We start from the raw sequence: 71,399 nt of genomic DNA, 5'->3' as shown, positions 1-71,399 counted from the left end.
TTGAGTCAATCCATCTCTTGTTGGGTCTTCCTCTTTTCCTGCTGCCCTCAACTTTTCCTAGCATCTCCCACTACTGCAACAAAAACTGATGTTAGAGACAAGGTCCTGTGTACTTATTTTTAAAGAAAGTACATCCCAAAGTCACACACACACCCCAAACGGCACAAATCCATTCCCTCCTCATGAGCAAACAAGCTTTGTTGTTTTGCCCACTCCCTATACAACGTATGACAGAATACAAGCAGACGATATCACCTCAGAGCCATTGTCTATTATTCATTTAATTCATTGATACCCTGCCTTTTTTCCCCAATGGTGACCCAAAGTGGCCGACATCATTTTATCCTCACAGCAACTCTGTGAGGTAGGTGAGGCTGAGGGAGTGTGACTGGCCCAAGGTCACCCAGCAAGCCTCCATGGCACGAGCGGGAATTCGAACTAGGTCTCCTAGATTCTAGTCCGACACTCTTAACCACTACAACACACCGGTTGTGGTTAGAGTCAGCCTAGAACTGTGTGAGAGCTGGCTTCAAATCCTTACGCTGCCATGAAACTCACCGGGCAAAGTTAGGCCGGGCACTACCTCTCAGCCTAACCTACCTCACAGGTTTGTGCCACCCACGGTCCTTGGAGTAAGGGCAGGATGAGAAAAAAAGGTTGAGCGCCAGCATGGGGTAGTGGTTAAGAGTGGCAGACTCTAATCTGAAGAACCGGGTTCGATTCCCTACTCCTCCACACGAAGCCTGCCGGGTGACCATGGGGCTAGTCACCGTTCTCTCAGAATTCCCTCAGCCCCAACTACCTCACATGGAGTCTGTTGTGGGGAGGGGGAGGTAATTTGTAAGCCGCTTTGAGGTTCCTTAAAGGTAGAGAAAAGCAGGATATAAAAACCAACTCTTCTTCTTCAGTTAAATGAAATTAAAGCCGCTTCTGAACGATCTCGGGCCAAATTTGAGCCGTGGCGCCTTCTCATTTCCTTGCCACTCTGGACATCGACCTGCAGAGAATTCTTTAACACCGGCTAATTTAATACAATGGCATCATAGCCGCCTCAAATGTCAGTGAGGACAGGGCTTGTTTCAGCAACCCACGTGTTTATCCCTTGCTATCAACCCCCTGGCTGGTTTCTCTCCACTTGAGAGGCTTGCTGGGTTTTCTTTTCACACAGGACAGAAACAACAGACAAGGTCAAAGTTTTCCATAGAACCGCCGTAACGTGCCAACTGAAAAGGCCCGATCTGTGGAAACAGCATGCAGGCTTTCAGATAAGCCACTGCATATACATCTCAGGGGGTTTTCCCCACCTGTCCCTGCAAACAGCCCACAGACCCCAGACTTTTTGCAAGGTGGGCGAGCATTTTAATTTAACCCCTCCCCAGATGCATGCACTGCCCTGCGATTACACTGAAACAAAAATCAGGTTGTGCACGCTCTTCCGTCAGCACCTCGCCCTGACATAGGTGGGGCCACGCTATTAATTCTTGTTTTTCCTGCAGGATGAAATCGAAGCAGAGAGAGAGAAACAAATATGGGACACAGCAAATACTGCACTGAGGGCAGAACCAGAAATCCCGACTTCCAACACCCTGCTGGTTCGAAGCCACCAGCTCCTCCTTTTTTCCAGTGTAGAACTGGCATCCCCCACCCCCCATCAGTCCAGTTTTTGCTCCAGACATGATCAGTCACTAGCACAGAGCCCTAACATGGTACAGATCCCCAACCACCACACACTCCAGGGGCAAAATTACCCTTTGCAGAAGCTCGCCGAAAGATCTCTCTTCCTACAAAAGCCTCTCTGGTTGGTAGAACAGGAAAGAAAGGGGATGTTTTGGGAAATCCAAGTGTTTCGGATACCTTTTCTTTCCCCCCAGATACTTTTTTTAGTTATCCAGGCCCTGCATGAGTTCTCCAGGGGTGCAGCACAAAGAGAGTAGGAAAACACTGCCCGCCCCCAGTTTCAGACAACATTGCTTCTGTTGGTATTTAAACAGCGTTATCAGTATTTATCAGAAGCGGACTGGCCATTGCATTCTTCAAGCTGTCTGCTGCCCTGAAGGGCAAGCAAAGGCAGTAGCAAGCCAAGATGAGCCAACTGCCACACTGTTTATCCATACATCTAGTTCATTTTTATTCCAACTCAGTTCTTCCCTTTCCCCGTGTTTGCATTTGTAGCTAGGCCAGGGGTCCGCAAACTCATTAGTCAAAAGAGCCAAATATCAACAGTACAACGATTGAGATTTCTTTTGAGAGCCAAATTTCTTAAACTAGATAGGTAGGTCCACTGTTTATTAGCTTAATAAACTTTAGTTAAAGTTTTAAGTCTTAATTAAACTATAGGTACACTAAATAAAACTTGATATCATACTTAATAATGATCTTATTTATTGATAAAAATTAAATTGTAAGTCCCTGCCATTTCCCACTCCCCGTCCGGAGTCCTCGTCTGGAGGCCTGGTCTACAGCCAAGAAAGCCAGTGGGTAGACCTGGCCTCCGGCGGAGTCCCATTGGGAGGCCAGGTCTACCCATTGGCTTTCTTGGCAGTAGACCTGGCCTCCGGAGGCCCATAGAAGCCAATTGGTAGACCTGGCCTCTGAAAGGGGACTTTTTCCCCTCCTCGGAGTCCAGGTCTACCGCCAAGAAAGCCAGTGGGTAGACATGGCCTCTGAGGAGGGAAAAAAGTAAGTAAGGTATCCATAAAATTAAATCATGACAATGACTGACAAACACTTAATGTGAACAATGTGAGCAAACTTTTCTCTAGATTCACAGACGCAGTAAACACATGAGAACATAAGAAAGGCCGTGCTGGATCAGACCAAGGCCCTTCAAGTCCAGTAGTCTGTTCCCACAGTGGCCAACCAGGTGCCTCTAGGAAGCCCACCAGCATCATTGTCCTGCCTGTGTTCCATAGCACCTGATATAATAGGCCTGCTCCTCTGATCCTGGAGAGAATAGGCATGCATCATGACTAGTATCCATTTTGATTAGCAGCCATGGATAGCCCTCTCCTCCATGAACAGGTCCACACCCCTCTTAAAGCCCTCCAAGTTGGCAGCCATCACCACCTCCTGGGGCAGGGAGTCCCACCATTTAACCACGCGTTGTGTGAAGAACTATATAGGTAGGTACACTGTTTATTTAATAAACTTTAATTAAAGTTTTAAGTCTTAATTAAACTATAGGTACACTGAATATCAATTCTGAGAATTCTGAAAAAACCATACCCATCAAAACCTTTTAAAATAACAAGAATGACAAGAAAACAAAAATGACCTAGCTTGCTTCTGCACTTGTAATGGCAGCTTACCAAAGTCAGCAACTGATGCTATCATGCCACAAAAAGCAAACATTATCTCCTGATAATTGCCAAAGAGCAAGGTGCTGCTGACAGCACAGGAAGCGGCAGCCAGTTTAAAAGTTGGCAACCCCAACCCCAAATCCTGGGAAAGAACAACTGTTGTGCCCTAACATACCTGTTGAAACAATTAAAAAAAAAAGATTTGGCTTGTAAAATTCACTAGCAACCCCAACAAATATTTATCAAATGCATTCATTTGCAGGGGGGCTCTCTGTTGCTTGCTGGAATGCCACCTGTTGAGAATGCTCCAGCTTTGGATTGCCACATGAATCAGGGGGGTTGAACTAGATGACCTCCAAGACCCCATCCAAATCTAGTACTATATGTCTGAGGGGTGTTTTCCCATGAGATGGCCACTTCCCATGAGATGGCCACCCCAGATTTTGTGCTTGGAACTCAATTCTGAGAAGCTGGGGGCCTGATACAGATCAGAACGCTGGCATGCAGGGATAAGGGGGCGGAAACCTTGCCTCCACTCTCCTGCTGACACCTATCTGACGTGTAGACACATACGTTTCCTCAGTGGGGCAAATAGTGGCTCCCCAGAGCCATGCTGAATTGAGGAAACATTGCAGGGAGGAGCTTAAGCCCCTTCTCCCTCTCCGAATTGGAGTCAGCTCACCCCAGGGAATTGAGTCCTGAGTTCAGAACTCAGCACAGTCTGATCAAAAGGCCACAGGACGGACACGGCGACTCTGCAATGTGTGTATAGGCCCTGATTGCAGAGTTATACAGGCACAGGCAGACAGATCCCTGCCCGAGGAGTTTAAAATAAGCAGCTCCAATATCTCAAGCTAAGGCACTGAATCCATACCCTGACTCGAAGGGTCAGTGTCCTAGATAAGGATGCCAAGAGCACAAACCCCTTTGCACAAACAAGGAAGGAGGTATGCATTTCTGTGTCTGTGGAACAGGTGTCGATAACATCAGGACGGTTATTATGAAATATTTATTGTTTGTCTTCGTTTGTTGCTATTTTTAACCCCACATTTCCAGGCAAAGGGTATCCAAGGCAGGGCATAGCCATAAAAGCAGGATTTAAAAAACCATACCCATCAAAACCTTTTAAAATAACAAGAATGACAAGAAAACAAAAATGACCTAGCTTGCTTCTGCACTTGTAATGGCAGCTTGAGTTACCAAAGTCAGCAACTGATGCTATCATGCCACAAAAAGCAAACATTATCTCCTGATAATTGCCAAAGAGCAAGCTGCTGCTGACAGCACAGGAAGCAGCAGCCAGTTTAAAAGTTGGCAACCCCAACCCCAAATCCTGGGAAAGAACAACTGTTGTGCCCTAACATACCTGTTGAAACAATTAAAAAAGATTTGGCTTGTAAAATTCACCAGTAACCCCAACAAATATTTATCAAATGCATTCATTTGCGGGGGGGCTCTCTGTTGCTTGCTGGAATGCCACCTGTTGAGAATGCTCCAGCTTTGGATTGCCACATGAATCAGGGGGGTTGAACTAGATGACCTCTAAGAGCCCATCCAAATCTAGTACTATATGTCTGAGGGGTGTTTTTTTTTAGTAATTTAATAACAAGGCCAGCCTTTAAACTTTGCTAAGAATTTTCCCCATGCCCGTATAAAATCTGAAATGGCAACCAAAGAATTCTTTGGTATCGGAAGGAGCTAAACTCACGGATCCACCTAACAATTCACAAGGAATTAATAAAGTTGTGGGACGGAACCAGGGATCCCATCAACCATCTGAAGAGTCCTCCTCCATAAAGACTGAACTGGAGTCATTCGATCCAACCCTACATTTTAGGTAAAGGTCTTCTGTACAAGCACCGGGTCACTGCTGACCCATGGAGTGGACATCACATCACGACGTTTACTAGGCAGACTGTGTTTAGGGGGTGGTTTGCCATTGCCTTCTACACTTGACCCCCAGCAAGCCGGGTACTCATTTTACTGACCTTGGAAGGATGGAAGGCTGAGTCAACCTTGAGCTGGCTACCCGACTTTTGTTGGGATCGAACTCACGTTGTGAGCAGAGCTTGGACTGCAGTACTGCGTCTTACCACTCTGCGCCACGGGGCACCCTCCTACATTTTAAGGACTTGATTAAAGCAATCACAGTTGATTAATCAGATGCCTTTTAATCATTACGTCGATTAAATCTGTATATGTTTACCCGTGAATAAAAAGCACTGTTTCTTGTTTGTTAAGACAGTATCTAAACAGGAATCATCTCAAATGGGACAGTGAGATGCAGTTTCCAGAAGGCACCTAAGGATTTGTAAGTATTTCTGTTAAAAATAATTAACTTTTTAAAAAAAATCTGCTACTTGATTAATCAATGGAAAGGCGTCTCCGCTATTTTAATGAACTCCATGCTGCTTTTGTCCCCCGGCCCCCACAGGGTTTTCTGCTTGCCACGAGAGGCACGGGTTCTAATCCCCACCGAGACATCGAGCTGTCCGGGTGGAAGGGTAAATAACTCCCTTTGGGTAATAGAAAAGAGCAAGAGTCCAGTAGCACCTTAAAGACTAACCAAAATATTTTCTGGCAGGGTATGAGCTTTCGTGAGCCACAGCCACAGATATCTGAAGAAGTGAGCTGTGGCTCACGAAAGCTCACACCCTGCCAGAAAACATTGTTGTTAGTCTTTAAGGTGCTACTGGACTCCTGCTCTTTTCTACTACTGCAGACAGACTAACACGGCTACTTACTGTGAATTAAAGACAGATGGATTCACATTCTAGCTGTATCTGAAGAAGTGAGCTGTGGCTCACAAAAGCTCATACCCTGCCAGAAAATATTTTTGTTAGCCTTTAAGGTGCTACTGGACTCTTGCTCTTTTCTCAATCTGAAGAAGGGAGCTGTGGCTCACGAAAGCTCATACCCTGCCAGAAAATATTTTTGTTAGTCTTCAAGGTGCTACTGGACTCTTGCTCTTTTCTACTACTGCAGACAGACTAACACGGCTACCCACTGTGAATTATCTCTTTGGGTAAATAACTCTATGGGTAAATAACTCTCTCTCTCTCTCTCTCTCTCTGGCTGGTCTCCGCTAACCTCAAAAGATTGTGGGGATAAGAGAAGGAATTAGTTTTAATCCCTCTTTAGGAGACAGCAGGAAAGAAACCTCCATGGATGGCTAATCTCTACATTGGGGCGCTGCCAGGCGGAGGGAGCGCCTAGGGGCTGAGAGAGACCCCAGGAGGTGGGCTCCTCTCTCTGCCGTCTCCTCGGGGTTCAACCCAGTTCAGCAGGAGCAGATCGGCAGCCCCATAGCGCGGAGCCTCTGACCCGGCCTGGCTCCAGCCCCACTTCCCGGTCGGCGCGACCCAGCAGAAGCCACGCAGCTGCAGGGGACCGTCCCTCCTTGCAGGGAACAGCCCGGGCTTTCCAACCCACCCGGAAACCCCCGATCTACACGGAGCCCTACCACCACCACCACCACCTCCTCAGGCACAGGCAGAAATAATTCCCCATCTTGCTTCCAGATTCTGGAGCAGCGCTGGAGGAGGGGGACTTTTTTTTTGCATTGGATTTGCCACTCTTTAGATGCACTTTTCCCCCATCCATATTCTCAAAACTCAACAATAAGCCGCCATGCAGAGTTTTGAGAATTCAGATGGGGGAAATGTGCAACTATAGAGTGACAGATCCAATGCAAAACCTTCCATGAATAAATGGCCTATAGTCATCCCCCAGCTTGAGTACCCAGCTTGCTGGGGGTAAAGGGAAGATGACTGGGGAAGGCACTGGCAAACCACCCCGCAAACAAAGTCTGCCTTGGAAACGTCGGGATGTGACGTCACCCCATGGGTCAGGAATGACCCGGTGCTTGCACAGGGGACCTTTACCTTTTACCTTTAGTCATCCCCCCCCCACCAACAGGGCTGGTGCCAGTCATTTGTCATTTGTGCGCCCTAGCCAAGGCTGTTGGAGGAGAGGGTTACGAATTCCGTGGACTGCCAAAAAAAAAAACACAAATCAATGGGTTCTAGATCAAATCAACCCTGAACTGACCCTAGAAGCTGAAATGACTAAACTGCGGCTATCGTATTTTGGTCACGCCATGAGACGACAAGGGTCACTGGAAAAGACAGTCATGCTAGGAAAAGTTGAGGGCAGCAGGAAAAGAGGAAGACCCAACAGAGATGGATTGACTCAACAAAGGAAGCCACAGCCTTCAGTTTGCAAGATCTGAGCAAGGCTGTCAAAGAGGGGACATTTTGGAGGACTTTCATTCATAGGGTCGCCATGAGTCGGAAGCGACTTGGCACTTCACAGAAACACACAGGCAAGGCTAACTACTTGTGCCCCCCCCCCTCCCAATTGCGAACCAATTTTCAAAAACAGATGTCTGGTAGAAAAAAAAATAAGAGCGCAAAACTTTTTAGGAGACGTTAGAATTAATTATATTCCTTAGCACTGTTGTGGTACTTATCTTAAAATAAAAAAAATGTAACTTTTCAGTTGCATTCCCCCCAGCCTCCAAGAAACTAACCGGTTGAAAACGGTGCCCCTCTGGCCAGTTCTGCGCCCCTCTGAGGTCTGCGCCCTAAGCGACCGCCTAGTTTCGTTGGGAACCAGTTTGGGTTTTAGAACTGCCTGTTTCTCGAGTCCCCCCCCCCAAACTATAGACGCACCCCCCTCCCCAGAACTAGCTAAAGGAGAGCATAGAAGATGCCCCCTTTGGAAAACCACTGCTGGCATCTGCCCTGAAAGGACCACCAGCCCCTCCTTCTCGCACCCAGGAGCTCCCCCCTTGACACTCACAGTCCGGGGGTCCTTCGCCCTCCTGGCTCGGTGGTCCCCGAAGCCGATCCCCAATGTCTTGGGGGGGGGGAGGTGTAAAAAAGTCTTCGTCAGTCCCAGGTTTTTTTTTGGGGGGGGGGGAGATGCAAACTCAGAGAGGAGCCCTCTCCTGCGCGGTCTCAGCTGGGGATGGATGTCCTGCCAGGTTGTCCCTTCGCTCTTCGGTGCTTTTCTTTTCTTTCCCTTGGTGTCCCTCCCTGGCTCCTCCCCCTTCTCCCCCCCCCGTCCCGGCTTGCTGCCTCCGTCGGTTCCAGGCTGCCCCCGCGCCGCCCGTGCCCCCAGGACCCCCAGCGATCATCGACAGGTGTCACTCACCTGGTCTGTCCCGATGCTGGCCGGACCCCGGCGGCGGGGAGGCCGACCGCCCCGTCCACCAACCCCTTCTTCCGTCCCTCCCTTGGCCGCTTTCTGTTTGCAGACTCTCTCCCTCTCCCTCTCCCTCGCTGGTGTTCAAACAAGTTTTACAACCCAGCTCGCCCCGGCCTTGGAAAAACAAGAAACCGGTGACATCAGAGCCCAAAAGGAGCCAGGGTGGGGTGGGGGCAGCATCAAAGCCAGCCCCGGCCAGCTGCGACCACTGGCAAAGCGAAACCAGGGACCATTGGATGCCCTCCTGGCACGGAAACTCATATAGAGGCTCCCCCCACCCCCATTTTAACGACTGGCCTCCTTCAAGGCCGGTTTTGACGGGCAGGGGTCCGGCAGGTGAAGCTTCCTGCCCAGACAGCCTGAGAGGACGCGTGCTCGACCCGCTAGCAGGGATGCCAGCCTCGGGGGGTGGGATCTGGGGATGTGCTGTAATTACAGCTCATCTCCAGACTACAGAGATCCCTCTCCCTGGAGACAATGGATGCTTTAGAGCAGGGGTGGGGAACCTCAGGCCCCGGGGGCCGTTTCAGGCCCACGAAATCATTTGGTCTGGCCGTCCGCGGGTCCGGGCAGATCTCTAGCTCAGCAGGATCGAAGACTGGTGATCTGCCCCCTCCAGCGGACAGGAACAGCCTCTATTCAGGGCTGGTGCAACAGACCATCCTGGGCCACCAGGTGGGCGAGTGGGCCACTGGTTGGATGCCTGCCCTCCCGTGCGGGGGAGGGGAATCTGGGGTAGCTGCCTGCTTGGGGCTTGGTCGGCTAATTTTTAAGTTGATAATTTTGTATGGCCCGCGAATGATGTTATAAATATCCAAATGGCCCTTGGCTAAAAAAAGGTTCCCCACCCTTGCTTTAGAGGGTAGGCTCTGTGGCATTGTGCCCCACTGAGGTCCCCGTCCTCCCCAGGCTCCAGCCCCAAATCTCCAGGAGTTTCCCAACCTGGATCTGGCAACCCTACCGCCCCCCATTCCCTACTGGTGGCCTGGGTGGCCCTGGCAACCATACTCCCTGGGCTCCATCAAAAGATGGGGAAGACCTTTGCCCCAGCCGGTGCCTCTCAGTACTGGGCCAGATGAGCCGATGGGCTGACTCAGAAGAGCTGCAGAACCCGGCCCAATGATTAATCCCTAAAGGGCGAGATGCCGGCCAGGCCTGGGCCTTGAGCAGAGTTGCACCTTCGGATTTAGAGGCCTGACCTCAGCCTAGAGGGGGTGAAGCTACCTACTGAACTCGCCCAGCAGGGGAAGGTGCTCTGCACATGCTCAGAGGCACTGTCTTGTTCCTCGCATTGCAAGTTTAGGTGCAGTTATTCTCCCCAAGGGTGGGCATCTGATAGGGTTGCCAACCTCCAGGTGGTAAGGTATCTATGTTTTCTGTTTGAAAAGTCAGACTTTACATTGAATGTTAAGAATAATGAGAGAACAATTTTTGAGAGGTTTGTGTAAATATTTATTGCATTTATAGGAGCTTTGCCTCCTGTCTGAACGGAGAGCTGAAGAAGCCGCCCCCAGGGGGCGGCGAAAACACGAAGCATCCGGACGGCGTTCCGATCTTTTCCGTCTCTTGGTCTTCTGTCTTCAGTCCTTATCGTTAGCAAAGGACGAGTTATTTATGAACTGCAACAGAGTCTTTTTGACTAGATACTAAGGCATATGAATTGAACTGTATTTATTATCTTGTATGTTTCCGTGTACATAGAATTTGATAAGTTTGCTTTCAACACACGCCTGCACTTCCACTTTTGTACTTGTCAATATATGTTTTTGCAATTTATCACGTGAGCCTTGTACTATTGTTTTCTCAGTCAACCTCCAGGTGGTGGCTGAAGATCTCCTGCTAGTATAACTGATCTCCAGGCAACAGCAATCAGTTCCCCTGGAGAAAATGGCCGCTTTGGCAATTGGACTCTATGGCTTTGAAGTCCCTCCCCTCCCCAAACCCCGCTGGTGGCGAAGGAGGACCTGGCAACCCTAGCAGCTGACCCCCTGCCCTGGACTCCTCCTGGGCCTTTCCGAGCAGCTTGGCCCATGGAAAAAAGAAGAAGGCTGGTTTTTATATGCCAATTTTCTCTACCTTTTAAGGAGAATCAAACTGGCTTACATCTCCTTCCCTTCCTCTCCCAACAACAGACACTTTGTGAGGTAGGTGGGGCTGAGAGAGCTCGACGAGAACTGCGACTAGCCCAAGGTCACCCAGCTGGCTTCATGTGGAGGAGTGGGGAATCAAACCCGGTTCTCCAGATTAGAGTCTACTGCTCTTAACTACTACACCAGCAGGTTTGGAGAGAAGCTAGGGTTGCCGTCTGGGGGTGGAATTTGGGCAAAGGAGTGAGCTTAGCAGGGATGTGATGCCTCCCTCTGAAGCTTAGCAGGGATGTGATGTTCACCCTCTAAAGCTGCCGTTTACTCCAAGGAAACTGATCTCTCAGTCTGGAGACTAGTTGCATTTCCAGGAAAATGCCAGGCCCCCACCCCTGGAGGCTGGTGGACCTATGACTGTGCATCAAACACCTGTTAAAAGCCAGGTGTGTTTGTTTTTGCAAAGTTGGCCGTGTACTTCTACCCTGACGAATGCCGCCTCCAAAAATAATCTGTAAAATCTCATTTTCCTTCCAAAAACTGGGCATAGAGTCCAGGAAAAGAGTCCATGTGCTTCCCTCACACCTGCCTGATATATGATTCAATCAGCCATAATGATATGCTATGCTACTCCCCTCCCAAGTAATGAGGGGAGGGGGGAAAATAGGGAAGTCAGTCATGTGTGTGAGACAGAAAATGAACACTCCTTGTCATCCACCCTAGTTTTTTAATTAAAATGCTCTCCCTTTCCCCTCCAGAGAATGCCTGTTGCCATATTTGGAAGGGGCCATTCCAAGGGACAGAGCAATTTGATTGTTTCTCATGTTAGTAGTGACAAAATTGAGACAAAAACTAGATATTGGAAACAGAGAGAAGAATAATTGAAAGAATGGCTGTTAAAATTACTTCCAGGAGAGTAGTAGCCATGTTGGTTTGCAGCTGAACAGTTAGATTTGAGTCCAGTATCTGACCAAGGGAACTTTGGGGCTCTGATTCTCAAAAGCTTATACCCTGAAAATCTCATTGGTCTCTAAGGTACCACTGTTCTCAAATCTAGCTATATTAACATTACAGGACCTAACTTCTTAAAGGGGAGAAAATTACGGTTGTGTTAACCAAACCCCAAAATTAATTTATTTGGAGAAAAGGTGGAAATGGTTTAGAGCCCCCTAGAATTTTAAACAAGGATCCAGTAAAGGAAACTCTTTCACACGAAATAAGCCAGCGTGGTCCATGGTTAGTGTGTCAGACTAGGATCTGGGAGACCCAGGTTCAAATCCCCACTCTGCCATTGAAACGTGCTGGGTAGCCAGTCATTGTCCCTCAGCCTAACCTACCTCACAGGGTTGTTGTGAGAATTAAATGGAGGAGAGAAGAATGATGTAAGCCATTTTGGGTCCCCACTGGGGAGAAAAGCTAGGTATAGTAAATCATACGTAAATAAGGGCTGAACATTCTGATGGTGGATTTCTTGGTTTGGGTCTTGATCCACCTTCCGAGCTATGCTTTGTCTCTTGAGCAGGGAAGAGATCTCACCGCAACTCCAACGAAGTGCCTCTTTTTCCTCCCAGAGAATCCCAGAACTGGAAGGGACCCTGTAGAGCGTTTGGACTCACCCTTGGCCAAAGTCATCTGGCAATCGGCAGTTGTTAGCAGTTCATAATTATATCGACACACTTCTCTAACATTTTAATGGATCCATTTGACATGTATCAGTTTATTATTCTCAGGAACTAACTTCAAAAAAACCATTTTGCTGTCTTAAAAATCTCTACAACACAAGGTTGTAGAGACAGCTGCCTGTTTGGGGCTTGGTTAGCTAATTTTTAAGTTGATAATTTTGTATGGCCCGCGAATGATGTTATAAATATCCAGATGGCCCTTGGCGGAAAAAAGGTTCCCCACCCCTGGCTTAAACTGATAGGGATTAATGGGGGGAGGGCTGGTGTGTTGGGCTAAGACTTGGAAGACCCTACTTCATTCGGTGACCTTGCCCAATCCCAGTCACCCTCTTTCAACCTAGCCTACCTCACAGGGTTGTTGTGAGGATAAAATGGAGGAAAGGAGAACCTTTTCCACCACTCTGAGTGACTCAAAAGACTGGCTAAAAAAAACTGGGATAGATAGACCTTACTAGGGGAAAAAATCAGATCTCGCTATGCAGATAAACATATGCATTGCAGCTTTTCCTGATATTTCTTTCATATTTGGCTCCCACACACAATGGCTCTCAAAGCAACAGGCATTTTATAAACAAATAATGATCTCTGGAGAAAGCCTCTATCGGAAAATGCCAACATCAAGAGCCATTTTTAAAAATGGGGAACAATCAGCAGAATCTTGTAGTAAAAAAAAAAAAATCTTCATTGGATCGCTGCTCATCTTAAAGCTCATCTACGGCCGAAGAACTCCCTGTTCATGAGAACTAGCATGCTGCTAGGTTTCTCTCAAACATGCCAGTTTCCTCTGTGGAGGGAAGGGTTTGCATTTTCATACGGGAGTAGGCGAACATGCAACCGACCTCTCCGTGCCACTTGAATGAGTTCCGAAAAGCAAGTGCTCAACCATTTGATTCTGTAGATAGCAGAGACTCCCCCCAAACTGGTTTGGTGGTTGCCTATTGGCTAGTTCCCAGACCTGGGGAACTGAACTGTTACACCTGAAAAGACATAAGTGTACATCAGTTTTCTGAAAGGGGATTTTTTTTTTTTTTGCCCCATCTTTCTTTTGTTATGTAACTCCTGACTGTCGGAAGCAAAATAAACTGAACTAATAATTAGATTCTAGATTTTGGCAGAAGATCTGCTTGGATAGGTTTGGGGGGAGAGACCAGCAGAAACTTTGGATTCCTAAACTGTCATTGGCCGTAGGAGGTCAGAGGCAACTGGAGCGGAGGACTGTTTTGCTCTTCAAACTCAAAAAGGAAGTAGCCAGAATCAAATGGGAGAAGCTGAGATCAAGATGGGGCACTGAGTTCAGAGCAACATTGAGGCATGATTTCTTCCAGGAACAGGGGCTCAAACCCACACTCCACCTGCCCCCACCCACGAACCATTCCAACTTATTTAAATACAAGGAACACCATTCCTGCTTTGAGGATTGAGGGTCCTCTGTTGAATGGATTCCTGAGACAATCCAGTTCCATCTCATACCCATGCAGCATGCACTGGTTTTGTTTGACCTGGGGAGGGGGGCAAGGAGTACTTTCCTCTCTATTGTATAACCCCTCTAACCACTGGCTTGGCAATTCTGGCTCCCTACCCCCAGAGGTTTTTCTTCACCTGGGCTTCTAAATTGGAGCATTCCAAATCGGAGCATTCTCACACGACACTGTATTATAAGTGTCCTCTTTCCAGGCTTTCTTCTCTTTCTCACAACTGCTTGACTCTGATTTTTTTTTGTTGAAAGAACACACTGGCACACATTTCCCTGCACAAATTGGCACCATTTTCTTACTGTCAGTCCCCTGTGGGTGCCATTTTCCTCACATTTTCCCCATCAATGCTATTGCAGGGATTTTCTCAGTCTTTTTTTAAAAAAATAGTAACTGCTATAACAATATAGTGCTGCCAAGATCAAACTATTTCAGTATGAAATGTTAGTCTCTTTAAATTTTCAGTTTTCTTTGTGCAGGCCATTTTGTCCCAAATGTTTGGGAAGGAATGGGGAGAAGAAATTGCAAGATGGCTGAGGAATACTATTCCTAGCTGGTATGGTGCTATAGCACTACAGCCATCTATTGTCATTGGTCCATTTGAAACTGTAATAGAAGTCTCAAAAATCTATTAGAGCACAAGCTGCTGTTAGTTCCCTGTGAAAAAGGACATTCTGTCTGCCTGCACAGAGTGATATCTTTCTCATATATAAATGCAGCTACCATTCATTCCTAGAAGGGGAAATTAATTGCCACATTTAACCATTAAAGCATGAAAAAAAAACCCAAAAAAAGGTTTGGTGAGGTGCCACGGACACTGTGGTGGGCATGCCCTCGAGAATGGGTGCAGATTTTTGTATGCTTTGTGTACTTTGACATATTCTGTAGTGTTCTGAATATTTCAATAAAACTTTTAAAAAGAGAGAGAATGGGTGCAGTTGCTGGGGATCATGTGAGGAGGGACAAGTTGGAAATAGATAGAAAAAAATCTGCAGAGGACTCCTGTCTGTGGAAGCTCAGTTTCCAACACATAGGTGCTCCTGCATTTGCAGTGGTGTTGAATGCAACACAGAGCATCCTCCCAATGTGGAAGAAGCAGCTAAAGGGGGAGACAGCACCATCCAATAGGTAAGATTGAGCCCTGAGGCTGCCGGTTGCCGATCCCTAGACCAAAGCGATCAGCCTCAACCTCCAAACGAAGGCTGCAGATGGTTATGCAGATATAGTGGGATCCAGTTATGGGAATGTTCTGCTGCTGCATTTTGATTCTCGCTCATTGTTCATGCAACCTGTGGCTGAACAATAAAATTGATCCACGGGAAAACCGGTCACAGGGTTCAGCGTGCAGATGAGAAAATGCAGCTCTTCTTGTGTCGCAGACAGAGATAGAAAGGAAAGGAAAGCACCCTACCCTGTCTCCAGCCCTGAAATAACACCTGGCTTGCTCTCCAACACAGTGGCCACGCCCCTTTGTTTCAACAATGCAGTGTGTTGCCCCAAAAAAATCACACTGCATTTTCAGATATGGAACAAAGGTGGAATGTTTGGTGGCATTTCCGCAGATTGGAGGGGGGGAGGGTAGAAGACGAACAAGAAGAGCTGGTTTTTATATGCCAACTTTCTCTACCTTTTAAGGAGAATCAAACCAGCTTACAATCTCCTTCCCTGCCTCTCCCCACAACAGACCCCTTGTGAGGTAGGTGGGGCTGCAAGAGCTCTAAGAGAACTGTGACTAGCCCAAGGTCACCCAGCAGGCTTCATGTGGAGGAGTGGAGAATCAAACCCGGTTCTCCAGATTAGAGTCTGCCACTCTTAACCACTACACCACGCTGACTCTCAGGAATTTTCTTAATGCTCTTGAAGAAATGCTTGGGGCCAGTAGTTGGGAAACTGCTTTTCAAAGGATTCTGGAGTTCTTTGGAAGTCCTAGCAAGGATCTCGCAATTCAAGGATCACCGAGGACAGACCAGCTTTGCAGAGAAACCACTTGCCACCCAAGGTCCCCTGTCATGCTGGGGATTTTAGCGAGCCTTCTGTGTTTGCATGGGGTTAGGAGAGGACCCAACATGACTGGGTTGATATTCAGAGTGAACTCAGAGTAGACCCTTCGATATATCTCAGAATCCTCTGCGATGCATAAGGGATCCTCATCTGACACGCAGGGCTTGGGAAAGAAATTGACACGGAGAAGTTGTTCTGCTGATAGAAAGCTCAAAATGAGTCCAGGGCCTTTGCCAGAGCAGATAAGACTCTAGAAGATCAGTGAAGAGATCTTATCATTTCTAAAAGACAAATCTGAACAATGTGGGGTGTGGGGAAAGGGGGATTAGCCCTCCTCTGTACTCTGGATTTACCAATGAAAGTTTATCTTGCTCCTGGGGCTGCTATTAGCGCTAAAGTGTGGGGGGGGAGAGACTGGCACACTCTTGACCTGTCTTTTCCCCTTCTCAGGTGGACCCATTCGGGGAGGGGAGGGGTTTGCAAAAGGTGGGGGGAACACTTTGTGGGGGGAAGCAGAAATCTCTTACTTTTAGAGGTGTAAAGGAATTATTCTCAGCTGTTCAGTGGGAAGGAAAGCCTGTGCGTAGTGTTTGTAGCAACTTATTTACTCCATTTATACATCGCCTTTCTCCCCAATGAAGACCCAAAGTGGTTTACATCATTCTCCTCTCCTCCATTCTATCCTCACAACAACAGCCCTGTGAGGTAGACTAGGTGGCGAACATGTGACTGGCCCAAGGTCACCCAGCGGGCTTCCATGGCCGAGCAGGGATTTGCACCTGGGTGTCCCAGATCTAGGGTTGCCAAGGTAGTCGCTGGAGATCTCCTGGGATTACAACTGATCTCCAGCCAACAGAGATCAATTCCCCTGGAGAAAATGGCTGCTTTGGCAATTGGACTCCATGGCATTGAAGTTCCTCCCCATCCCAAAACCCACCCTCCTCAGGCTCCACCCCCAAAATATCCAGGAATTTCCCAACCCGGAGCTGGCAACCCTACCCTAGGCCAGCACTCTAACCATGGCACTACAGTGGGTCTCAATCTGGTTCCAGTTAAGCAGATATGACCCCTACAAGATGGGAATGCACCCCTCATTTAAGTGTACCAAACAGCCTCTGCTCCAACAGGTAAAACTGTGCTGAAATACCATCAGACTGAAGATATTTTCCGGCTCTGCCCACTGCTTGCCAGATTCTATCCCTGCTGTGTTCCCAGGTCTGCCCAAGCTCTGTGTGGCCAAGGAAAGGCAGTATATAAATATAATACTCTGACAGGTCAGATTCTTCAGCCACAAAATCTGGCCCTGCTTAGGGGGGTGGGTCATTGTTTTTGAAATCAGAAGTCAGTAAAACCATCCGTCTTCGTCAAAAGACACACCCAGCCCATTTAATGAACACAGCCGAACATCGCAATGTGACTCTACAGCCAGGCAAGCATTGGCATCCGTATTAAGGAAGCAACAGCTTCTGCATGGTTGGCAACCCCTTGCCCACAGCCGCTTAGTGGATGGCCTGGCCCTGTGCATGTGAGCAGTTTCAGGGCAAAGGAGTGCAAGCAAGGCATTAGAGGAATGGATGGCACACCCGTCAGATCTTTCAAGAAGGTTTTATTTTAAAATACACCCACCTTTCTGTTTAGGAATTTGCACCAATCCCCCTTTCCCCATATAGCCAAACAACATTTCTGGCCACAGCCCCAAGCAGAAGCAAGAAAGCAGAAATAGAGAAAGCTCAGGTGAGCACCGGAAGGGACTTCCTTCCTGTCTCTGCCATGTCAGCCAACAGCCCTGTGGGTTTTTATCTCACCTCACATATTTCCGGCCTTTCCTGAATGTTTCTAATCTCCCACCCCCATCCCTGCAGCAGACCCCCAACGGCTGCTAGACACGGGGCAAATATTTTTCCACGCTGCTAGCCACATGTTTAACCATCCATTGTGAATGAAGGGAAGTGCTTCTCAAATGTCCCAAACCATCCTTCCCATCCCAGCCATGGATTTGTGAATATTGTTGCGAGAGCGCATGGCGCAGCGCTGGGTAGATAGGCAATTGCCTGATTGCCCTCCGCTTTTGGCTCTCTGGAGGCCTCAGCGGCAGTGCTGTGCCATTCTCTATCAACAAAAGGAGAAAGAAGTGGCCATCGTGGAGTGGCTATACCTTGCTCATGCAGCAGGTGCAACCATCTCTACGGTTCCTATGATGATTGCCCGCTTACTTGCCAAAGGTCGTTTGCGTTGTAAGGCTCTATTTGGCTCTGAGCCTCATGGTGTTGTTGTTCCTTTTACTACTCTTACCTGGGAGCAGACACTAGCCCAAGATGATCAGCTTCAAATGGCCATGGCAGGATTTTATGGCCAAGTGCTTTTCCACTTGCCCCGAGATCCCAGAATTCAAATTCAAGCTCAGCTTCCTTTACCGCTGCGAAGCATCCTATCCGTTGCCCCTGTCACTGGGCTCACCCTTTTTACAGATGGCTCCCCCTCCCGGGGAGTTGTCACATGGCAAGACTCCACAGGCCAGTGGAACAGTCGTTTTACTCCTCCCCAGCAGTCGCCCCAACGTTCTGAGCTGGCGGCTGCTGTTCTTGCCATTGGTCTTTTCCTTCATGATGCAGTCAATCTCATCTCCGATAGTTTGTATGTGTGTAATGTCATTTCTCAGGTAGAAGGAAGCTACGTGTCTCCTTCCTGTGATGACAATCTCTTAAGTTTGTTCCTTGCTTTGCGCTCTCAATTGGCAAAGCGCACTGGATTGCTGTTTGTTGCTCATATCCGCAGTCATCAGCCCTTTCCTGGCATTATTTCTGAGGGTAATGCACGGGCTGACTCCCTTGTTTCCTATGCAGCTCTCTCCCCCATTAAGAGCCATGCCATGCATCACAAAAACGCCAAAGCCTTGGCGAACCAATTTCACTTGCCCCTTGCAGAAGCCTCTGCCATCATTCGGCAATGTCCTCAGTGTTCTGGACAGGCTTCCTTTCCTTCCACTGGTGTCAACCCCCGAGGTTTTGGTGCCAATCAATTGTGGCAAATGGATGTGACTCAATTTCCTCCATTTGCTCCCTGGAAATATCTCCACGTGGTTGTGGATACCTATTCTGGTTACCTGTTTGCTACTCCCCAAAAAGGAGAGAAAGTAAAGCACGTCTGTACCCATTTAATTCGTGCCTTTTCGGTTATGGGTGTGCCAACTGCTCTGAAAACGGACAATGGCCCTGCCTATTGTTCCTCCACATTTGCTGCCTTTTGTGCCCGGTGGCACGTACGCCATACCTTTGGCATCCCATATAATTCCACGGGCCAAGCCATCGTGGAACGTGCCAATGGCACTCTCAAGCGGATGCTTGACAAATTGAAAACACAAGGGGGAGTTGGCCTCTCCCTCTTGGACAAAGAGGGCCTACTTGCTCAGGCTCTCTTTACCCTCAATCATCTTAACCTTCTCTCTTTTAACTCAAAATTTGTTACTAGGACTCAGCGGCATTTCCAGGCCGACAAGCCGCTGCCACAGCCCCTGGTGCGCTACCGCCGTCTCCCCGACCCCCTTTGGCACGGGCCGGTGCCTCTCATCACGTGGGGCCGGGGCTACGCCGCAGTCCAAACATCTACTGGACCGTTGTGGGTGCCTGCACGGTGTGTTCGCCCTGATCTCCATGGCGTGGCAGCAGGATCTCCCCAACCTGAGTCCTCCAGCCAACCTGATTCCCCCCGACCCGAGTCCTCCGGCCAACCTGATTCCTCACTTCCGCCTTCAGTTGGTGGACCCTGAGCCCATGGCCGAGAGGCGTCGTGGTCGTCGCAGAGCGAGCCCTCCAGTAACTTGGGGGGCCATCAAACGCTTGTCTGAGCAAGCTCAACTGGAGTTGGCTAAGCAGCACCTGCCCATGACCCCAGAGAACTTTCTGGCTGCTGTGTTTGCCCAGCTGACTGTGAACTCAGTTATGATCGTCTTATGTTTATGCCTCCTGAGCTCTGGGGTGCAGGGGGTCAAGCATGAGTCCTCTACTCCGAACTTATGGGTTCGTCATGCTTCTTACATGTTTGCTTTTCATGGCAAGAATGTTTCTTTGATTTATGAGCCTCCTCTCTCTGCCTCTGCTATGTCCTTTTTGCCTACTCCCTTTAACTCTCCTGAACTGGTTCTGTCTGAACTACAACATTTGAACCACTCCATGCTGTTTGCCTCCACCACTGACCCTCACTGGAACAGTACTCCTTTCCAAAGGTTTCGCTTTCATCGCTACCTACCTGGGTTGTGCTTCTGATGTTATGCTAGCAATCCTCTGTTTTCCCACTGGACTTATAAGACTACTGCTGATAAACTGTGGGGAAATAATGCAGCCAATTATACTGCTTGTTCTGACCGTTTTTACCTTTGGGGTACCTTTAACTCGTCTTTCCAACCCAATCTCCATCTCATGAACACTACCACACAACAGTTGTATCACCGTTTACCGATGTTTTCCCCAAATGCTTCCCTGCTCACATCCGGAAGCATTTGTGGCAATTGGCTCATCCGAGACCCCAACCTTTGGTTCTTTTGGGGGTCAGGGTGGGCTACCAACTATCATCCTGAAAAATATCAGTGTGCAGCTCTTGGGTATCTTACCTTGCCAGTCCAAGTCCTGGATGCTTCTGGGACACCTTTAGCCAATCACAAAGTGAGGCGTGCCGCAGCGGCCCCCCTTGGCCCCGGGTGTTCAGATACGGTTATTGTGGACACCCAACTCAGTGGGGGGAGCGACTGGGGTCGCGCCATAGGGGCTGGTCTTACTGGGATTTTGACTCTGGGGAGCTACCCAGGGATCATTGCCCAGGAGAACCGCCGTTCCATCTTAGGCCTCACTTGTAGGTTAGAAATGACTGTTAATGCTACAAGCCGCTTAATTCATGATTTACAGCAAGAGATTTCTGAATTGCATCAAATCACCTTACAGCATCGCTTTGCCTTAGATTTTCTCCTGGCTCGACAAGGTGGGTTTTGTAAAATTGTTGGTCAGGCAGGTTGCAAAGTCACATTCCATGACCTCAACAAAACCATTGAGGACGAGCTGGAGAAATTGCGTCATATGCTCACTAACAATGTTATTACTTCCGGAGCTCCTGGTCTTTTTGATTGGTTGACCAGTTGGCTACCTGACTTTGGGTGGCTGCGAGCAACTTTTTTAGCGTTACTTGGAATCATTGCTGGTTTTATTGCCTTGGGATGCTTTATTCAGTGTCTGCCGAGCCTTTACAATATGTGTGCTTTCTCTAAGGAGCATGTTCAACGCCGTGTTATGTATTATGCATATCATCAGCTTAAAACGAAAAAGGGGGAAGTGTAGGGTTGTGGCCCTCTGGCGACGCTGGCAGACCACCGCTATGACCACTAGGCCGTGTTTAGCGAGTTGGCAAACTGCCGCTATACCATGCCCGGCCTTGGTGGGGCAGTCAGGTGATGGCTGGCAGACCACGTCACTGAAGACTGCCCCTCCTCTGTAGAGGGGGGGGTAGAACAATAGACAAAGGCTTGTATGACCTAGTTTGCTATCTCTGCCGCTACCATGGTTACTCACAACAGTTGCAAGTTACAAGCAACTGGTATTTACTACTTGCTATAAATAAAACGCAGCTCTGAGACCAGAGGTCTGTTTTCCTTGACACCGAGTCCTTTGTCTTCATTCTCTCAATTCCCACAGAATATACCAATAAATGCAAAGGAGGAACTGATCCCCCGCCCTGTCAGAACCTACACAGAGAAAAGATTCTCTGCTTCCTTGTGTAAAGATGGGGAAAACTGCATTGCCAAAATTCCCCCCAAAACAAATTATTATCCGTGAGCTCAAGCTCACAATGCCCCTGCGAAGCAGGACAGCATTGATATTTTGATGCCTCAGATGTAGGGTTGCCAACCTCCTGGTTCTCCCACTATTACAATTGATCTCCAGCCAATAGAGATCAGTTCCCCTGGAGAAAATGGCCACTTTGACAATTGGACTCTATGGCATTGAAGTCCCTCCCCTCCTCAAACCCTGCCCTCCTCAGGCTCTACCCCAAAAACCTCCCGCCAGTGGCAAAGAGGGACCTGGCAACCCTACCTATGCAGATGGCATGACGTGCTGAGATAGCTAAATCTCACTGCTTGCTTTTTGTAGCCTACAGACTTCAGTTCAGGAGCTTCACTCTCATGTGATCACCTTACAAGAGCTACCACAACCCCCCCCACACACACACACACATACATGCATTTGCATTGATTTGCCTTTTTCCCCAGTTGGGAGTCGAAGCATCGTAGAACATCATTCTCCCCTGCTGCACTCTTACAAGAACCCTGTGAGGTAGGCCAGACTGAGAATCACCCACAGATAGGGTTACCAGCTCTGGGTTGGGAAATACCTGGAGATTTTCAGGGGTGGAGCCTGAAGAGGGTGTGGAGAGGGGAGGGACTTCAATGCCATAGAGTCCAATTGCCAAAGCAGGCCATTTTCTCCAGGGGAACTGATCACTGTCACCTGGAGATCAGTTGTAATAGCAGGAGATCTCTAGCCACTACCTGGAGGTTGGCAACCCTACCCACAGAGCTTCCATGGTAGAAGTAGGGATTAGAACCCATGTCGCCCAGGGTCCTACTCCACTACTCTATTCACTACACCATATTGGCTCTCTGACACACAAGCGTCATTGTCTATCGCTACCTGGAAGTGTTGCCAACATTTTTCCGGGGGCCCTTCTCTCCTCTGCTTTCAGCAGCAGCTCAGACTGAAGCCATGAGAAGAGGATCTTTCTTTCTTCTGGGCTGAAAAGCTTCCACTGTTGATTTCTGCAGAACAAGCTACTATTAGAAGCACAAAAGCAATTTTCGCCATTTTTCAATCGGCCCTGGGGCTGGGTTCAAATAATGCTCTCGCACTTGCCCATTTCTTAGCCTTGCCCCCCCCCAGTTCTTAACCCTGTCGCCCCATCAAACACACATATCCCACCACAAAAACTCCCTTTACCCAGATCCTACTACTAGGCTTATCTACCTCAAGGTGGGGGCTGGAGTTCTCTGGGAATTTCAATTGCTCTCCCGACCACAGAGATCAGTCCCCCTGGAAGAAATGGCAGCTTCCGAGGGAGGAGTCTATGGTCCCCTCCCCAAGAACTTTCCCCAAATCTCCAGGAATTTCCCAAGCCAGAGTTGGCAACTCTAGATCCTGCACATAACTCCCCACACAGGCTCCTTCCGATATCCATCTCCATACAAACCACATGTAGCTGCTTTATACTGAATTAGACCTTTGGTTAATCAAAGTCAGTAATTGTTTACTCAGTAGGGTTGCCAACCTCCAGGTACTAGCTGGAGATCTCCTGTTAATACAACTGATCTCCAGCCGATAGAGATGAGTTCCCCTGGGGAAAATGGACGCTTTGGCCATTGGACTCTGTGGCATCGAAGTCCCTCCCCTTCCAAACCCTGCTCTCCCCAGACTCCACCCCCAAAACCTCCCGCCGGTAGCAAAGAGGGACCTGGCAACCCTATTATGCTTGCAGAGGCTATCCAGAGTCTCAGGTAGAGGTCTTCTGAATCATTTTAATTGGAGACGCCAGGGATGGAACATGGGACCATTTGCATGCCAAGCAGGTGCTCTTCCGCTGAGCCACATCCCCTCCAAGCTCGAGAGAACTAGAAAGCCAGCAATCCAGCACTTGTGACCCCACACCTCCCTTTCTGTAGTCCCAGCGGCCTGGTGACTCAGAGTCTAAGGTCCTGAGCCATGACTGGTTACAGGCTTCTTGCCAGTTACCAGAAATGCTCCACCCTGGTACTTCCCAAAGAGTATGAGAAGCTACTTATAGCAACCCATAGGGTTTTCAGAGCCAGAGATGAACGGAGGTGGTTTGCCATCAGCTGCCTCTGCAGAGCAACCCTGAACTTCTTTGGTGGTCTCCCATCTATGAACTAACCAGGGCCGGCCCTGCTTGGCTTCAAAGATCAGGCTAGCCTGGACCATCCAGGTCAGGGCAGCAGAAATCATACAATCCAGGAAAAGCTTTATCCTGTGATTTTGCTGAACACATAAACTGGCCTGTATGTCTTTTCTTTCCCACAACCCAAATGGTACTCTATATGGTACTCTAAATATTGGCATCTTGAAGATTTATTGCTTTCTGTCCCTTTCTCGTCCCTTTCCTAACGATCTCTAATTCAGAAATGGCCTTTTCCAACCCCCCTAGAGAGTTTTGGCATATCTGGCTTTTTCAGCGCCTCCCCTGTCAAACCGGTCCTGTGTCTGCCCAGCGCCACGACTGGCTGTTGTGCCAGATCTGGGGTTTATATAACCATCGCGCCAACTCGGTAGGTGGCCTGCTACACAAACAGGATTAGACAAGGAAGCATGTGGGGTGCAGATGTGGACTGTGTTTGTTGTTCTTGCTAGCAAAAGTTGCCCGAATCTTGTGTGATGTGCCTCTTGAGCTGGGTTCTCAGCAGTGACCAAAAAAACAAAACACAGGCAGGGAATAGCAAAGTATGCCAGCCAAGCCTTTCATCCACTTAATTTTATTTATCTACGTTATTTATAGTCCGCTGTTCTCACAGGGACTCAAGGCAGATTATGCATAGTGAGTCAATACAATCAACAAAATGGGACATTCAATAACCAGTGTGTTAGGATTTTAGAAGTCTAGAACCCCCAGGAAGAACTGAAGCACAGTGTTAATATGGGTGAAAACGCATGGTCGCTTTAGCCTCCTTTATTCCCTGTTTCAGCCAGGATTCAGCCAGGATCGAATGCATGCGTTTCGCCAAACGTGCGTTCGATCCTGGCTGAATCCTGGCTGAAACAGGGAATAGAGGAGGCTAAAGCAACCATGCATTTTTGCCCAAAGACACCTTAAGCAGTACAAGATTTGCATAATAGGATCCTATTTACAATAAGCTACACCTAGCAGTACAGACCACTGTTCCTAATCATATTCTCTGATCATATTAACACCGCTTAATTCAACCTCGCTAACTGGTCCCCAAAAACAGCTCTAGCCTGCTTGACCAGAGATGCCTACATTCATCATTTGTGGCCTTACAGGGAATGAGGGCCCAGTTTTTGAGAACAACCCCGCCCGGTCGCCTGCCAGAGATTCTTAACTCACCATAGGCAACCCAGGGCAAGTGGCTAATTATGAGCCTGACAGCTTAGACTACTAATTTACGTACATGACCGATCCCTAGTTTAGGGAGGGGTCAGAGATTTGGGCGCTAGCATTTATGAACTTTTTTCTTTCTTTCGGTGTTCCTTAGGCTGAGGGCAGGATATAAATCTTGTGCTATTTTATTGACTTAGTGCTTTTCAACCTGCCTTACTCCACTGGAACCTCCTGTCCTCTCTAGATACTCACCTCCTTTTTGGGGACGGGTGCCTGTAATAGCTGCTGTACAGGTAGGAATTCAGTAGCTCTCTGCCTTTTTCCAGCACAGAGAGCTGAAATTTCTACGCTGTTCATGTCCCAACATCAGGCAGCTGCAGAAGCCCTGCTCCCTTCATCTAGAGCACTGGTTCCCAACCGGGGGTCCATGGACCCCCAGGGGTCCGCGAGAACGAAATTAAGGTCCGCGAAACAAAGTTATAAACCCATAACAAATTAATATTTTCAGTTAAAAGTTCTCTATTATAAAAATATATATTCAAATATTATTCTAAGTTTAATGTTTAACTAACAGTTATGATTAAAGTTTATTTTCAAATTCTCTGAATTTTTATTTTGAACCTTGGGGTCCCTGCACCAAACAAAAAAGTCCTAGTGGTCCCTGGTCAAAAAAAGGTTGGGAACCACTGATCTAGAGAGTGTTGCTCTCCTGCCCCATACCCCCCTTCCTCCTGGACTCCTCGCTGGGGAGGGCTAGAATACAGGCATGAGGCAGGCGCCTTCTCCACCCCAGCAAACAGCAGACAGGGAGGGGAGTTTAGCGTGGGAAAATGTTACAGGGGAAAGGAGGGCACGCCTCCAGCCCCCAGTAAAATTAGCAGGACTCTCCTGTATGCAGCTGCATTTAATTTGGTTTTGTTTTTCAAGGCAGAAGATTTGCTGTGGATCACCCAGCATAATAGGTAGCTTGGATCTAATGCACAGGTATTAAAAGCAGCGCTGCCTCCAAAAGACACAGCTGGCAAAACTTTCAACAGGCCCAATCTAAAATGGAGCACAGGGACTAGGTCCCTCTTTGCCACCGGCAGGAGGTTTTTGTGGCGGAGCCTGAGGAGGGAGGGGTTTGGGGAGGGGAGGGACTTCAATGCCATAGAGTCCAATTGGCAAAGCGGCCATTTTCGCCAGGTGATCTGATCTCTTTTGGCTGGAGAGCAGTTGTAATAGCAGGAGTTCTACTATCCAGCGGGGACGACGACTGGTTCCTTCGCGCAGGGTCCAGACGGTCCCTACCTTGCAAAGGCGAAAAGCCAGCCAACTTTCTCCCAGGTTCTAGTCCGAGTTTCGGGAGGGAAATAAGACCCTGGGAGGATTTTGCAACCTCTGTGCCCGCTCTCCACCCGGCCTGTGAGAAAACCAGTTCCTCTCAAGCCGGCAAAATCAAACATGCCGGATCCTGTCTGGTTTTGTTCTCATTTAGTTGTTCTCTGGTTTCCCTAGGGAAATCTCTGAGAAACTCAAAGCCTTGCTGGGAAAGTTAAGGTGGGTAGGAGAGAAAGGGGCTTTCTTCTTACCCCCTTCTGTAACAGCAGAGCTGGGAAAACGAAGTGTGGGACCAGAGAAGAATCTAGGGTCGGACAGAGCAAATTTTTGAAGCAGCCTCAGGATAACAGAGAAGGGCACGCTAGCAGAGGATATCTCTCTACTCTGCCTCTCCACTGTGTAGCGGTCCAGGAAAAGGCAAGGGCCCAATCCTTAATAGGACAGGCACACCTCAAGAGATCATTAGCTCAAGAGCAAAACTCAACTGGAGCATGAAAAGGAGGGTTCAGAGATATTTCCATTGGTTGGTTATGCCCAATGGTTGACTGGCACAGCTAAATCCCACGTCATGTTTTTTTTCTACCTCCAGATGCATTTACGGATTTTGTTTCCATGCCGTAGGGCTAGGGTTGTGCATATCGACAATCCTGAACAGAAAATAAACCCAAAATTCACCATTTCGGCAATATTTGGGCTTTGGGTTTACCAAACGCCAAAACCTGGGGATCTCCCAGCTCGTAAATGCCTGGAGGATGGGGGCATTTGCGAGTTTGTTGTATCACATAAATTAAATGCAGCTGGAAGGTTTTTAAAAACTCCTTTAAAACCTTCACACACACTTATTTGGCTCTTGGAGAATCTGTGGAACCTGCAACCCTCCTCACGCTTTCTCGAGCCATTCAGTTCGCTGGGTCTTACTTCTGAGCAAACATGCGTTGGATCGGGTTGCACGTCTCATTTGTGACATGGGCTGCATTTTCCACTGCAAACCTGAACTGGTTTATAAGCCTTGTGGGCAGTGATGGTTTCCCTCCCCAGCTTGGTTAGGGTACTTTGCAGCTGCCCATGAGAACTACATTTCCCCAGGGGAAGGTCATGACTCTTGCTAATCCAGTTCCAAGGCTGCGGTGAAGGCATCTGCGCCTTCGATTTTGGATGGCTGACTATGACATAGGAAGGCATCAGCTGGTGTGTGTGGCGAGGCATAGAGGGAAAACATTTCCCGCATCTCTAAGGAAGCATAACTCCCCACACATTTGAGGATCGAGGGGAAGGAGAGGTTACCGCAGACTAGAAAGAAGCCCCCCCACACACACACGCACCTCAGTGTAAAAATGACAACTAATTCTGGCCATTGATTTAGAAACCCCCTCGCTTGCCAATGAGGTATCCATGCAGAGAAAGCATATGGTGCAGTTCTGGTCGAGAAACTAGGAAGCTCAAGCTCAGGGCAAATGGTTGTGTAATCTTGAGGGGGCTAAAAATCCTCTGAAAGGAAGAAGAGAGAACGGGGTGGGGAGGAAATACCAGACTAAAGCAAAGCAGTGAACTCCTGGCTGTCCTTGGTGAATCATAGTATTGGAAAGGGCCATACAGGCCATCTATTCCAACCCCCTGCCAATGAAGAATCAGCCTAAAGCATCCCTGACAAATGTTCGTCCAGCCGCTGCTTGAAGACTGCCAGTGAGGGGGGAGCTCACCACCTCCCTAGGCAGCCGATTCCACTTCTGAACTACTCTTATCGTAAAAAAAAATAAAAAAATCCTAATATCCTGCCAATACCTCTCTGCCCATAATTTATACCCATTATTGTGAGTCCTATCCTTTGCTTGCTGAGTACCCAGCTTGCTGGGGTTAAAGTGTCGACAACTGAGGAAGGCAATGGCAAACCACGCCGCAAACACAGTCTGCCTAGTAAGGGCCAGGATGTTCCAACAGGAGCAGCTCCCTGCCCTCCTCTAAGCGACAGCCTTTCAAATACTTAAAGGGAGCTATCATGTCCTCCCTCGACCTCCTGTTCTGCAGACTGAACATTCCCAGGTCCTTCAGCCTTTCTTCGTAGGGCTTGGTTGCCAGGCCCGATCATCTTCATCGTTCTCCTCTGCACCCACTCCATTCTGTCCACATCCTTTTTAAAGTGAGACCCCCAAACTGCACACAGTTCTCCAGGTGCGCCTGACCAATGCAGTGTACCTATGACATCTTGTGATTTGGATGTTATGCCTCTGTTGAGATCCTGCCCTGTGTGGCAGCCACGTCACTGTGCAGAGCTGGAATCTCAGGGGGCAAAGGACAAAACTACCGAGCAGAGGAACTTCAGCTCTGGGTCACTTACGGGAACAGGCTGAGGCTGCAGGTGGAAATCTCCCTACTTGTGGAAGAGGAAATGCTTCATATACAGGGGCTGCATCCTCCTTCCTGGAGGTAGATCCAGTATCTTCTTTTAACAGGATTTCACTACTGAGCAGATCCTGGTTTAGAGGCTCCTCTTTTAAGTATAATATGGATTAGGGCTTTTAAGGGAGGGATGTTGAAGGGTTACTGTCGCTTTAATATGACTCAGGCTGCCTCGTCTACATCGGTGCAGGAAAGGCAAAACATTTAGAAGAAATAAATGCATGGGCCAAGAGGCCAGGTTAGAGACAGAAAGTTGACTGGCTGTTGGAAGAAGCTGCCCCTTTCCCTATTAGGCTCTTGTGTGGACCCCAGCTAAACACCTTGGGGTGGTGACCAGACTGTTTTGTTTGGGGCCACCCTGGTCTGGGGAGCCCTGGTTTGGGGGCTAGGAGGGGGGTCCCCCTTCCACTGCAACACGTGTTTCTCCCACCTCAAGGTCATCAACACCGGCATGCTGCCCATGGTCAGACCAAGTCCCCTGGAGGGCAAAAGAACCCTCCTTTCCCTTGCAGGCCACCCTCCGTGGGGACATCTTGCCAATGCTGAAGAAGTAACACCTTCCTCTGCCAGAAATTACCACTTCTCCTTGCTTCCTTCGCCTTGCTCATGAGGAGGCCTTTCCCACAAAGGACAGCCTTGGTACCACTTCCAGGATGCTGCTACTGCTCTGGGCGTACCCCAGAGTCCAATAGGTCACAGTCTCCAACGGCTGCCATAGCTAAGCAGCGTGGGAAGGAAAGCAACTCCACGCTGCTTCTGGCAAACCGGGGAACCACTGCTATTTACTTCACACAGAGACTCTCCGCTCAGCGGTGGAAGAAGAGTTGGGTTTTTATACCCCGCTCTTCTCTACCTTTAAGGAGTCTCAAAGCAGCTTACAATCACCTCCCTGTCCCCACAACAGACACCTTGTGAGGTAGGTGGGGCTGAGAGAATTCAGAGAGAATGTGACTAGCCCAAGGTCACCCAACAGGCTTCATGTGGAGGAGTGGAGAAACCAACCTAGTTCACCAGATTAGAGTCTGCCACTCATGTGGAGGAGTGAGGAATCAAACCTGGTTCTCCAGATAGAGTCAACCGCTCCTAACCACTACACCACGCAGGTAAGTGAAGGCAGATGCTCACTAGGAAGACCTAGCACAAAGTGCCTTGAGGAAAGGTCTATTATGAGTGTGACAAAAGCTACAAAGAATTGAGGGGGGGAGAGAGAGAAAAAATTTAAGACCGGTGCCTATCTGGCATAGGCTTCTGACACAGGGCCAGATCAGTTTGCAGGTTTCAGTTTCTGTCGTGTGCTACAAAACACCAATCTTTTGGACTGGGATCTGGCAGAATCAATATTTGAAAAGGGAGAGGAATCAAATGAGAGAGTGGGGAGGGGGGGGAAGAGACAAGGAAAGTGAAACAAAGAGAAGCAGTTAGCAGTTACTCGGCACTGATATGCAAGTGAACCTGTGATCCCGCTAAAGAGGGGCCACAATCCTTCGGGCCACAGCAACCCCCAGCAGCTAGTGTGCATGATTCATGACACTGAATATGCAAGAAGTTAAGAACATCACATACAAATGCAGAAAGTCCCAAATGAACATCTGAAGATCGCTCATTTCCCAAATTCTAGAGACAGGTAAGTCAAGGCAGATGCTCACTAGGATGACCGTGGACCTTTATGGGTTCACCTCCAAGCTTTCAGATACTCACCAAGACACTAAAGCTACTGGGGATTGTCAGCGTTCCTCAGTCAATAGCGGTCTCAACAAGCAAATCCTGCCACCTAGGGACCAGAGCCTCCAACTGCAAGAGAAAAGGACCACCAAATTTTGGCTTGGCAGACTGTCAACATACTTAGTGCTGTATAGCAGGAAAGCTCTCTTCCCCCAAAGAGCTTACAATATTTCCACAGTGGTGGTGGAAAGTGCCACTAAGTCACATCTGACTTATGGTGACCCCATAAGATTTTCAAGGCAAGGGATGTTCAGAGGTGGTTTGCCATTGCCTGTCTCGCACAGTGACCCTTGACTTCCTTGATGGTCTCCCATCCAAGTTCTAACCGGGGCCCACCCTGCTTAGCTTCTGAGATCGTCGTCAAGTTGCAGCCGATTTATGGTGACCTCATAGTTTTCAAGGCAAGAGACGTTCAGAGGTGTTGTGTCATTGCCTTCCTCGCATAGCCTGGTCTCTGGCCTTCCTTGAGTGGTCTCCCATCCAAGTCCTAACCAGGTCTGACTCTGCTTAGCTTCCAAGATCTGATGAAATCAGGCTAGCCTGGGCCATCCAGGTCAGGGCGGCCACAGACTGGGTGGAAAATGCTGTCAAGTTGCAGCCCATAGAAAACTATGGCAACCCCGTAGTTTTCAAAGCAAGTTACGTTCAGAGGTGGTTTGGCATTGCCTGCCTCTGCAGAGCAACCCTAGACTTCCTTGGCGGTCTACCAACCAGGGCTGACTCTGCTTAGCTTCTGAGATCTGATGAGACTGGGCTAGCCTGGGTCATCCAGGTCAGGGGCTATTTCTCCAATACTGAAAGGAAAGGAGACGGAAAGAAGCAAGGCCATAGGAATGCCTTCCAACATATCAGACCAAAACACCTTCACCTTTTGAGGGAATTTAGAATCATAGAATCATAGAGTTGGAAGGGACCATTAGGATCATCAAGTCCAACCCCCTGCACAATGCAGGAAATTCACAACTACCTCCCCCCCACACCTAGTGACCAGAAGATGGCCAAGATGCCCTCCCTCTCATCATCTGCCTAAGGTAACAGAATCAGCATTGCTGACAGATGGCCATCTAACCTCTTCTTAAAAACCTCCAGGGAAGGAGCACTTACCACCTCCCGAGGAAGCCTGTTCCACCAAGGAACCGCTCTGTTAGAAAATTCTTCCTGATGTCTAGACGGAAACCCCTTTGAATTAATTTCAACCCGCTGGTTCTGGTCCGACCTTCTTGGGCAACAGAAAACAACTCGGCACCATCCTCAATATGACAGCCCCTCAAGTACTTGAACATGGTGATCATATCCCTTCTCAGTCTTCTCCTCTTCAGGCTAAACATACCCAGCTCCTTCAACCTTTCCTCATAGGACTTGGTCTCCAGACCCCTCACCATCTTTGTTGCCCTCCTCTGGACACGTTCCAGCTTGTCTACATCTTTTTTAAATTGTGGTGCCCAAAACTGAACACAGTACACTTCGCGTGATCTGGACACTATACTTTTGTTGATGCAGCCCAAGACTGCATTTGCCTTTTTAGCTAGCGCATCACACTGCTGACTCATGTTCAGTGTTTGGTCTACTAAGCCCCCAAGATCCTTTTCACACACACTACTGCTCAGACAAGTCTCCCCCATCCTATAATGATGCATTTGATTTTTCCTACCTAAATTCCGAACTTTAAATTTGTCTTTGTTGGAGTGCATTTTATTAGTTCTAGCCCACTTCTTCAGCCTGTCAAGATCATCCTGCATCTTGGCTCTGTCTTCTACTGTATTTTCTACCCCTCCCAATTTAGTATCATCTGCAAATTTAATAAGCATCCCCTCTATTCCTTCATCCAAATCATTTATAAAGATGTTGAACAATACAGGGCCCAGCCCAGATTCCTGAGGAACTCCACTAGTCACTTCTCTCCAAGTGGATGAGGAACCATTAACTAGCACTCTTTGGGTACGATCTGCCAACCAGTTGCAGATCCACCTAACAATAATAGGATCTAAACCACATTTTCCCAATTTGTCAACTAGAATACTATGTGGAACCTTATCAAAAGCCTTACTGAAATCTAGATAAACTATGTCTACAGCATTCCCCTGATCCAGCAAGGTAGTAAATTTGTGTACACCCTCAAGCCACCTTTATCACCTTCATCAGTAAACCATCCTTGGATCTGCTACTTCATGGCGCCCCTCTGTTCCTTGCTTCACGGCATGACCATGGAAACCCTGTCCATTACTCTCCGAGCCAAGCAAGGAGTACAGTCATAGGGTCCTACAGTAGAACAAAGTCGGGGGGGGGGTCTAATCCAACCTCTTGTTCAAAGCAGGATATCCAAAGCTAGAGCGTCCTGGCAGATGTTTGTCCAACCTCTGCTTGAAGCTTTCTGGTAAGGGATAGTCCCGACCCCTCTCCCCGCACACACACACACATGCAGAGAGGTTCCATCAAACTGCTGTCCTGGTTGGGGACATTCCTCTTCAGGTTCAGTTGGGATCTACCCTTCTATAAGACCGTTCGATCACTCTTGACCACATTGGAGCAGCCAAGAAGCACGTTTAGAAAACTTCCAAGGCCATGGTATCAAAGCCAGCGAGCCAAAGTGGCTGGGGCATTGGTCTGTAGCGCACTGAGCTTAATCCTGCCCTGCTCAGATCCACAGACCTCACCGGCACCCTGCCCCAGTCTGAACTCCTGAAGAGTAACAACAAATGCCCTTTATTTTATGGCAGGTAAACCTTTCCCCCCAACCGCCCCGTCCCCAGTTTCAAAAATTCACAGTACAAAACACTTTGGCCTTCTGATCAGATCCAGGACAGGGAAGGAGGGCAGGAAGGTCTCCAGGGCCAGGGCCATCTTAATGCATGGGCCCGATGGGTACTTGCACGGGGCCCCCACGAGCATAGGGGCCCTATGGTAATCTGTGTATGTTAAGTGACTTGCCATAAATAAATTCTACTACACAGTAGTCTGGACTATACTAAACTATAAAATAATATTTGCTGCAATGTTATTGTGTTAGAAATGGACATTGTGATTTGTCTCTGATTTAGTATCCCTGGGTTAGTATTGCAGTCACCTCTGCCACAGTGCCACCTCACTTTCATGTAGGCATGTGTATGGATCTCATGCTGTATAATGTAATTTAGCCTACGGTATATGTTACGTCACTTAAACTCAGTTGACATTACTAACATTAGACCTACTGTAGTACTATTAATAGCAATGACATGATTATTGGATATATTTATACATTGTATATGAACCCAGGTATAGGGCTATGCATAGATTATTAGTGATTGAACCTGAGATTCAATCACAACATTGAACACTTGTATGGTAATCATGTAGGATATTTAAGATTATGAATTTATGATGCAATACTAATAACCAGGTATTGATAGTTTGTGAATATATGAACGGATAATCTTTTTAATTGTGCAAGTTGAGAAAATTGTTGAATGTAGTCTGGTAGACCTATACTTAGATGAGGCTAGATCAGTGCCAGACACCCTAGCTATGCCAGTAAGCTAGGTCTTGTCCAGCAGTTTTGTGAATCAGCACACAGTAGAGAGTTTGTATTAAGAATAAAGACTGTTCATACAATTAAAGGAATTACACGTTCATTATGGAAACAGACTGTTTAAATATTTAGGTCTTGTTGCAAGCACAGTTATATAATATAACCTTACATCGGACTGGTGTGGGACTAAATACTAAATATTTAAGATATATATTTCCAGGTGAATAACCCTTTCAGCAGAAATGAAACGTAATGTTTTGAGTGGAGCACAGAAGAGGAAGAGAGCTGCAGAGGAGAAGGAGAAAATAGGAAAACTTCCAAAATTAACATCGTGGCTCAACACAGGTGCAACGACAGCCACTCATACCATTCCTTCAGATATAGCATCCACATCTACATCCATTCCTGCTACCAATCATCCAGTTTCAGCAGACATACCATCATTGCCTGTTGCTGGTGACATTTGACAAGAGGAAATACCCAAATCTGTAACAGTAAAGGAGTTTGCAATCCAAGACACAAATCCGGGGCTATGGAACATTAATGATACTAACACAATAGATTACTGGATTCATAGTGGGCCCTCATCATGTCAGAATCATGATAGCAACCTTTCAAACTCACGCAGAATGTATAAAACAGCTGGAGTAGAGAATATGAAGGCAAGGTATTTATCAAATGTGTTCAAACGTGAACTGTGAATGGCGAGTGTGTAAAACGTGAATGGCTACTCTATTCACCATATGTATCACAAAGACCTGAATTATGCTGACCTTTTAAATGAATGTGAGCATCTCAAGCACTACATGGCTCTTGATGAAAATTGTGAGACTCTCCCTGCACTGTACTGAAAAATAATTTCGGACAATTTGAAATCTGTATTTCCAAATGTTGAAATTGCACTCAGAGTGTTCATGTGCATGATGAGTGTACAGGAGAACGTTCTTTTTCAAGACTGAAACTTATAAAAAATCTGCTTCGTAGCACAATGGGGCAGCATCTTTTGAACTGGCTTTCACTCATGTGCATGGAAAATGACATCCTGAAGACCATTGACTTCAAGCCAATAATAAAGCAATTCTCTGAAAAGAAATGCCACAAATGCTTGTTATAATAAGAAGTTCGTAGTAATTTCATACTCTAATCTGTGTGGCTTACTGAGTATTGTGTTTTTCAAGCTTTGTGTATTGTTCAAACGTTTATCATGTTGATTAGTTGCTGCTGTGCAGCATGTTTTTAATGTTTTAACACCAGTTTTGTTGAAGTGCCATTAAAATAAATACACGTTTACTATTATCGACCATTTACTTTTTATTCCTGTGAGTGGTTGTCGTAGGGGCCCCAGCACACTGGTTTGCCCAGGGGCCCATAATGCTGTTAAGACGGCCCTGTCCAGGGCAACAGTGCAAACTTGAAAAGTGCATCCGGGGGATTTGAGGCTGGCCGACAAAACTCCCAGCAAGTGCAAAATGAAGTACCGGCAAGTACCCGAAGAGGGACCAGGTCGGTCAATTAAAATTCTTCTTCATATAGATTCCACAACGGGAAGTTAGGAGCCGAATGGACTATTTCGCCTCCCCGAGAAGCAAGTTGTCTTCTTTTTTGCTACACGGCCCCCCTTAAGGAGCCATTTCAAACAGAAGCCGGCCTGGCTTGGAACGCAGTCGCTAAACTGCTGTGTCTTGGACCCCACATTTGAGGTTTGCAGGCACCGCAAAATCTAGAAGCAAGAAGAGAGAAGAGACGTCAGCCAAAGTCTTTAGGAATTTAAACCAGGACATCAGTTCCAGGACACTGGTTTGTGATAAAGACTGGCCCTTCTACCCCACGGCTCTACCCGAGCGGAGGGGAACAGTATCCGGCCTCACCAATCTGCTTCGGCTTCGGCAAGTTTAGGTTGTTCATGAGCTCCACAAACGCCTCCAGAGGAAGAGTCAGGCGTGGATTCAGCGTTCTCTCTTCCTCCACTGTGGAGACCGTCTGGCCTGAAAGGAAGGTGGGGCAGGCTGCGTTGAGGGGAATGGCACATGGCGTGAGGCAAGAGAGCATCTTTTCCCCACGGCTAACTGCCCCCCAATGCCTCCCCCCAGCATGAGGAGGAGGAGAGTTGGTTTTTACAAGCTGACTTTCTCTCCCACTTAAGGAAGAATCAAACCGGCCTACAATCACCTTCCCCTCCCCACAACAGATACCCTGTGAGGTAGGTGGGGTTGAGAGAGTGTGACTAGCCCAAGGTCACCCAGCTGGCTTCATGTGGAGGAGTGGGGGATCAAACCCGGTTCTCCAGATTAGAGTCCACTGCTCCTAACCACCACTCTTAACCACTACACCACTCTAGCGTTTAGGGTGCTCATTCATCAGGTTGCTGGATTTACGTACCCTTAAGACAGGAGACAAGTAGTTTTTGAGAGCTTACGGAGGTACGATAAAGAAGTAGAGTTGGTTTTTATATGCCTGCTTTCTCTACCACTTAAGGAAGAATCAAACCAGCTTACAATCATCTTCCCTTCCTCTTCCCACAACAGACACCTTCTGAGGTAGGTGGGGCAGAGAGAGTTCAGAAATAACTGTGACTAGCCTAAGGCCACCCAGCTGGCTTCCTGTGTAGGAGTGGGGAAACCAACCCAGTTCACCAGATTAGGGTCCGCTGCTCATGCAGAGGAGGGGGGAATCAAACCTGGCACTCGAGTCCATCGCTCCTAACCACTGCTCTTAACCACTACACCACGCTGAGGCACTACTGTACCAGTATAATCATGGGCAGGGTAGACGAGGCAATCTCCAGGCAGCGTAAAGATCTTCTCGTGGACAGAGCGATATAAAGATTCTGGGGAACCTAAGAGGAGAGAGGGAACCGGCTCAGACAATTTCGACCTCCTCCACTCCATTTACCAAGTCAATCTGCACATTGTATGGAATGAGGTTGTGGGTCACAGGGGCAGAATCCTAAACAGTCTTGCTGCAAACTCCAGGTGAGGAGAGGTATATTTTTGAATGCTCCCCCGAAAAGAAGTTCCCCATGTGTCGTAAATAAGCACATAAACTGTGTGAGGAGGGTTTAACATAGTAAACCACAGCATCGAGGAGAGGACTAGATTAAGCCATTTTGCCTTGATGGGCTAGCTAACAAACTGCAGGGAGCTTCTCACAGTTGACTGAAAATTCTCCCTTGAGAGGGAAAGAATGAGGGGAGAGAATCCTGACCTTTACCCACTCCAGACTGCAGATAGGGTTGTGTCGTATTTTTTAAAATACTCCATGAGAAGCTCTCCGCATGTAGCAAGCTAGCTCATACACAAACGAACTGCAGTCTGAAGCGAGTTTTCCCCTTTAAATCATACCAAAAATAAATTTACTTTGACCTAATTCAAAGGTGTGTGGAGCGTCCTCCCCTATGCTCCCCCCACAGCCACTATGGGGAGGGGGTGGAGCTAAGCTCTGCTTTCAAAATGGCACATACTATTCCTCCCCCACTTCCCCAATTTAGGGCTTTAAATTGACTTTCTCTCCGCTTTTCTCAGCCATATTCCCTAGCACTGGTGGGGAAAGGATAGTAAAGAGAAAGGGAGGGGGTCATGGTACCGGGATGAAATGTGATTGCATTTTTGCACCCCACTCAGGATGGAGCCTAGGTCGTTTATGCATGGGAGTTTTACCTGGGGCTCGAAGGTCGCTTGACCCACACTTTTCTGTTGCGAATCTATGCACCAGCAGTCACCAAGCTCAAATCAGGAAGCATTTGAGTCCCCGCCCCTTGAAATGCTGCTTTGTAATCGGCTGTAGTGCTTTCTATGAGAGAAAGGTCCATTTCCCTTCTTCCCCTAGCGGAAACCCAAGTGCTGTTTTACAAACCTTTTCAAAAAACGGAGCTCTCTAAAAGGAATGGGGGGGGGGGAACTCAGGTGTCATGTTAAAATCCTTTCTTGTGAGAGTCTGCTCAGAAAGAACTCTGAGAAAGCAGGAAACATTTGAGTCCCTGCCCCTTGAAACGCTGCTTTGTAATTGGCTGTAGTGCTTTCTGTAAGACAAAAGTCACACACACACCCCAACTCCCATGTTGTACGCTTTGGCTTATGCAGGGAAATTTCACCCGAGCTGATCTCAGAGGAGATCAAAGAATTTGGATCTAACAGGAGTGGAAAGACATGCAGTTTGTGGGGGCTGGGCGCGAGGTCATCTCTAATGGATGGAAAACTCAAGCATAACTCCAAGGAACAACAGAGTCAGACAGGGGGCGAAAATAAGTGAAAGTACCCATGCATAAAGGGCCCTATGTTCTCTCCTACCCATGACCCTGAAAGCTCAGTGAAGCAGCGTGCCAGCCTTCCCCAAACACACTTGATAATGCCCCCAACACATTGCAGAGTCCACTCTGCATTCACAAACAGGGACGCCCTACCCTGCTGAAAGTCCGTCCGCCCACAGCCCCGGATCAGCAAGGCGTCCCCTGTGAAGGCCATGCTCTGGTCATTCAACACGTAGGTCAGGCAGCCGTCTGTGTGCCCAGGAGTGGAGTGAGAGTCCAAGGCCTGAGGAGCAAGGCGGAAAGAAAGAAAACCTCACGCTTGGCAAGAACGAAAACCCCATGGAAGAAAACCTCGTGCTTGGATTTAACTCCGCTTGAATTAACTCAGCTGTGCCTCCCTTTTTACTGTTACATTTGCAGGACTCACTCAGGTTTGCCGAACCCTGAACCGTAACCCCAGTTGGCCTGTAGGGCAAGACAGAAGGAAAGAGGGCAGCACGGAAAGAAACTCCACAGAAGAAAACTTCTCACTTTGCATTAATTCAGCCACGCTGCCCTTAAGCGGGCAGGCTGTTAACTTGGCGGGACTTTCTCAGGTTTGCAGAACCCTGAACTGTATCCCCAACTGGCTCTTTGCACAGACTTCTTGGCTATTATATACACAAGAATGATGCAGCCAGATCTGGAATCCTGCCCAGCGTCTTGGCAGCCTCATCTCTTTAAGGACAGCATCGTTCTCAACATTTATACAGCCCTTTCAGAGTTCAATGTGCCTCATGTCTGTTATCTTACTGTAGCCCTTGCAATAGGCTTGTAAGGTGGACTTTCATCACTCCCATTTATTGCAGAGGGCTTCCCTATGCTCACCTAGTAAATCTGGACCTTCTAGGTCACAGCAGATCTTAACAGGTGGAGCTGGAAAAAATATGCTAAAATGGCAAGGAACGTGATCAAGGAATTCAAGCACTTTCCCCACAAGGAGAGAATGAAGGGTGGTTTTTCCAGTTTTTGAAAACTGGGGAAGGGAGGGGCACATGAGTAAGATTTATAAAATTATGTATGGGGTGGACAAAAGGGTTTCTTCCTTCTACCATCACATTAGAATTCAGGGAAACAGACGGATATGATCAACTGAGCAAATCTGCTGCTATAAGCCCTGGCGATGCTGTTAGATGAGATGGCTTTCAAAGGAGAACAAATAAATTCACATGAAGAGAAGCCTACCAAACATGTAACCGTGACCGCTAAATGGAAACTCCATGTTCAGACGCAGTATACCTCTGAATACAGGTTGCTACCCCCTGCATGTTTGGCTCAAGAGCTTCCTGAAAACCTCAGCTTGGCCGCTGTGGGAACTACAACCCTGGTCTAGACGGAACTTGGATATGACCAGGAAAGGTTCATTCCACTTTCTTACATTCCAGCCACTCCAGTCCCAGCAGCTCTCAGAGACACAGAGCAATTAAAGAGAGGGCTAGAGGCAAACACAGCCATCTCTCCTGTCTCCAACTTGCCCAAAACAAGCTGAGGCCACTCACAAATGCCCCAAACCGCAGGGTGTGTCCTTCCCCGATTAAAACGTCTGCCAAGGCCCCGCTGTCCCGGGAGATGACACTCCGACATCCAGGTAACAGCTGCTTCAGAAGCCCGGTGCCTGTGATGTGGTCAGCATGGCAATGGGTGTTGACTGTGGAGGGAAACACAAGACCAAATCCCACATCTGGACGCGGAACTGAACACCAAACACACCTTTCTCTCAACCCATAGCCTTCAGTCCTATGTCCTCATGACTGCACTGGAAATAATGGGAGGGGAGATAAGAAGAAGAATTGGTTTTTATACCCCGCTTTTCTCTACCTTTAAGGAGTCTCAAAGTGGCTTACAATAACCTTCCCTTCCCCTCCCCACAACAGACACCTTGTGAGGTAGGTGAGGCTGAGAGAGTTCAGAGAGAACTGTGACTGGCCCAAGGTCACCCAGCAGGCTGCATGCGAGAGTGGGAAATCAAACCCGGTTCACCAAATTAGAGTCCACCACTCTTTACCCACTACAACATAGTGGATCTCCGAAGCCAATCTTTCCACTGTAAACATGCTTGAAGAATTTTACATTCTTCCAAGTAGAGAGTTAGATCACGATGGGTAGCTGTGTTAATCTGTCATTGTGTGTGTTAAGTGACGTCAAGTCGCTTCCGACTCATGGCGACCCTATGAATGAAAGTCCTCCAAAATGTCCTATCTTTGACAGCCTTTCTCAGATTTGGCAAATTGAAGGCTGTGGCTTCCTTTATTGAGACAATCCGCCTCTTGTTGGGTCTTCCTCATTTCCTGCTGCCCTCAACTTTTCCTAGCATGACTGTCTTTTCCAGTGACTCTTGTCGTCTCATGACGTGACCAAAATACGACAGCCTCAGTTTAGTCATTTTAGCTTCTAGGGTCAGTTCAGGCTTGATTTGATCTAGAACCCACAGATTTGTTTTTTTGGCAGTCCACGAAATCCGTAACGCTCTCCTCCAACACCACATTTCAAAGGAATCTATTTTCTTCCTATCAGCTTTCTTCACTGTTCAGCTTTCACACCCATACATAGTAATAGGGAATATGATGGCATGAATTAATCTAGTCTTGGTGGCCAGTGACACATCCTTACACTTCAAAATATTTTCTAGCTCCTTCATGGCTGCCCTTCCCAGTCTCAATCTCCTCCTGATTTCTTGGCTGCAGTCTCCCTTTTGGTTGATGGTGGAGCCAAGGAATAGAAAGTCTTGGACAATTTCAATTTCCTCATTGTCAACCTTTAAATTGTGTAATTCTCCTATAGTCATTACTTTTGTTTTCTTGATGTTCAGCTGTAGTCCTGCTTTGGCACTTTCTCTTTTAACTTTCAGCAGTAGTCATTTCAAATCTTCACTATTTTCTGCCAATAATGTAGTGTCATCAGCATATCTCAAATTATTAATGTTCCTCCCTCCAATTTTCACTCCACCTTCATCTAAATCTAATCCAGCTTTCCTAATTATATGTTCTGCATATAGACTGAAGAGATAGAGAGATAAAATACATCCTTGTCTGACACCTTTGCCAATTGGAAACCATTCCGTTTCTCCATATTCTGTTCTAACTGTGGCCCCTTGTCCAGAGTACAGGTTGCGCATTAAAACGATCAGATAAAGTGGCACACCCATTTCCTTTAAAACCAGCCATAGTTTTTCATGATCCACACAGTCAAAAGCTTTGCTGTAATCTATGAAACACAAGCTGATTTTCTTCTGAAATTCTCTCGTATGCTCCAATAACCAGCGTATATTTGCAATATGATCTCTCGTGCCTCTTCCTTTTCTGAAACCAGCCTGAACATCAGGCATTTCTCATTCCATATATGGTAACAGCCTTTGCTGTATGATTTTGAGCATCACTTTACTTGCATGAGAAATTAATGCGATGGTCCGATAGTTGCTGCAATCTTTGATGTCTCCTTTCTTGGGAATTGGAATGTAAATGGATTGTTTCCAGACTGTTTCCAATCTGTCACTAGCAGTAGAAAAGAGCAAGAGTCCAGTAGCGCCTTAAAGACTAAAAAAATTTCTGGCAGGGTATAATCTTTCGTGAGCCACAGCTCACTTCTTTAGAGTTGTTATAACATTTTCTTCAATACTGGGCCCCCTTTGCAGGCTTGGGGTGGAGAAGGCAGGGTAGAAATATTTCAATAAATAAATGAAGTTTAACTAGATTTAGGAGGGGAATGCACTCACCCCAACAGCACACAAACCGCCTGAATATAACAGAGTATATAACAGAACCTGCTCTCACAGTGTTCTTCAAAATCTCATTGAAAAGTCAAACGGAGAATTCAGAAACCAGGAATTTCAAATTCAATTCAAGTTCTCGAATTTTTCAGTGTTTACATGGTTTGATTTCAGCTCTGTTACTGTGTAAGCACTGAAGATCCGCTTTGGTCAAAAGTCCCCGGACTGGCTCAGGAGGTTGCTGTACCCCAGCCGGGTGCCTGCAAACTGAAGCTTGATTCAGGAGAGTGTGTGCCCCCTGAAGGCAAAGAGGGCACCATGCCATTTCCTTCCTTTCCAATTTAATCAGGCCTTCCAGGAGAGGGTACAGAAGGGGCAGGAGGGGTTTTCTTGGAGGAAAACGATTTGCATTATCGGCTTCATTTATTTCCCAGTTTTTCACCCTGGAACTCAGAGCTGTTCCCAAGCGAGATCTCATACATGCACTGAATGCTCCCAAACAAGAGCTTCAAGGCTCCTTCAGGACATACCCACTATGGGCTGATCCTCCTCCGGATCCCTGCATCAGGGCTCCCCAACCTTTCTGAGCCTGTAGACACCTTTGGAAGTCTGACATAGCACCTTAAGCTCAGCCACACAATGGCTGCTGGGGCAGCTGCCGCCAAAGCAACACTTTAAAAAAAAAACCTGCACAACCAGTCAAATCTCCAATAGCCAATCAGAAGCCTTGCTGACCAAAAGGCCCACCTGGCCCTACCTACTTCCTAAAGACACTTGGCCAATGCCAGGAAAGGTGTTGGTGAGCAGCATGGGCTCCATGTTGGGGATCCTTGACCTAAGTTCAGTCAGGGCCTAGAGGAGCCCGGTCTCACCTGCATAGAGTAAATTAAGTCCCAGCTGCTTCACAAGCGCCGTATCTCTCTGGGCCGTCTCCAGGACCGGGTCGATCAGAACCGCCTCCTTGGTCTTTGCATCTGCCAGCAAGTAGGTGTATGTGAAGCTTTCGGCTTCAAAGAGCTGGTGGAGAACAGACAGCCGGTTAATCCAGAGAAGGGGAACAGGAGGCTTCCCACCGTCTACGTTCACTCCACTTGGGGGCTGCCACCCATCTGTTGATAGGTGTGGGCCAGAAGACACAAACTGCCCATATTTTGGAACCATTGTCTGGGTTGCCGGTTTGCCTCAGCCCCAACTCAAAGCACTGCCTTCCCCTTTTAAGCCCCGCACAGCCCAACTCTCTCAGAAAGCACTTTCTCCTATATCTTGCCCCACACCGAGACTTTATGATCAGCTGTTGGAACTCCGCTCCAGCCACTGTGTGAGAACTGAGGCTGGTTTTCAGTACTAGCAGGGCTTTTTGTGTGGCAGCTCCAGAGCTCAGGAATGCTTTCCGTCACGAGGTCCATCAGTTATGTTTCTCTTTGCCCTCCTCCTGGAGAGAGAAAAGAACTTTTCTTTCTTCCAAGACTTCTAGAATTAACTGGAATTACCACGGGAGGGGAACATTTTATTTTTCTTTACACTGCTCCTTTCAGCAGCTGTAAACCACTGTAAAGTTAATTTATGTAGCTTGAGAGTCTTATTATGAAAATGTTCCTGCCAACAAGCTTGAAAACATTGCTTGTTAAACTACGTATCTGTGACAGAACCAAGAATCTACAATCACATCCTTTTCATCAGTATTGAAGCCCTGAAAGAAATCTATAGGTAAGTATACAAATTTATAACACAGAAAATCTCTTATCTGTACTGATAATCCAAATAACTTGTTATATGTAGAGTCAACAAAACAATTCACAGCGACCATGAACTTTGAAACATCCAATTGCTTTTTTTGTGTGTGTGTGTGCCATTTTCAGCAGTACAAACTCAGTTTTGCAATTTTGGCTTCAGGCTTTATCAACCTATGCTTTCCATGCAAGCAGGTTTCTGTTCATGCCATTTTGTCTGGTACCAGTTTTTGGGCAGCAATTCAATTCCATCCTGGCCTGGATGGCCCAGGCTACCCTGATCTCTTCAGATCTTGGAAGCTAAGCAGGGTTGGCCCTGGTTAGTATTTGGATGGGAGACCACCAAGGAAGTCTCGGGATGCTACGTGTAGGAAGGCAATGGCGCTATCATGCCAGCATGGTGTAGTGGTTAAAGAGCAGTGGACTCTGATCCGGAGGACCGGGCTAGATTCCCCACTCCATGTGAGCGGAGGATTCTAATCTGGTGAACTGGGTTGGTTTCCCCACTCCTACACATGAAGCCAGCTGGGTGACCTTGGGCTAGTCACAGTTCTCTTTGCGCTCTCTCAGCTGCACCTACCTAACAAGGTGCCTGTTGTGGGGAGAGGAAGGGAAGGGGATTGTAAGCCGGTTTGATTCTCCTTAAAAGGTAGAGGAACTCAACACATAAAAAACAATCCTTCTTCTACCTCTGCTCATCCCTTGCTTTGAAAACCCTACAGGGTTGCCATAACTCAGCTGCAACTTGACAGCACTTTCTACCGCCACCATTAAATTCCAGTCCAAACTATAGCACTCATTTAATTATCACCATATCTAATATCCAGCAAGTGCCAACATGGTGCAGTGGTTGGGCTAGGACAGGGGTGGGGAACGTCAGGCCTGGGGCTGTTTAAGGCCCGCAAAGTCTGGCCCTTCGTGGGTCCTGGCAGATCTCTAGCTCAGAAGGATCCGTCCCCTCCCGCGGACAGGAATAGACTCTATTCAAGGCAGATGTGAGTTTGTTTTGCAGAGATAAGGAACCTTCTTTCTCACTTGCAGAAGAGTCGTTAGCTATGGAGCTGCTAGGACCACCCAAGGAACTGTGTTAACCCTTTCCCACCTGGGCCATAGAGAAACGTGTTCCCTCTGTACTACAAGAGGGCTGTGTGCAGAAGTGGTGAGAATGAAGGGGTTAAAGGGGGCAGGGCCAGAATGCATGCGGGGGGGGGGTAGTTCTTAGCCAGTGTGTCCTCATTTCACCCCTGCAGGCGGAGGTAGCAAGAGCTGGCTGTAGAATCCGGCCCCGACCATGCGGAGCAGGAGCAACTCCGGTATGTGGCTGGATGGCTATACCTGTCTGGTGCAACAGTTCATCCTGTGCCATCAGGTGGGCGAGTGTGCCACCGGTTGAATGCTTGCCTGCCTGCCCATGCGGAGAGGGGGGGGGGTCATCTGGGGCAGCTGCCTGCTTGGGGATTGGTTGGCTAATTTTTAAGTTGATCATTTTGAATGGCCCACGAATGACGTTATAAATATCCAAATGGCCCTTGGCGGAAAAAAGGTTCCTCACCCTTGGGCTAGGATCTGGGAGACCCAGGTTCAAATCCCTACTCAGCCACAAACCTCAGCGGGTGACCATGGTCACTTTCTCACAGCCTGTCAGGATGCTAACATAGTTAGGCCGTAGGCGCTTGCTTCCCAAGTAAAAGAACAACGGATCTCTTCAGATCCAAGCAACTTTAATTTGAACACCAACTTGATAACACTAGAAAAATGCAGATACAGGAGAACTGTCTTTGTTCTCATTCTATATCAATTCCAGTTTACAATCTTCTGAGGCTTTTCTGCCAGCGTTCTCATGGGGAAGGGAATCTCCTCTCCCCAGGACTTCAGTGTGGCAGCTCCCTTTGTGGACTTTGTCTTAAGACTGGCTGTGGTCCGGCTGCTGGGACCTAGCTCTCTCCACAGCTATTCAGCCCTCCTTGGTCTACGGTTCTCTGGCTCCTTCCACCTCCCGAGGGAATTCTCTGCTACAGGCATCTGGACTTCAGCTCTGTCCGTTTTCTAGTCCTTCAGAAGAACAAGAGTTGGTTTTTTATATGCCGACTTTCTCTACCACTTAAGGAAGAATCAAGCTGGCTTACAATCACCTTCTTTTCCCCTCCCCACAACAGACGCCCGCTCGATTCTGTCCACATGCTCTTTGTAGTGAGGCCTCCAGAACTGCACGCAATACTCCAGGTGCGGCCTGACCAATGCAGTGTACAGCGGAACTATGACATCTTGCAATTTGGATGTTATGCCTCTGTTAATACAGACCAAGATTGCATTAGCTTCTTTTGTCGCTGCATTACACTGGCTGCTCATATTTAACTTATGCTCCATCCATACCCTGGGATCTTGTTCACACAAACTGCTACTCAGAAGTATATCCCCCAAATTTGAATTCCAATCCTAGCTTTATATGCTGCCGATACCTAAATTAAGATAGTCATTTATGACTATCAGCAATGAGAGTCATATATGACTATCAGCAATGCTGATTCTGTGAGCTTAGGCAGATGAGAGGGAAGGCATTTTGGCCATCTTCTGATCACTGGGGGTGTGTGGGGGAGGTAGTTGTGAATGTCCTGCAGGGGGTTGGACTAGATGACCCTGGTGGTCCCTTAAAACTCTATAATTCTACATGCTTGCACGCTGTAATGCGCTACCTACAGCACAGATGAAGAGGCATTTTGCTGGGATTCCTCCAGAACAACGTTTTTGTGATTGCTCCTTGTCAATGGTTGATTCATGCATGTTTTCTTTTATTGTTGCAAACACACTGTTGATAGGGAGAAATTCCTCGCAAAATGGCTGTTAAAATATTCATAAATTAAGTTTCTGAGCAGCTTCCATCAAGCATGCACGGCTGACATGGCAAAATTCTTCTTTGCTGTTGTTTTGAATTCTTAAATATTTTCTTGGTGTATGGCTTTTGGACTGTTAAACCTGAATAAAGTGACCAAGGGAAATTACCATCGCTTAGGAGATCAGAGCAAAGAGGCATTGGGACGGCCAGGCAATACATGTATGCTTGTTCACAACTTAAGGGCGGAAGAGGAAAAGAGTTAGGATGCAACTCCTTCTTGATGTAAAAAAAACTGCCACTGAACTCGTGGGACTTTCCCTTTGGTGCCTACGTGCCTAAGCTGCAGAAGGAAGATTTACGGCCCCACCACTGTTTACTCTGAAGTCCCAGTAACAGCCATAGCGTGCAAGATTGCAGCCTTAACACACCCTAGGAAACCAGAGACCCACTGCCATCCTAAGTCCATAAGAGCCCCCATGACAATTCCAGACCTAGAGAGAGATCATATGTAAGACACCAATTTCTCGGACAGCTGCTCAGCAGGCAGAAATTCAACAGGCAAAACTTCCCTCCCAGTTTGTCAGTTGAGCAACTGGAATAAGGTTGCCAGCTCCAGACTGGGAAACTCCTGGAGATTTGGGGGTGGAGCCTGGGGAGGACAGGGACTTCAGGGGGATGCAATGCCATAGAGTCCACCGTCTAAAGCAGCCATTTTCTCCAAGGGAATTGGTCTGGAGATGAGCTGTAATTCCGGGGGATCCCTAGCTCCCACCTGGAGGCTGGCATCCCTAAACTGGAACGACCTTCCCTGTTGCAGCTGTTTGCCAGGAAACTTTTAGGGGAGTTGCTGGGCGGGGGAGATGGACATGCCTTTTAGCAGTGGCAAGAACCGGATCTGCCTACTGCAACTGAACTAGATTAATTTAACTCGGAGTAATGCTGCACTCCTCTGCGAACAGTTTCCGCGACAGGTGATGCGGGTCTGCACACAAAAAAATTGTTTCCCTCGCAAATTCTGCCAGATCCAACCCTCGGTTTGAGGGGCTGCTGCAGCGAGCCCCAGTTAGGATCCAGTCCCCCCGCCTTCATAGAATCATGGAGTTGCAAGGAGCCATACAGGCCATCTAGTCCAATCTCCTGCTCAATGCAGGAGCATCCTTGACAAGTGCTTGTCCAGCCTCTATTTAAAGACTGCCACTGAGGGGGAGCTCACCACCTCCCTAAGTAGCTGATTCCACCGTTGAACAACTCTTACTGTAAAAAAAATGTTTCCTAATTTCTAGCCGGTATCTCTCCGCCTGCAATTTAAACCCGTTATTGCGAGTTCAGTCTTCTGCTGCCAACAGGAACAGAGCCAGCGCGGTGTAGTGCTTAAGAGCAGTGGTTTGGAGCGGTGGATGCTCATCCGGTGAACTGGGTTGGTTTCCCCACTCCAACACATGAAGCCAGCTGGGTGACTTTGGGCTAGTCACAGCTCTCTTAGAGCAAAGCTTCTTAAACTGTGGGTCATGACCCCCTATGAGGCTGCGTAACTGGATGTGGGGGACGTGAAAAATTTGGCAACAGTAAATGGTAAAATGCCCTGACCTGGATGGCCCAGGCTAGCCTGATCTTGTCAGATCTCAGAAGCTAACCAGGGTCAGGCCTGGTTAGTATTTGGATGGGAGACCACCAAGGAAGTCCAGGGTTGCTGTGCAGAGGAAGGCACTGGCAAACCACCTCTGTTAGTTAGTCTCTTGCCATGAAAACCCCAAAAGGGGTCGCCATAAGTCGGCTGCGATGTGACGGCACTTTACACACACACACACACACAAATGGTAAAATTATATGTATACCAAAGAATTGTTTTAAAATAAATTTATTTATGATTTATTATTAGTAAATGTTTGATTTGTATACCTATTTTATATACCGATGTACCCAGGGTCACGTAAAAATTTCTTGGGCGAAAAGGGGTCGCACCTGAAAAAAGTTTAAGAAGCCCCGTCTTAGAGCATTCTCAGCCCCACCACCTCATAAGGTGTTTATTTTGGGAAGGGGAAGGAAAGGTGATTGTAAGCTGGTCTGATTCTTCAAACCCTCCTCTAAGTGGCAGCCCTTCAAATGGAAGAAGAGCAGCTGATTTTTATATGCTGACTTTCTCTACCACTTAGGGAAGAATCAAACTGGCTTACAGTCACCTCCCCCTCCCCACCACAGACACCCTGTGAGGTAGGTGGGGGCTGAGAGAGCTGTGACTAGCCCAAGGTCACCCAGCTGGCTTCATGTGTCGGAGTGGAGAATCAAACCCGGGTCTCCAGATCAGAGTTACACCAGGCTGGCTCTTAAAGAGAGCGATCATGTCATCCCCCCAAACCTCCTTTCCTCTCTTTTTTTTTAATTTTTTTTATTTTTCTTCATTTAATATATCCATGAAAACAACAATAATAATAAATAATAATAAATAATAATAATAATAAAAAAAACAAATATTATTCTAGTTTAACAATCAAATGACTTCTCCTTCTCCCGTCTAAAATTAAATTGTATAATCTTTTGCTAACGGGACTAATCCCAATATTATTTGTGTTTGCCTGTTCTTGTCATATCCAACATTATGAAACGAATACCTAATATAAAAGTTAACACAAAACATGAATAAGGGATGAGGTCAATGAGTATCCTTTAAATCATTGGTTCCCAACCAGGGGTCCGTGGACCCCCAGGGGTCCACGAGAACTAAATTAAGGCCCGCGAAACAAAGTTATAAACCCATAATAAATTAATATTTTCAATTAAAAGTTCTCTATTATAAAAATACATAGATTCAAATATTATTCTAAGTTTAATGTTTAACTAACAGTTATGATTAAAGTTTATTTTCAAATCCTCGGAATTTTTATTTTGAACCTTGGGGTCCCTGCACCGAACAAAAAGGTCCTAGTGGTCCCTGTTCAAAAAAAGGTTGGGAACCCCTGCTTTAAATGGTCCCGTTAAAAAGTAATTTGCACGGTCCATTCTCCAAGCCTTCCATTCCCCCCCCAAAAAAATGTTCATTATCATTCTGATTTATCAAAGCTGCAAGTTTCGCCATCTCAGTCCGTCCATCCCAGCATCTTTTTTCATCCAGCCTTTTTTCATCCGACCAAGGGCGAAAACGCGCGGCCGCTTGAGCCTCCTTTCTTCCCTGTTCCAGCCAGGATTCAGCCAGGATCGAACGCACGAACGTTCTTAGAACGTTCTTAGAACGTTCGAAGAATGTTCGTGCGTTCGATCCTGGCTGGAACGTTCGAAGAACGTCCGTGCGTTCGATCCTGGCTGCAACCTGGCTGGAACAGGGAAGAAAGGAGGCTCCAGCGACCGTGCGTTTTCGCCCCAAACCTCCTTTTCCCCAGCCTGGAACCCCCCCCCCCAGCCCCTCCGCCTTTCCTCGCAGGGCTCGGTCTCCACGCCCCCGACCACCCTCTCCCGCACCCGCTCCGCCCCGCCCTGCGCTTCCCGGGGGGCAGGGCTGTTTGGGGAGGGGGCTGCAGCCCAGCTGACCTGCCGGAAGAGCAGCCCCTGGCGCTGGGCGGAGCGCGCGCCGTAGCCTCGCCGGGGGAGGCCGGCCGGGGTGCAGCAAAGGCGCAGCGCGGCGGCGGCTCCCGCGGGGCATCTCCGGCGCAGCCACATGGAGGGAGGGAGGCGCCGCAGCCGTCGAGGAACCGCGGGCGGACGGTGCAGCACTGCCCCTGCCGAGCGGATAAAGCGGGCGGAGGCGGGGAGCGGCCCCCGGGGAAGGGGAGGGAGGAGCCGGGCCAGGAAGCCGGCCCTCCCTCCATCCCTTCCTTCTTTCTTTAAGGGCGCCCTGCGGAATCAGCAGCCCGTTGCAAACAGCTTGCAAACTGAGCGCGCGTGCCTTGACCCGTGCACAAGCGCACGGTCGCTTTATCCTCCTTTAATCCGTTTTAGCCAGGATCGAACGCACATTAGGCGAAACGCATGCCTTCGATCCTGGCTGAAACAGGGATTAAAGGAGGGTAAAGCGACCGTGCGTTTTCTTGCAAGCCTTTTGGCTCCGGAGCAAAGGGGCGCAAGAGCGGCGCGTCGGCGGCGGAATCCCCTCCGATGCTCGACGCGGTGCGCACCGCTTCTTCGTCCGGCGCGGGCTTGCAATTGGACGCCGGGCCCGGGTTGCCAACTTTGCGGCCGGCCCAAGTCACTATGCAGTGAACAGCCCTGGGATCTGGAATTTAGGGAGAAATGAAGGACTTACAGAATGATTATTTTTTAATGGGAATGGAGGGAGGTGTGGGGGAAATTAATATACCATCGATTATATATCAATATTCTTAATAATGGTTCCTTTATGTATCTTTTATTGTTTTTATCGATCTTTAAACTATGTAATTAATATTTTTGGAAATTAATATACCATTGATTATATATATCAATATTCTTAATAATGGTTCCTTTATGTATCTTTTATTGTTTTTATCGATCTTTAAACTATGTAATTGATATTTTTGGAAATTAATATACCATTGATTATATATCAATATTCTTAATAATGTTCCTTTATGTATATTTTATTGTTTTTATCGATCTTTAAACTATGTAATTGATATTTTTGGAAATTAATATACCATTGATTATATATAAATATTCTTAATAATGGTTCCTTTATGTATCTTTTATTGTTTTTATCGATCTTTAAACTATGTAATTAATATTTTTGGGGGGAAATTTTAATTCTTAATGGGACCATTTAAAAGATAGTCTTTGATCTAATCCCTTATCTACACTTTTTATCGATTTTATATTAGGTAGTGATTTAATAATGTTAGATAAGAATATATTAATTGAAATAGTATTGGGATTAGTTCCGTTAGCAAAAGATTATACAATTTATTTTTAGACGGGAGAGGGAGAGGGGGAAGTCAACTTGTGATTAATTTAGCAATTTTATTTGACTTTTTAGTATTATTAGTATTCTTTAACATTGGATAAGTGTATTATATGTTGACATTTTAAATCAAGAAAATTAAAAAAAATATTATTTTTAAAAAAAAACAGACCTGGGATTTGCAGCCGTTTACCAGGGGTCTCGCGGCACTTTCAAGTATCCTGTTTATTTTGGGGACGGCAGCCCATGGGAGACTTAGAGGGGACCACCCTCCCCTTCCCTGAACGGCCCCTGCAAAAAAAGAGGGCTGCCGCCTTTTCCCAACCCTGCTCTTGTGCTTTAACAGCCCCGCCATACGGGACAAGCCCCAGCTGTTTGAGCGACCTTTTCTTACCCGGCTGTTCGTGTTTCCTGCTTTCTGTAACCCTTCCTGTGCTAGACTTTTCTCTCAAAGAGTGGTTTGCTGGTGAGTCATGCCAAATAATGCACTTTCAATCCACTTTCAGTGCACTTTGCAGATGGATTTTACTGTGTGAAACAGCAAATTCCACTTACAAACGATCGTTAAAGTGCATTGAAAGTGGATGGAAAATGGATTATTCAGGATGTCTGAAAATGCCCAGCGGCTCAGGACTCCTGGGTTATGTTCCGAACTGAAAGACTGTTGCGACTTCTCTTAAACAGTGTGCGGGAATGAAAAAAGGCGTCCCGATCTCTTTCTTACCTATGCTTCTGCCCCAGCTCAAGCCCTATATTTCTAACTGAATTGGGGGAGGGGTCCAAATAATGGATAAATACCCCAGGCTAGCATAATCAGTTAGGTATCAGAATCTAAGCAAGGTCAGCACTTGGATGGGAAACCGGCAAGGACTACCAGGGTCTCTACGCAGAGGCAGGCAATGGCAAACCACCTCTGTTGCATAGAAAACAGGGTTGCCATAAGTCAGTTGTGACTACATGGCAAAAAAAACCCGCAACTGGCTGCTCCATCAAGAAATAATACTGGCTCTTTCCCCCCACCAAGGCAGCCATTGTTTAGACTACCAGCAGCTCCGGTGTTGGGGCGCCAACTTCTTTCCCATAGCGCTTTCTGCACCTTTGATAGCAGCATGCTGAGCACAGGAATGCAACAGGTGAAGCTTCCCCCATTACTGGGTCAGGAAAAGCTGCACCTGTTGCATAATGGTTAGCCACAAAGTAACTCTGCCTGGAAAATGTTGGCAATGTTTGGTGGCGCTGAGTGGGGCAAGGAAGCAGAGACATCGCTGGACAACCGCTGTGGGTCAATAAATGGCCAAGGGGAAGGCAGCTTAATATGTTCCTATACACCCCACTCACCCCTCAGATTCAGGGCAGCGGTTAGGATTGAGGGCCTGCCCAAGGGAACAACATTTCCCTGCTCTTTTCTATCGGAAAGGCTCTTTGTGAGTAGCCTCACAGCAGGGCAAGGGTTAACCTTGCACCAGGGCCCTTCCAGCACAGCCTGAAAGGAGCAGCCATAGAAAGCTGGCCTTGGGTCACGTACAGAGCCCAGGGGTTCTAGAGATAGGAGCTTTTAGGCTAGTTCATAAAACCTTATGATGGCACAAAAAATTGTTAAATCTTTTAAGGTACCACTAAACTTCTGTTTATGCAGGCAGAGAGAAACTGCCCATAAGTAGTAAAAAAGAGCAAGAGTCCAGTAGCACTTTTAAAGACTAACTAAATTTCTGGCAGGGTATGAGCTTTCATGAGTCACAGTGATTCATGAAAGCTTATACCCTGCCAGAAATTTAGTTAGTCTTTAAGGTGCTACTGGACTCTTGCTCTTTTCTACTGCTACAGACAGACTAATACGGCTACCTATAGTGATCCATCTTCATAAAACCTTATGATGGCACAAAAAAATTCTTAAACCTTTTAAGGTACTACTAGATTGCATGCAGAGAGAAAGTGCCCATAAGTAGAGTTGACAACCTCCAGGTGGTAGCTGGAGATCTCCCGGATTTTCAGTTCAGTTCAGTTTATTACGGTCCTTTGACCAGCATTATTAAAATACAAGAATGAATATCGTCGGCCTTACTAAGAAGGTCAAGACAAATTTGAAAACAAACCTTAAGAACATTATCAAAAAGGAGTATGACCATTATTGAAATAAATAAATTAGAATTGAAAAGTTACAGCTGTGATTTCCAAACCCTACATATCAACATGCCCACTAGCGACCTTGATCGAGACCTGGGGATTATTGCCTGCTAACAAGTGATCCACTTTAGTTTTGTCTGTTTCTCCAGAGAGTTTTTCTAGCAGAGGGCCCTTCCAATGCGTTTCCGCCACAGCACAGCCTGAAAGGAGCAGCCATAGAAAGCTGGCCTTGGGTCACGTACAGAGCCCAGGGGTTCTAGAGATAGGAGCTTTTAGGCTAATTCATACTCTCAGATTACAACCGATCTCCAGGTGACAGAGATCAGTTCACCCTGAGAAAATGGCTGCTTTGGAGGGTGGACCCTACAGCATTATACCCCACCAAAGTCCCTCCCCAAACCCCATCCTCCTCAGGCTCCAACCCCCAAATCTCCAGCTATTTCCTAACCTGGAGCTGGCAACCCTAGCCTATAAGTGGCCAGAAGAAGAGTTGGTTTTTATATGCTGATTTTCTCTACCTTTTAAGGAGAATCAAACTGGCTTACATTCTCCTTCCCTTTCTGTCCCCTCATTAGAGGGAATCCCGCTTTCCTTTTTTGCTTAGTCCGCCTTTTCTGGTTTTGAGGAGAGTGTATTCTGGACAGCTTTACAGGCCAGTTAGAAAAAAAATAATTCTGGATATGAGATGGAATGTTTTTATTTGATGACTTTTTACTTCTATGATGGCTAGCATTTTACAAACCCATTGGGAATATATATGATGCTGCCTTATACTGAATCAGACTCTTGGTCCATCATGATCTGTACTGTCTGCTCAGACTGGCAGTAGCTTTCCAAGGCAGAGGTCTTTCACATCACCTTCTACCTGATCCCTTTTGTTGGAGATGTCAGGGATTGAACCTGGGACCTTCTGCTGCGAAGAGATGCTCTACCACTGAGCCATAGCCCCTCCCCATGGGACCTGGGGAGAAAGCACAGAGCAGGGTAAAGAGTGTCAAATAAAACAATCCCACAATCAGTGGGTAAGCAAAGCAGGCAGAAATAAACGGTGGCACCCCATTTTGGAGTAATGTTCATGTCTCTGTAACAGTTTTTGTGTGATTTGGCAAAGATTGCAGATGAATGCAGAAGCCAAAGAGGATCTGACGTTTATGCTCAGGGAGGTTCCTTGCATGGAGATCTCAGATGTTCCTGGGGACAGAAACAGGTAGATGAGTTGCTACACTTTGTTAACAGGCTTTCTCGGCACAAAGGGCAAAATGGTGTGTACATAAGCAAGGTGGTTCTGTTTTTCAGACGGCAAGTGTTGTAACCTAACTTAAAAGATGAAAAGTTTCATTAACCCCTGTGACAAATAATATATTTTAAACAGCTGTATAATTCAGATAAGGTTATTTTTGTCATCAGATGTTCTTGCAATAAAGTATATTTGGGAGGACCTCTCACCTGGATAACCCCAAGCTAGCCTGATCTTGTCAGCTCTCAGAAGCTTAGCAAGGTCGACCCTGGTTAGTATTTGGATGGGTAACCTCCAAGGAACATCAAGGTCATGACATGGAGGCAGGCAATGGCAAACCACCTCCAAAGGTCCTTTGCCTTGAAAACCCTACAGCGTCGCTATAAGTCAGCTGTGACTTGAGCGCTAAAAAATGGGAAGACCTCTAGAAAATTAAAGACAAAAATAACTGAACATAGGAGCAACATACATCACAGAATAGTTAGTACCCTTTGGTACAACATTTTATTGAGAAAGAATATGGACCCACTGATTTCAGTGTTTTTTTTACATAGAGATTAATGGAGCAAGGTCAGAAGTCCCAGATCAGAATTTAGCCATGAGGAGCCAAAGACTGCAACCTTAAAATCCACACGATCTCATTTTTAACAAGGCAAATTTTTAACACGTATATACATATTTTTTAAATCTTGAGGACTGTTCTCAGAGCATAAACAAAGTGCAATATCAAGATACAAATTCATATGGAAAACATTAACATAATACAGACAACACCACTTTCTATATAAATTTACACAAAACCCTTTTTTAAATTTGCATTAATACTGATCTTTCTCTGCTCAAGCATTCCATGGAACCAATAAAACAGTTATGAAACCTGCAAGCAATAAAACAATTATGAAATCTGCTACGGCACATTTTCTTATCTGTACAAGTGCTTGCCAGGAGATGGTTTCATTAACCCTTTAGGGTGTAGTATTTGTAGCTTCAGTATCCATTCGGCCACTTTCCTAGGGTGCTTTCACACAAATGGATAAATGCACTTTCAGTGCACTTGAGCGATCGTTTGCAAGTGGATTTTGCCATTTCACACAGTAAAATTCAGTTGCAAAGTACATTGACAGTGGATATATAGACATTTAAGTCAAAGCTGAGTGACAGTTGGGGGGAGGGGAGAGCAAGAGCCACAGACCCCTGTCTAAGACGAGTAACATTTCCATGCGCTTCAGCATTGCACAAATAGAAAAGCATCTCTTATCTGATGCTAGACAATGATCCCAATATAACCTTCTCAGTTGTTAATTTCCTGACTATCATATTTTATTTTAGAAACTAATCTAGTATTCTAGTCATTGCTCAAGATCTATTGATCAGAGGGGCTCTGGAAAGACTGGAATGCATCTTGCATCTGACAAAGCGAGCTCTGACTCACAAAAGCTCAAGCTTGAATTAATTTTGTTAGTATCCAAGGTGCCGCGGGACTCCTGTTTCATTCTAACAAGTCGGCTGTGCATCTACTACTGTATCTACTACTAATATATTTTTCATGCCCTCCTTCACCCATCTGAGGATCAGTCCCTCTCTCCTCCATGATTAAAAACCTTTGAAAGCTTATCTCTGCCTGCCAATGATTTAACTTTAACCTCACTTGTGCTTTTCACTGCTTTCACTCTTTTCACAGAGATCAGTTCCCCTGGAGAAAATGGCTGCTTTGGCAATTGAACTCTATGGCATTGAAGTCCCTCCCCTCCCCAAACCCAGCCCTCCTCAGGCTCTGCCCCAAAAATCTCCCGCTGGTGGCGAAGAGTGACTTGGCAACCCTATTTGCAACTAGTTCATTCCTGACTAGGTTTGCATGCACAAAGCCCTTTACAAAAAAAGAAGGGGAAACAGGCTATTTGCACAGCTGCTATTGGGCACAGGGCTATTTGGCATCGATGCCCTTTGATAAAGTTAAGCGCTGCCAAAAAATGAACCACAAGATATGCTTGTAAAATTAATTTTTACTCTGGGCGGGGGGTGGGGGTGGTAACTGGATCTTGAATTCAATTCCCAAGTGGTCCTTGGTGAAAATCTCCCTCCCCCTGAAATAGCATTATGAGTTTCCTAGCCAGCTTTCCCTCCTTGAAATTGTGTTTATTATTTCCGTTAAAAAGATGTATATTCCCCTAGGCATCTGCCTTCTGTGGCAGCTTTCAAAGTAAATACACAAAAAGACAATTATGAAAAGAAACCACCGAAGCAGGTTAAAATCACATACATAATTACTGGCAACCTCTGAGATACCAGCGCTAGATGGAGCATCAGAGGAAGGCCTTGGCTTCTATGCCGTTTGTTGGCCCTCCAGGGCCACTGTATGAAACAGGATGCTGGACTAAATTTACCACTGGTCTGGTCCAGCAGAGTTCTTTTTATGTTTTTACATGTGTGTGAGGGTTCCTTCTCATTTGAAAGTAAGCCCTATTAAGTTAATGGGATGGGACTTAACTCTAGGCTATGAGGGGGGGAGCTGCAATCTGAGCCCTGGTTCTTTGGAAAGTGATATCTAGTGTGGGGAAGCCATACCCCACTGAGAGGTTCCAGGTTTAGTCCCCACCATCTCCAGTTAAAAGGTCAAGTAGTGGGTGACAGAGCGGCTGCCAGCCAGAGTAGGCAATACTGACCTTGATTGGCCAACAGTCTGGCTCAGGAAAAGGCAGCTTCTTTCTAAGCGATAAGCATGCACAGGATCCAACTGTTGGGCTCCATTTCTAGGCATGCTTGTTTGGAAAGTGCCGTCAAGTCACAGCTGACTTATGGCAACCCCATAGGGTTTTCAAGGCAAGAGACGTTCAGAGATGACATGCCATTGCCTGCCTCTGCATAGCAACCCTGGACTTCCTTGGTGGTCTCCCATCCAAGTACTAACCAGGGCCGACCCTGCTTAGCTTGAGATCTGACCAGATTGGGCTAGCCTGGGCCATCCAGGTCAGGGCACACTTTCTTAGGCGATCCAAAAGAAATCAAGTCTTGCACTGGCCTTAAAGAAAGACAGATTTATTGCAGCACAAACATGGATAGTGCTACAAAGTGAATCCATGTTTTGACCCCTGTTTGCCATACATATGGGAGGGGAAACATGAGATGATGCAACCTCAGTTCTGTGCAGAGGACACAAGAACAGGTCGGTGTCTGTTCCCAGCAGCCTTGTTGGGGAGTTCAACCAATTTGCTTAGGCTGACTTCACACCTGGAGGTAGGGTTGCCAACCTGATGAGGCCTGGAGATCTGGAATTACAACAGCTCTCAGGTTGAGATTAGTTCCCCAGAGAAAAGGGCAATTTTGGAAAGGAGACTGTGGCATCACATCTTCGCTGAGGTCCCTCCGCAAAGCCCACCCTCCCTTGGCTCCACTCTAGAGTTGCCAGCTTCCAGGAGAGCCCTGGAGATCTCCTAGAATTATTCCTGGCCTCCAGACAACAGGGATCAATTCTGGAGAAACTGGCTGCTTTGGAGGACAGACTGTATGGTATTATGCGGCGCTGGGGTCCCTCCCCTTCCCAAGCCCCACCCTAGGGTTTCCAGGTCCCTCTTTACTACGGGCGGGAGATTTTGGGGCGGAGCCAGAGGAGGGCGGTTTTGGGGAGGGGAGGGACTTCAATGCCGTAGAATCCAATTACCAAAGCGTCCACTGTCTCCAGGTGAACTGATCTCTATCAGCTGGAGATCAGTTGTAATAGCAGGAGATCTCCAGCTATTACCTGGAAGTTGGCAACCCTACCCCACCCCCAAACCTCTAGCAATTTCCTAACCAGGAGTTGGCAACCAGGAGTTCCAGGAGGGCAAACCTTTACTTGGGAGTAAGACTCATGGCATCCGGTGAGACTCAGGGCCATCTTAACGCATGGGCCCAATGGGCACTTGCCCGGGGCCTCCAAGAGCATAGGCGCCCTATGGTAATCTGTGTATGTTAAGTGACTTGCCATAAATAAATACTACTACACAGTAGTCTAGACTATACTAAACTATAAAATAACATTTGCTGCAATGATATTGTGTTACAAATGGACACTGTGATTTGTCTCTGATTTAGTATCCCTGGGTTAGTATTGCAGTCACCTCTGCCACAGTGCCACCTCACTTGCATGTAGGCCTATGTGTATGGATCTCATGCTGTATAACGTAATTTAGCGTATATGTTACGTCACTTAAACTCAGTTGACATTACTAACATTAGACCTACTGTAGTACTATTAATAGCAATGACATGATTATTGGATATATTTATACACTGTATATGAACCCAGGTATAGGGTTTCAATCACAACATTGAACACTTGTACGGTAATCATGTAGTGGTTATTTAAGATTATGAATTTATGATGCAGTACTAATAACCAGGTATTGATAGTTTGTGAATATATGAACAGGAAGCTTTTTAATTGTGCAAGTTGAGAAAATTGTTGAATGTAGTCTGGTAGACCTATACATAGATGAGGCTAGATCAGTGCCAGACACCCTAGCTATGCCAGTGAGCTAGATCTAGGTCTTGTCCAGCAGTTTTGTGAATCAGCACACAGTAGAGAGTTTGTATTAAGAATAAAGACTGTTCGTACAATTAAAGGAATGGCACGTATATTATGGAAGGAGACTGTTTAAATATTTAGGTCTTGTTGCAAGCACACTTATATAATATAACCTTTCATCGGACTGGTGTGGGACTAAATACTAAATATTTAAGATATATATTTCCAGGTGAATAACCATTTCAGCAGAAATGAAACGTAATGTTTTGAGTGGAGCACAGAAGAGGAAGAGAGCTGCAGAGGAGAAGGAGAAAATAGGAAAACTTCCAAAATTAACATTGTGGCTCAACACAGGTGCAAAGATAGCCACTCATACCATTCCTTCAGATATAGCATCCACATCTACATCCATTCCTGCTACCAATCATCCAGTTTCAGCAGACATACCATCATTGCCTGTTGCTGCTGCTGGTGACATTTGACAAGAGGAAATACCCAAATCTGTAACAGTAAAGGAGTTTGCAATCCAAGACACAGATTCGGGGCTATGGAACATTAATGATACTAACACAATAGATTACTGGATTCGTAGTGGGCCCTCATCATGTCAGAATCATGATAGCAACCTTTCAAACTCACGCAGAATGTATAAAACAGCTGGAGTAGAGATTATGAAGGCAAGGTATTTATCAAACTATGTGTTCAAACGTGAACTGCGGAATGGCGAGTGTGTAAAACGTGAATGGCTACTCTATTCACCATATGTATCACAAAGACCTAAATTATGATGACCTTTTAAATGAAAGAGCATCTCAAGCACTACATGGCTCTTGATGAAAATTGTGAGACTCTCCCTGCACTGTACAGAAAAATAATTTCGGACAATTTGAAATCTGTATTCCTGAACGTTGAGTGTTCATGTGCATGATGGGTGTACAGGAGAATGTTCTTTTTCAAGACTGAAACGTATAAAAAATCTGCTTCGTAGCACAATGGGGCAGCATCCTTTGAACTGGCTTTCACTCATGTGCATGGAAAATGACATCCTGAAGATCACTGACTTCAAGCCAATAATAAAGCAATTCTCTGAAAAGAAATGCCGCAAATGCGTGTTATAATAAGAAGTTTGTAGTAATTTCATATTCTAATCTGTGTGGCTTACTGAGTATTGTGTTTTTCAAGCCTTGTGTATTGTTCAAATGTTTATCATGTTGATTAGTTGCTGCTGTACAGCATGTTTTTAATGTTTTAACACCAGTTTTGTTGACGTGCCAATAAAATAATATACGTTTAATATTATCGACCATTTACTTTTAATTCCTAGTGGGTAGCCGTGTTAGTCTGTCTGCAGTAGTAGAGCTTTCGTGTATCTGAAGAAGTGAGCTGTGGCTCACGAAAGCTCATACCCTGCCAGAAAATATTTTTGTTAGTCTTTATGGTGCTACTGGACTTGCTCTTTTCTACTACTTTTAATTCCTGTGAGTGGTTGTCGTAGGGGCCCCAGCACACTGGTTTGCCCAGGGGCCCATAATGCTGTTAAGACAGTCCTAGTGAGACTATCAATGGGACCATTTAAAAGATATTCTTTGATCTAATCCCTTATCTATACTTGCTATTAATTTTACATTAGGTACTGATTTAATAATGTTGGATAGGATAAGAACAGGTTAATTAAAATATTATTGGGATTAGCTCCGTTAGCAAAAGTTTATACAATTTATTTTTAGATGGAAGAGGGAGAGGGGGAAGTCATTTTATTGTTAAATTAGTTGAGGTAGCAAGCTTTTAGAAAATCAGCAGGCCTCTAACAATAAAAATAAATAAATAAAAGAAACATTATTGAATCCCAAAGGAAGGGGCCAGGGAAAATATATTTAGTTCATGAACAAACAAAGAAGGCATGGAAAAGAAGTTGTTATTCAGCTCTCCAAGGTGAAATTGCAGGGGAAAAGTTACTAAAACTGAAACAGGCGCTGAGAAATAGTGTGTGTGTTAAGTGCCGTCAAGTCGCTTCCGACTCATGGCGACCCTATGAATGAAAGTCCTCCAAAATGTCCTATCTTTGACAGCCCTGCTCAGATCCTGCAATTGAAGGCCGTGGCTTCCTTTATTGAGTCAATCCATCTCTTGTTGGGTCTTCCTCTTTTCTTGCTGCCCTCCACTTTTCCTAGGATGACTGTCTTTTCCAGTGACTCTTGTCATCTCATGACGTGACCAAAATACGACAGAAATAGAAGGGAGTATAATTACGATAAGAACAGCAGGTGCAGAACAATGGGCTTTAGAAAAAGATGACTTGACCGATCATGTGATGTCTGCTTTACGATTTACCAATCAAATGTCTGTTTGATTAAAACCAATGAAAGTTATTCTGATTTTTATGGATCATCCCCTAGACCTCTGAGCCCAATGAAAAGCTACGATGTAATATGCATAGTTAAAATATTATAAGGAACTAACCAAAGGTTATAAAAGATTAAACACCGTTTTGTCCGGGGCTCCAACTCCATCTTGAAAGCCTTGAGCAGTGGTTCCCAACCTTTTTTTGACCAGGGACCACTAGGACTTTTTTGTTCGGTGCAGGGACCCCAAGGCTCAAAATAAAAATTCCGAGAATTTGAAAACAAACTTTAATCATAACTGTTAGTTAAACATTAAACTTAGAATAATATTTGAATATATATTTTTATAATAGAGAACTTTTAATTGAAAATATTAATTTATTATGGGTTTATAACTTTGTTTCGCGGACCTTAATTTAGTTCTCGCAGACCCCTGGGGGTCCATGGACCCCTGGTTGGGAACCAGTGGCCTTGAGGGCAGAGTCTGCAGACTCAAATAGCTATTTGAATTAAAAACATGTTCTTCCAGAAAACTGGCTTTGGAGTCTTTGTGTTTGAAATCCAGCTCCTGGAATCCTGCTGCAACATCGTAATATTACTTGTGTTTTTTTTTTTTTTTTAATCACTACTATTATTTTTACTATTGGATCTTGTTTCCATGATGATATGTTAAATGAAAAACAAAAAAAAATTATTATTTATTTTATTTTTTATTTTTAAAAAGACGGCCCTAGTGAGACTGACCACCGAGTCAGCAACTTAGGACACCTGCCCACACGGGAAGCGTTTCCTTTGGGGGAAAGGGCGGTGCAAACGCCCGGGGTCGTTGCAAGAGGAGAGGTGGGGCTTTCCTCCGCGTGGGTCATTGCCGCGGGGGGCGGGGCCTGCTGCTCTGGAGGAGCCCCCTCCCCTTGACGTCGTTGCCGTCACTGCCAACCTCATCGCGTACACATCCCTCCCCCGCGCGCCCCCCCCCCGGGGCCAGCATGACCCGGCGCGATCGGCTCATGAAAGGGAGACCCCAGAGGCAGCCGGAGGCCGGGGGAGGCTCCCGGGCGGGTGAGTGGCTCGCTGGGCCCGCGACGCCCAAGGCCGAGCTGGGTAAATGGGGGTGGGGGTGGGGGAGCGGCGATGGGCAAAGGAGAGGGGAGGGAGGCAATTGCATGGGAGCACCCCCCGCCCCCGGCCTGCATTGCATTGCATTGCAATGCAATGCATTACAATGCAATGCAATGCATTACAATGCAATGCATTACAGTGCAATGCAATGCATTACAATGCAGTGCATTGCAATGCATTGCAATGCCTCCACCCCGTTGCAAAGCCATCTGGCCCGGTCCAAACTCTCCCCGCCGGCGGGAACCGGCAGCATTGCACCAAAACCCCCGATTTCCGACCGGTGTGGGCGCCCAGCCCTGGGCTTCCGATAGGGTCCCGTTCCTATAGAGCAGTGGTTCCCAACCTTAATTTGGCCGTGCCCCACCTAAGCATCTCTAAAACCCTGATCCCCCCCCACCCGTGACATTGTCACCAGCTGACCGCCGTGTACATTCTGATTTTAATTTTAAAAATGTGTATGTCACTATATATATATGTGTGTGTGTGTGTGTGTCACTATATTTTTAATTGGGGCAATTCGAGAATGAGTTATTAACCGTGGATTTTTTGCAGTTCTTATGGTTCTAGGGGCCTCATATACAGTGTGTGTGTGTGTGTGTGTGTGTATGTGTGTGTGTGTGTGTGTGTGTGTGTCACTATATATATATATATATACACACACACATATACACACACACACATACACACACACACACACACTGTATATGAGGCCCCTAGAACCATAAGAACTGCAAAAAATCCACTGTTCATAACTCATTCTCGAATTGCCCCAATTAAAAATCAAATTGCCCGCCTGTGGGGCGCGTGCCCCACGTTGGGAACCACTGCTAGAGAGGTTGGCCTGCTTGCTTTGAAAGGCGAGGGGAAGACCGAAAGGGGAGTGCCTGACCGAATGGCTCCCCAGGGCAAGAAGCCCCAGCAGGTAGGCACCGTGCGTGTGCACGGGTGCCATGGGCCTGAACCGGATCAAGGGGTTCAAAGGGAGTGGAGAGCCACACTTCTCACTGGTATTTTTTTTTTTGGAAGTCAGGTGCACCTGGTTCTTGCACCAACCCCACCAAAATGGCCTGCAGTTATTTCCATCTCGCCTTTTTTTTCTTTTTCTTGCATTTTTAGGCCTTGCTTTCTTTTGCATCCCCCCATGCCAGTAGCATGCATTCCAGCCCCCTCCCCATAAGGCAGTGCTTCAAAGAGGTACCCCAATAAGATGAGAGCAATTCTGAAGATGGTTTAAGAACTTCTATAGAGCATGCACTGAGTGCTGCGCCTCATCCTGTCTCCCGCAGAGGAATGAAACTCCTCACGGTTGCCAGGGGAGTCGAGGCCATTGCTGTCCCCTCTCTTCCAGCCTGTAATGCCTACCCAGAGTAAAGAAATTGAAGCGCCAGCCCCACCCTCTGACCCGTGAAAGGGTTACAATGGGGTTCGTGGCTTTAGCTTTCCAGCATTTCATGACTTTGGCATTTCCAGCTCTTGGCACTGAACCCGGAGGCCGGGCGCAAGGCTCGAAAGAGCTCCAGCCCTCTTCCCCGTGAGTTGCTTGGTCTCCCAACGGTCCCTCTGAACTGGCTCCCACCCCACACTTGAACGGGCCCCTCTCTCTCTCTGGGCTAAGCCATCTCTATGGCACCTCTCTCCTCTTCGGCCTGAGCTAGTTGCCATAGCAACCACACTCTTACGAGCAAGAGCAGGATGGAGTGGTAATTGGGGCCTTGTTGCCAGCCGGAAGTCGAGGGGGAAATTGGGGCAGGCTACATCCAGGGAGTCATCCAGAGATGCTGCCAGCCCGCCCCTGGCCAGACAAAAGCTGGCCTTCCAAATGTCCACACCGCTCTCTAGCCCGCTTGCTCTTTAGTACACCCAAGTTGGTCATTTGCAGCCCAGAAGAGAAAAAGAGCCAACTTTTATAAAGCCTTTTTTAATTTTTAGCTAGTCGCTTGGAGACGTCCCTTGTTCACCCCAGGTGACTAGGCCGTGGCTGGGTACAAACATGGCTGCTTTCATGCACACATGCCTCCTCTCCTGCCCCACGCTGAGGGCTGGGTGAATTCCCTACCAACACTGAAATAGTGTGGATTTTGGTGTTTGATAATGATATGGCAAACAAGGGTTCGTGGGGGGAGAGAGAGACCCGAGATCAATATTTCAAGAAAACAGTTTATTTGCAGCTGCCGACTCAGAGGCCCTAATGGGCAGAAATCTCTGAGCCCCGATCATACTGAGGAAGGGATATTTATCCAAATTCAAGATATGACAACCCATCAACATTCAGGGTAGCGCTGATAACACTCCAGACATAGAGGCGGCGCAGTACAGTAACAGTAGAATAACAGTTTCACCCAGTTCTTGTTATGGTTTACTGTAACCCTCCATGACTCTTGCCCCAATTCCTTAGCACACAGACATACAGGGATATTCTGCCCAGCAACAAGCTATTCCCTGGCTGTCCTAATACATTTTACCGAAAGGAAAAGAGATTATTACAAATTGCTAAATCAGTGGATCTTCTATAGTCAGGGGAAGTCTACCTGCTGTCACAATAACTGCAAATCTTAGCGGAGACACAGATGTATAAAAAGCACGGTTTGTAGTCTTTATGTCTGCAAAGTTAGACCTGCAAAGACATCAGCAGTGCCGCTGGAATTTGAGAGTGGCTTTGTAGGTTTTCTAGCAACTACCTGCTTTGTTGCATTGGCCCGTCCCGCTCGGCAGTGTCTGTTCTGCTGTACAAAAGTTCAGAAAGGTCTTTCCTGCATCCCGAGTTCGTTTAACTGGAGATGCCACAGCCCCCCAAGCCCAGGCGAGCAGCATGTTGTCCATCTGTCTGCCCCCTACTTAGCCAAAACATGCATGTTTTCCTTATCTTGCTGCCTAACATATAGTTTGCTTATCCCTTATCCGGACATCCGATATCCAGACTGATCCGAAAACCAGACCTTTTGAGCAGGCATGCAGGCAAATCCTCACTGCCCGGCCTCTGCTGACTTCCGAGAGGCTGTCTGGTGAGATAGTTACACCTTTGCTTTCTGATGGTTCAATGTACACAAAATTATTTAAAATATTGTTTAAAATTACATTCAGGCGATGTGCATAAAGTGTGTATTTAAATGTATATAAAACATAAATGAATTGGGGTCCTATCCCCAAAATATCTCATTATGTATATGCAAAAATTCCAAAATACTTAAAAGATTCAAAATATGGACCACTTCTGGTCCCAAGCAGTCCGGGTAAGAGATACTCAACCTGTACATGCCTCAAAACTTATGTTCTTGGGATGCAGTTGCTGTTTTTCATTACATGGGGGATACAGGCAGCCTGTCCCAGCTGATTGGGGCCTCTGTCCTGTATCTGACCAGCTGCCGTGGATAATATTGGAAACTTCTCCTGTTTGTGCAGGTTACTTAATTGCTAGACCGAGCTTTGTCCTGATGCTGGAAAGGGGAGATCAGCCCTGTGTGAGCAACAGCAAGAATGGCATGGCTAGCAACCCGCTGAGCAGCAATGGTACGGGTAAAAGGGATCAATCTCAGCAACCAGGATGTTCCAGCTTCATCTCCTCTTGGGAGAGGACCGTGCCACTCGCAAGCTTGCAGTGGAGCGTGGTGGGGTGGGGATGGGGAAGACTATGGCAGGGAGCGGATGCCGTCTGCCACCTGATGGGACTTGGGCTTGCTTTTCATGCTATGGTTTCCTATATATGATTGCTGGCCCCCCTAACCTCACCACTGTTGTATTTAGTCCATCTGCTCGCCTAGTTGTAACTATTTACGCTTAGAGGCGCCTAAGAAGTTTTCAGATATTTGGTTTACGTAATTTTAGGGCTATTTTAAATGTTTTAATGGTTTTTATTGATAAATGGATTATTATTCTCTGTAAGCTGCTCTGAGCCCGGTCTCGGCCGGGGAGAGCGGGGTATTAAATTGAAATAATAAATAAAATAAATAAATAAATGCAGAAGGTGGGAGGTTGAAGCCCTGACATCTCAAGATAAAATGAGCAGGTAGCAGCTAATACAAAGAGACTTCCAGCTGAGACCCTGGAAAGTTGCTGCCGGTCAGAATGGGTGAAACGAATCTTAAACGATCTGACTCACACGGCAGCTTCATGTTGTCATCCCAGATATGGCTAAGCTGAGAAGGGAGAGGCAACCAGAAAAGGAGTAATTACATGATAGGGAAATATCCTCCAGTTGCCCAGGTGGTGGAGGGGGTAGGGAAGAGGCTTTCCCACAGCAGCTCTTTCCCTCTTGACTTTCTCCCCCTTTTCTTCCAGACCCGCAAGCCCTGAAGGAGAACGCCAAGGCGCCGTCCCCCACTGCCCTGTCTTCACCCCCCGCCATGGAACCCCCCAAGCCCGCCCGCCCTCGCCGCCCACGGCCCCCTGCCGTACTTCCCTCGGAGCGCCCCTACCAGTGCAAAGACTGTGGCAAGCGCTTTGTGTACCGTTCCAAGCTGGCCACCCACCAATGGACCCACTGCTCCGAGCGCCCCTACAAATGCCCCGATTGCCCCAAGAGCTTCAGCTACCCCTCCAAGCTGGCGGCCCACCGCCGCACCCACACAGGCGAGCGGCCGTACCCCTGTCCCCTGTGCCCCAAGCGCTTCGGACACCGCTCCAAGCTGGCCGCTCACCAGTGGATCCACACCCCGGAGCGCCCGTACAAATGTGCTGACTGCCCCAAGAGCTTCTGCTACCCCTCCAAGCTGGCGGCCCACCGCCGCACGCACACGGGGCAGCGCCCTTACCCCTGCACCCGCTGCGGGAAAAGCTTCTGCTATCCATCCAAGCTGGCTGCCCATCAGCAGATCCACGCGGCTGCTGCAGCGGGACGCCCCTACCCGTGCATGCGCTGCAGTAAGAGCTTCCGGCAGCTCCGCAACCTCACACTCCACCAGCAGGTGCACGAGGACGCTGAAGCGGAGAGTGACTTATCCAAAAACAAGGGCCACAGCAACGGGGAGAGATCTTAGGGCGGAAGCTCTTGGAGACTGGACAACGAGAGGGAGAAAAGTGGTTGGAATTTGAACATGTGGTGGGTGCAGTGGGATCGTTTTGTACGTAGCGGAACGCGACGGGAGGGATTTGGAATTACATGAAGATGCCTCTCTGTGACTCAACTTCTTGGCCCACGGTGCTGTTTGCCCCCTCTGCAGGGCCAAGTTGAAGCCCTCCAGAGTCCAATCTTATGTATAGTCCACTGAAAGACAAGCCTAGTTCTATGCTACCAGATCCCCAATTCTGCACCAAGGAAAAGCATACTCTGTGTCCTGAATAATTTATGCAACTTTGTACATCTGGTTTACTTTGCTTAAATCCGTCTCCTCGCTTGCATCAAGGAATCGTACAGAGCACAGGGGTTGCACTATCATATACAGAAATCAATTTCGTAAGAAATTTGTTTTACAAAACGGAAAAAAAATGACACTTGCAACTCCCCTCCCATTTTTTAGCGTCACAAGAGAGCAGAATTCTGTGTTCGCTTTGCACAGAAGGGAAAGGCGCTGCTCAGTGCCAGGGCGGTATGTATTCGGTGGCTTTTTAAATTTGCACATGTATACAACAACTGTAACAAAAACTCCTTAGAACCTGAGACCTGGCCATGCCAATGTTCTGAACATCAGTTATGCACCATGGCCTACCCGGTGTTTTGTGAAATAGGGTGAGGCTTAAATCATGTGTTCGGTTACCAAAATGGGAGGCTTAAAAATACTGTAGCAGGCTGCAGTAAATTGCTCTGCCCCCGTGTGACCAGTCTGATCTGGCATGTCTGATTTAGAGGGCAAAAAAGTTTCATTGAAGCAAAGATAAGCCCAAGGGGAAAAAACATTTGAAATGACCGGGTAGAAATACAGAAGTCAGCACAGCAATCCTGAACAACTGCAGCCTGCCCATTCCCAGTCTAACAGAAGCAGAATAACTTTCAAAACAATGTATGTAACCTTCCAAATTCCAGGGGTGTGGTGGTTGGTTTAATATCTGGGCTGAGTGCCACTAGCAGCTCATCCAGCAGGTCAAATACACACTGGCTGTGAGGGTGTTTTGTTTGGGGAGGGGCTGTGGCTCAGTGGTAGAGCATCTGCTTGGCATGCAGAAGGTCCCAGGTTCAATCCCCTGCATCTCCAGTTAAAGAGGCCAGGCAAATTGGTGACATGAAAGACCTCTGCCTGAGACCCTGGAGAGCTGCTGCCAGTCTGAGTAGACAATACTGACTTTGATGCACCAAGGGTCTGATTCAGTATAAGGCAGCTTCATGTGTTTTGTATTCAGGCTTGCATCTTGCCTGTGCAGTGGGGATTGGTGTGTCACAGTGCAGCTGTCATGAACAAGAAGCTGAGAAAGCAATTTCTACAATGCAGATTGCTCTTGCCAAATCAGGCGGTCTTGTCTTTTACAGAGCTCAAGAACATCCTGTACCTCAGTTCCCCACTCTGTGCCTGTGGCTGTTTAAACCCAAGTTCCTCTGGGATCCGTCCCCCCTCTCCAATTCAGGGGTTGTGTACCAGTTCGGCTTTATCTGCCCAGTTTGCCATCCTACCATTTTCTAGGCACAAGCCCAAACTTCTGCCCCAGTTCTAGAAATTTTAATACGCCCAGATGTCCCTCCCCCTTTTAAGTTTACCAAAGCACCTCTTCCCTCCCTCACGTTTCCATCCCAAACTAGCACCAACGGACTCCCCTGCAAGACAGATTGTAATGGGACAGTGGGCCAAATTTCAGAAGGGATCCTTGGACTGTCTAATGCAGATGGGGACTCCACAGGGGAAGAAGAGTTGGTTTTTATATGCCAACTTCCTCTACCACTTAAGTGAGTATCAAACCAGATTACAATAACCTTCCCCTCCCCACAACAAACACCCTGTGAGGTAGGTGGGGCTAAGTGACTCGCCCAAGGTCATCCAGCTGGCTACATGTGTAGGAGCAGGGAAACAAATCGTCCACCAGATTAGCCTCTGCTGCTCATGTGGAGCAGTGGGGAATCAAACCCAGTTCTCCAGATCAGTTCACCGTCTTAACCGCTACACCATGCTGGAAGAAGAGTTGGTTTTTATACCCTGCTTTTCTCTACCTTTAAAGAGTCTCAAAGTGGCTTACAGTCGCCTTCCCTTCCTCACCCCACAACAGACACTTTGTGAGGCAGGTGGGGCTGAGAGAGCTCGGAGAGAACTATGACTGGCCCAAGATCACCCAGCAGGCTTCATGTGGAGGACTGGGGAATTGAATCTGGTTCTCCAGATTAGAGTCCATCACTCTTAACCATTACATGCTGATCGGAGTCTGTAGTGTCTTATTTTTCTTATCCCCCCCCCCAATAATGGTTTTCCAGCTCTACTGACTTTGTAGACACGTTTATGGAGTGTAAGCCTTTAGAGGACGTCTATGCCTAAGAGCCAAACGATGGGGATGAGTTTCAGGGCCAAACTGCCAGCAGAAATGGGATACTGCATTAGGCCAGTCCAGACCCACTCGGGAAAGCAATTTGCATTCTCGATTGCAAATTGGGTCTTCTCATGCAAAAATGTTGCCAGTTTTGAAAACATGATTAAAAAGGGAGAAAAACACTGCCCCAGCACAAGCAGCTTTCCAGGGGAAAGGCTACCTACCATTCACAGAATGGATGTGAGATCTTATTCCACTTCCTATTTCCCATAAATAAAGTCTTAAGAATCTCTACTAATACCTTTTTGTTCTGTGACACAGGAACACAAGAGCAGCTCAGCCCTTTTAGAATATTTATTTTAAAAAACACAACAAACCATACAGGGGGAAAATAATACATGAACAGAGCCCCTGTAAGGGGTTTGTACAAGATTCTTCTCTCCATTTCTAGATTCTTAGGTAAAATGCTCTGACTCAGGAATATATTTCACACAAAAAGTTGAGCCCTTGAATCTTGGCCATATGAGTGGCATTGCCAGCTTGACCGAGTTTTAACTACTGTGGGTGTCTCAAATGCTGTAGTTCTATAAGAGGCGTTGCATGTGTGTATGAGAGAATCCATAGGGCACACTCACAAAACCTGCATTTACCATGGCTCTTGGGGGCAAGAAGCTGATAGCTTATTTGAAGCCCTGTATAAGGGTGCACCAGCTGTCAGTATACAGCTTAAAAGGGCAACGCTGGATTCCCGCAGAATCCCAGCCGAGATGAAATCCACAAAGAATACTTTCAGTAAGGGGGCGTACCACTGCTTTGAACAGAACTTTGGAAAGGTTATGGGACCCCTACCTGGAAGAAATCTGACACCCCCTCTTCCAAGGTTGCTAGGCTGTAACCCAGAGAGACCCCCTCTATCTTGACGTTTGCCTGTGAAGCAGGAGAGGCAGTGAAAGTAAACCCCAATTCACTTCCGGGCTGGTCATCTTCCTACCCTACTGTTAATAGCAGCTCCACTGTGCTGTTTCAGCAGGGAAAAGGGCTCAAAGAAACTTCTGCAACCCCAGCTCCCATGGCAAGGGAGAGATCTCCAAGTTGCACGCTGGCATCCTAGTCGGCGGGAGAGGTGACATGGGTGCTTAGGGGAGGAAACTAGACCCTTCCTCCTTAAGAGCTGGGCTGTGGCCGATCTCTGCTGCAGCCACTCAAAGATGGGTAACTCCTGGAAGGAACTGGTGAAGCAGCAGCATGGCTGGCTCGATCTCTGAGGCAGAGGGCAGCACCAACAAAGCGAGCGGAAGAAGCAGGCTGTAAAAACGAGGTAGATTCAATGCCCTTGCTGCCCAGCTCAGAGCCAGTGCAGACAGGAGGCAGATGGGGGTACCTGCTTTCCAAGGAGGGCAGAGCCCAGAAATCTGCTTTCCTTGCTAAAGGTGTGCGTGTATTGAGCTGGAAAGGGATCCTTCTGTTCTTTCAAGCT

General features: G+C 47.1%; 2 protein-coding genes across 2 annotated transcripts; one reads left to right on the top strand and one right to left on the bottom strand.

Annotated features, from left to right (window-relative positions):
• Window positions 1-35,465: 35,465 nt before the first annotated feature.
• On the bottom strand, window positions 35,466-50,003 carry ETHE1 (ETHE1 persulfide dioxygenase). Its single transcript, XM_056846334.1, has 7 exons — window positions 49,875-50,003; window positions 42,662-42,806; window positions 39,583-39,731; window positions 38,198-38,327; window positions 36,545-36,634; window positions 35,667-35,783; window positions 35,466-35,518 (listed from the first exon to the last, which is right to left on the bottom strand). The coding sequence occupies exons 1-7, from the start codon at window positions 50,001-50,003 to the stop codon at window positions 35,466-35,468; spliced, it is 813 nt and encodes a 270-aa protein (XP_056702312.1).
• Window positions 50,004-62,398: 12,395 nt separating this feature from the next.
• ZNF575 (zinc finger protein 575) lies at window positions 62,399-67,515 on the top strand. Its single transcript, XM_056846333.1, has 3 exons — window positions 62,399-62,482; window positions 65,942-66,055; window positions 66,818-67,515. Exons 1-3 carry the CDS (start codon window positions 62,410-62,412, stop codon window positions 67,513-67,515), a joined length of 885 nt encoding a protein of 294 aa, XP_056702311.1. The 5' UTR covers window positions 62,399-62,409.
• The last annotated feature ends 3,884 nt before the right edge of the window (window positions 67,516-71,399 follow it).

The sequence above is a fragment of the Euleptes europaea genome, chromosome 3 (assembly GCF_029931775.1).
Source record: "Euleptes europaea isolate rEulEur1 chromosome 3, rEulEur1.hap1, whole genome shotgun sequence".
NCBI lineage: Eukaryota > Metazoa > Chordata > Lepidosauria > Squamata > Sphaerodactylidae > Euleptes > Euleptes europaea.
This window is presented reverse-complemented; position numbering and strand designations above follow the sequence as displayed.

Coding starts and splice junctions, on each gene's coding strand:
- ETHE1 (XM_056846334.1), bottom strand. CDS start 50,003: ATGTGGCTGCGCCGGAGATGCCCCGCGGGAGCCGCCGCCGCGCTGCGC. Junction 39,732..42,661: donor ACTTAATTTACTCTATGCAG/GTGAGACCGGGC, acceptor TTCCCTCCACAG/TCAACACCCATTGCCATGCT. Junction 35,784..36,544: donor CCCTGCCCATGATTATACTG/GTACAGTAGTGC, acceptor CCTTCCTTTCAG/GCCAGACGGTCTCCACAGTG.
- ZNF575 (XM_056846333.1), top strand. CDS start 62,410: ATGACCCGGCGCGATCGGCTCATGAAAGGGAGACCCCAGAGGCAGCCG. Junction 62,483..65,941: donor CGGGGGAGGCTCCCGGGCGG/GTGAGTGGCTCG, acceptor CTGTTTGTGCAG/GTTACTTAATTGCTAGACCG. Junction 66,056..66,817: donor GCTGAGCAGCAATGGTACGG/GTAAAAGGGATC, acceptor CTTTTCTTCCAG/ACCCGCAAGCCCTGAAGGAG.